This window comes from Cricetulus griseus, chromosome 3, assembly GCF_003668045.3.
Source record: "Cricetulus griseus strain 17A/GY chromosome 3, alternate assembly CriGri-PICRH-1.0, whole genome shotgun sequence".
Classification (NCBI taxonomy): Eukaryota; Metazoa; Chordata; class Mammalia; order Rodentia; family Cricetidae; genus Cricetulus; species Cricetulus griseus.
This window is the reverse complement of record NC_048596.1, coordinates 75,320,796-75,391,796: the sequence shown is the minus strand read 5'-3', so window position 1 is coordinate 75,391,796 and position 71,001 is coordinate 75,320,796. Positions and strand designations below refer to the sequence as shown.

General features: G+C 47.5%; 2 protein-coding genes across 4 annotated transcripts; one reads left to right on the top strand and one right to left on the bottom strand.

Moving 5' to 3' along the window:
- The first annotated feature begins 10,907 nt into the window (after window positions 1-10,907).
- Kdm8 (lysine demethylase 8) lies at window positions 10,908-34,420 on the top strand. Of its 2 annotated transcripts, none has more exons than XM_027404708.2 (8): window positions 10,908-11,065; window positions 24,504-25,013; window positions 27,897-28,063; window positions 29,661-29,793; window positions 30,193-30,237; window positions 32,815-32,964; window positions 33,855-33,947; window positions 34,025-34,420. In XM_027404708.2, the coding sequence occupies exons 1-8, from the start codon at window positions 10,958-10,960 to the stop codon at window positions 34,187-34,189; spliced, it is 1,371 nt and encodes a 456-aa protein (XP_027260509.1). In that variant the 5' UTR covers window positions 10,908-10,957; the 3' UTR covers window positions 34,190-34,420. The 2 variants fall into 2 exon arrangements, with proteins under 2 accessions (XP_027260509.1, XP_035298127.1); XM_035442236.1 differs by lacking the exon at window positions 10,908-11,065 and adding an exon at window positions 16,886-17,031.
- A 3,612-nt stretch (window positions 34,421-38,032) lies between these two features.
- On the bottom strand, window positions 38,033-67,528 carry Nsmce1 (NSE1 homolog, SMC5-SMC6 complex component). 2 transcript variants are annotated; one of them, XM_027404709.2, is made up of 8 exons: window positions 67,382-67,528; window positions 61,079-61,225; window positions 44,461-44,582; window positions 44,246-44,323; window positions 43,242-43,388; window positions 39,793-39,909; window positions 38,725-38,845; window positions 38,033-38,273 (listed from the first exon to the last, which is right to left on the bottom strand). In XM_027404709.2, the coding sequence occupies exons 2-8, from the start codon at window positions 61,212-61,214 to the stop codon at window positions 38,194-38,196; spliced, it is 801 nt and encodes a 266-aa protein (XP_027260510.1). In that variant the 5' UTR covers window positions 61,215-61,225; window positions 67,382-67,528; the 3' UTR covers window positions 38,033-38,193. The 2 variants fall into 2 exon arrangements, with proteins under 2 accessions (XP_027260510.1, XP_027260511.1); XM_027404710.2 differs by lacking the exon at window positions 67,382-67,528 and adding an exon at window positions 67,220-67,241.
- Between the last annotated feature and the right edge of the window lie 3,473 nt (window positions 67,529-71,001).

Sequence of the window (71,001 nt, the reverse complement as noted above, 5' to 3'; positions counted from 1 at the left end):
GGCATGCCTCAGAGACGCCATCGTCTGCACCTGGTGTGGTGGGCATGGAAAAGAAGAGTGCAGGATGTCCTCTGTCTTTACCTTAAACACTCTCAGCCTGGGTCATTTGGCCATCTCCTTGTTGAGAAAGTAACACCTACTGTGGCCCAGTACCAGGCATACAAAGCTTATAACAAGGAATTGGTATATCCAGAGAGCCATCCTCGGGTACCTAGGCTTTCTGTGGCCCCAGAATTTCAGGAGAGGGGTAGAAAAAGTGACAGCATGTTCATCAACAGGAAAGGTGTGCACACTGCTTTTGTACACACTGAGTATCTGCTAGGTGCCATTCATGCATCCGTGCTAAAAGAGACACACCAGGCCCAAGGCCCATTAAATTCTATGTAACTGACAGAAAATCCATGAGCAAAAAAGGGATGCATGTTACCTTAGAAAGACTACAAGTATTAGAGAGAAAAAACTAAAAGACATGGAGGAGGAGAGAGGGATGAGAGATCTGAAGTGAGAGACTCGGGCTGTGATCTCAAGGCTAAGCAGGAAGTTCTAAGCAACAGCCTCTGAACACAGATTTGAGAGTGAGGGCCCAGTGAAGGAGCTTGGAGGAGCAGAGTATACAGTAGGCACTCCATAAATGTTTCCACCACAGGCTTCCCTGGATGTCAGGGAGACCAAACAATCCATGGATGGGCTCTCACAGGCTCTCCCCACTCCCTAGCTCCCCAGCCTCTGCCTAGCTAGGGTTGGCAGCATGTGAGTTATAGGTCCCTCTAGGGGACTATGTGTTTGGGGGCATCTGTTCCCTTTTTATTGCTTCTGGCCAGGGCTTTGAAACTCCACCAATCAAATCACCACCTTCCTTCCCACTAATGCAAACAGCTGCTCCCTGCTTGCCAACTCCCCCGCTCTAATCACCAAGGGAAGAATTATAAATAAATGTGTACAAGCAAACAGATGCTGTCATTTAAAAAATTGATCCATCCAGCAGAAATGCCCCACTTAGGACTGAAGTGGTGACTGTGAAGCTGTGTCTCAGTGGCATTTTAATGAAATCAGACAAACAATGGCAGAGCTTGGGAATTGAGTCCAGAGGGCAACTGAACAAGGAAGAGAAAGGGAAGAAGGGGGTTAGCCATGCGTGGCAGCTGTGACATCCCAACCCCAGAGCAGAGGAGAGGCTCCTATCCTAGGCACTCTTCCCTCTCCTTTCTCTTCTCTAGTCCCCTACATCCCACCCCCCATCTATGGCATCTAGTCAGACTCACCCAGTCTCAGAAGCAGTTAAAATTTTGTTGGCACAATGGTTTCTTGGGACTAAGAAAAAACTCGATGCAGCTCCTCCTTGCCATCCTGGGCATGTAGCTAGTCACATCTCTCAACTCTCCCGTGCTCAGCAATTCACTGAGAGACTGAGAGAATGGAGACAAAGATGACAATCACCAGGTCTGGTCCATAACACCTCCCCAGGAGGCCTGCCCAGCTCTGTCCCCATCTTCTAGCAGAAGATCACTGAGTTCTCTACAGAAGATGGGGTACCCTATGAGGAAGTGTGGTGTCCCTGAACCGTCTTGTCCATCAACATCGGAATGTGATGGGAGGGAAAGTCAATAGATGGACCACTGAAATCCAGAAGGAATTTGTTACTGAAGGGACTCCAGTATGTAGTGAGCTCCAGAATTCATCACTTACTCGATGAGTACATAATAAAATAATGTCTAATGATCTTTAGATATCTCAGCAATCAGATGGAAGAAATAGTATAGGCCCTTTTTTTTCTTTCTTTTCAAAATGTCCTTATTTAATATGCATGGACATTTTTGTCTCATGTATGTCAGTGTACCACATATAGTGCCCATGGAGGCCAGGGGATGACATCAGATCCCTGGAACTGGAGGCTGCTTATAAGCTGTCATGCGGGTGATGGGAATCAAACCGGGGTTCCCTGGAAGAGCAGCAAGTGCTCTTATCCACTGAGCCATGTCTCCAGCCCGTCTAGTTTTCAGATGGGGATATTGGGGTTAGGAAAGGCCAAGGGCCCTGCTGTAAAGCAAATGGTGATAACAACTACTTGCTGAGCACTTGCTGTGTACCCAGCATAGTGCTGGATGCTTCCTGCTTATGAGACTCCTTACCTACTAGGTGTAGCATCTTTGGTCTGCAGATGGGGAAACTGAGGCTAAAAGGGATGGATCTACTGGTTCATGAGAGAAAGCATAAGGAAAGGAGGGGAACAGCGAAGGAGAGGACCGAGAAAGGCAGAGAGCTTCAAGTACACACACAGGCACACACACATATGTATGCATGCACATACACACATAAGCACACACATACACTCTGTAAAGGTTAAACTCATTGAGTTAAAGTAAAACATATGGCCACCCAGATCCTAATTGGAAGGGATACAATCAAGACAACGAATATTTTAGCACTTTCTCAAAACGCAGACCACTGTGCCAAGACCCACTCACTCATTGTGCTGAGTAGTTTTATGTCAACTTGACGCAAGCTAAAGTCATCTGAGAGGAGGGAACGTCAACTGAGAAAAAGCCTCCATAAAATCAGGTTGTAGTCAAGCCTGTAGGGCATTTTCAGAACTTCGTGATTGATGGTGGCGGGCCCAACCCATTGTGGGCGGTGCTGTCCCTGATCCTTGGTTCTATAAGAAAGCAGGCTGAGTAAGCCACTAGAAGAAAGACAGTAGTAGCACCCCTCCATGGCCTCTGCATCAGCTCCTGCCTTTGAGTTCCTGCCCCGACTTCCTTCCATGATGGACTATGATGTGGAAGTGCATACTGAATAAACCCTTTCCTCCCCAAGTTGCTTTTGGTCATGGTGTTTCATCACAGCAGCAGAAACCTAAGCACTGGCTAATGGGCATGCAGATGGCTTTGGTGCACTGGGCTATCCATTATCTACCTCTTGATGGCTGTGTTCTGATGGCCCCTCGTTCTGCCGCTCCTCACTCACTTCTCAATAAGGAACACCCCATGCACAGGAAGACTGGAGAAGCCTGAGTTGGATCCCCAGAACTGACTGCTGCAAGTTGTCCACTGTCCTCACCATGTGTACTGTGACATGTGTGCCCCCACTTCACAGACCACCTACACGTACACACACACACACGGTATGCCAGTATATATTTATAATCCCAGTGCTACACATGTGCATTGACTGCTGGGTGCTGGGTAGCCAATATTCCCAGGGTGTGGCTCCTGTCCTGGAAGAACTCAAAGGCCCCAGCCCTGGAGGAACAGGACAGCAAGGGCAAGAAGGAGCTGACAGCATGGGCCACGTACCGCTTACCTAAGAAGCTTGAAGCCACTGGGGTTTCCGATTAGGTATATTTTTGGATTTTGAAATATTTGTATATGTATAAATAATGATAAATGTTGAGACTAGACCCAGTCTAAATATGAAATGTACCTTATCTACCTAACCTGTTGGTAATTTACCTTTTTTTCCCCACAATTCCCAGAGTTTCCAAGTTTGGAAGACTTGGGGTTTAGGGATTTGGGCTTAAGATGCTCTGCCTGTGTTGGGTTAGGACAGAAGGATTGGTCAGGCTTTGCAGTGACCCTTGTGTATTACTCTGTTCTGCATTCAGTGATCTGGCCAATGAACTCTGAGATGCTCTCATTGGGGCCCTTTTAGTGATGAGGAAAATGGTGTCATTGCTTGGGGCTGGCCAAGTGGCAGAGATGGAACTTGAAAGGTTTGTTCAGTTTTCCTACCTATAAAGGAAGGTATGGAAGAAGACACATGGTACACTCTTGTGTCTGAGAGGCTATGCTCTGGTTTGGATGTGAAAATGCGCCCCCCAACACCTAAGGCCCATGTGTTGGAGACTTGGTCCTCAACCTAGTGTGAGAAAGAGGGCTTGTTGAACTGTGCCCTCTGCTAGGTGCCAGCAATGATAATGTACACATTGAAAGGGGCTGTGGGAACCCATCCTCTACCTCCTGATCTTGTTCTTCCTGGCCCTGAGGTGAGTGGATTTTACTCCCCCACATTGCAGGCCCCCAAAATAGACCAACTAGCCATTGACTGCAGCCCTCAAGAACATGAGGCAAATAGAACTTTCCTCTTAAAATTATTACAAGTGTGTGTGTGTGTGTGTGTGTGTGTGTGTGTGTGTGTGTGTCTGTGTCTGTGTTCAAGCTCGTGCACACACACACACATACACATGCACACAAGTGCACTCACACCACACCACCTGTGTAGAGATTTGAGGACAACTTTCAGGGATTGGCTCTCTCCTTCCTCTGTGTGGATACTGAGGCTCAAACCTAAGATATCAGGCTTGACAGCAAGCACCCTTATGCATCCAGCCATCTCATCATAGCCTGACCTTTCTTCCTTTAAGTTGATTTTCTCAGGCATTTTATTATTGTAATATAATTTAACAATAGATTTAGACTTCTTAACACCTGCCCTCTTGCTCTAAGCAGGAATTCCACCATTCTTTCACCTGGAACTATCCAGCCTTCACTGTCATTTACACATAGCCACACAGCCAGACACAGCATCATAACCACTGTGATAGGTATCACTTATGTCAAGACAGTGGTTGCCTTCTCAACGGGTTTTGCTAGAACTCTTGGGAATGAAGTCCTCTATTTTCACTTGAGATGCTGAGCAGAGATGCCAGGGCCACCGTAGAAGAATTACCTGGAAATAATGTCAGTTCAGAGGCAAGTAGATGTTACAGTAGTTGAGATATGTCAATACCATTTGAACACCTAGGTCCAGCCTTGCTAGAAGTCAAAACAACCCCTGGGGTTTTTCTGTCATGATTCAATAATAAATGTCTCCTTTTTGAATTGTGATGTTTGTTTTTGTTGTTGCTGTTTTTTGCAGTGCCAGGGATGGAACACAGGGCACACTAAGAAAACATTCTCTCATGAACTCTGTCCCCAGGCCTACTTAGAGTGATCTGCGATCTAAGTTGGATTTCTACATTTCATAATATAATCTCATGACTATACACATAGTAGGGTTTATATCTTCATTTTTCTTCTCCCCACCAATGGTAAGCTCCCCAGGCCTAATATGCAATGTGTTTCTCCATCTTCCTAACAGGGCAGGGTACTATGACAGCGTGTGTGTGTGTGTGTGTGTGTGTGTGTGTGTGTGTGTGTGTGTGTGTGTGTGTTCAGATATGCATACATGTGCATGTGGAGGTCAGAAGGCAAGCTTGGTTAGATATTGTTCCCCAGGCATTTTCTACTTTTGTTTCAGACACGGTCTTTCATTGGCTTGGAACTTTGCCAAGTAGTCTGGGCTAGCTGGCCAGTGAGTTCTACAGATATGTATGTCTCTGCCCTCAGTCTCACCATCACCAGAGTTAAAAGTTCACACTATGCCAATAATTTTACTAGGGATCCAAATTCACATCCTCATGCTTGCAAAACAATCCCTTTACTGGCTAAGTATCTCCCTAAGCCATGATGGTTAACTCTGACTGTCGACTTGACAGGATCTAGAATCACCTAGGAGGCAAATCTCTAGGCATGACTATGAGGGAGTTTCTAGATTGGGTTAATTGAGATGGAGAAAGCTACCCAACTGTGGGCAACACTCATCCATTCATTGGGCTCTGGAACTGAGGAAGATGGGAAAATCTGAGTACGGGAGCCCACCCCTCTCCGATTCCTAATAACTCGCATAATGTTACCAAACAAGACCTTTTATCTTTCAAAATCTCAAAGTTCGTGTATTAGGCAGTTATCTCTGTGACAAAATACCTGAGAAAAATCAGCTTTAAAAGGAAAAGGGTATATGAGTTCTGAGGTATGTGTTCCTCATAGCTTTAGATGTTTCAGCCATAGTCATTTGGTCCCATCACTCTGGGTCTGTGCTAAGGCAGAATATCATGGCAGGAACCTGTGGTTGAGCAAAGTTGCTCACCTCCTGGCAGCTGGGAAGCAAAGACAAAGGAAAAACAATTAGAGTCCTGATGTGTCCCTCAAAGATACACCTCTAAAAATCTACTTTCTCCAAAAAGAAGTACCCACCACCTAAAATTTTTATTATCTCCTAAAACAGTGGATCTCAACCTGTGGGTCGAGCAAGACCCTTTTCACAGGGGTCACATGTCAAATATCCTGCATATTGTATATTTACATTATGAATAATAACAATAGCAAAATTACAGTTATGAAGTAGCAATGAAAGTAAATTTATGGTTGGGGTCACAACAACATGAGGAACTGTATTAAAAGGCTGCAGCATTAGGACAGTTGAGAACCACCCTCGGAAAACCATCATCAGTTGGGGACCAAGCTGTCCACAAATGAAGTGTTGGAGAACATCTAAGATCCAAACCTAGTAAGTAGTAATGATCCCTGGTGGCATTGGGAAGAAAGAGCTCTCCGCACCACCTGTAGACAGCTGGAAACCCCTTAATGGTCCTTACTACTTATGTAATCTCAGGGAGGGAGGGACCTTGTGCATCTGGTGAGTCTCAGGGACTTCGTGAGTCTCAAGGGGCCTCTCTTCAGAATTTCTTGAGTCCTAAGGAGCTTCCCTTCTGATGGAATATTTTAATTCAGAGGGAACTGCATCCCAGCAGCTCTGGGTCCTCAGGCATAGAGCAGGAAAAATGACCCCACCATTACAAGGAGGAGCTGGAACACATGGGTTTAGAGACAGGCCAAACAAGAAAATGTGGCTTGGGATGCCCAGCAGTCTTTTCTCTTTCTTTCTTTCTTTCTTTCTTTCTTTCTTTTTTTTTGTTTTTTTGTTTTGTTTTGTTTTGTTTTTCAAGACAGGGTTTCTCTGTAGCTTTAGAGGCTGCCCTGGAACTAGCTCTTGTAGACCAGGCTGGTCTCGAACTCACAGAGATCCACCCCCAGCAGTCTTTTCTTGGAGATAGATTATTATACCCATTCCATGGAGGTGGAAGATGACAGTAAGCTCCTCAGCCAGCCTGACTCATTGTCTGGACTTTTATTGTTCTAACATCCAAGGCCATTTTGTTTGGAAATCCTAAGGTTACTGTGAGCTTCCTAGCTCCTTGCTGAGGTTATTGTATGCTTGCTCATCAGCTCCTTGCTGAGGCAAGGATGCAACTAGATTAAAGGCATAGCATAGTAAGTCACCAGCCCTCCATCACACAAAAAGGAAGAGCTAAGAATTAGAAAGTATCCACTCATCTCTTTGAGGAACTGGAGTACATTAAATGTCTCTCCCGCAGAGACACTAAATGTTGCTTTTGAGTTTAGAGCCTTGTTTGTATATTTTAAATAAATTTCATAATTAAGCCACAAATGTTCCCAGAGCACTTGGACATATTTAAATTACAGGCTTCTGATCTAATGGAGAAAAATCACAAATATAAGCATTAACGATGCCTTTTGTTTGTCTGGTGCCTTTCATGGCTCTCAAATGGGTCTGCCAGCTTAATGGCCAATTCCAAAGCTTCTGGGAATGGGGGAGGGTGGTGACAAGATGACAGGAAGTAAAACCCCTTCAGTGGCGATAAATTACAGTTCTTTTAAGAAAACGTTTCCTTTATGCCTATAATTTATCACAAGCCGATTTTGAATACACAAACAAGGCTGGCAGTGTAGCTCAGTGGGAGAATGTGTTAGTATGTGTGAGACCCTGAGTTTTATCCCCAGCACTAAACAAAAACTATAATCAAGCTGACAAAGGAGTGTTTGTCTCTCTGGCTGGCACAGCTGCGTGCCACATGCTGCTGCCAGAATCCTGTTCCAAAACACTGTTCAAGAGAGCTTTGGGACCTGCAGGGTCTGGGTTCAAGTCTCCTTTGGTGATTGCTGTGGGATCTGCCTAGACAACTCAGAATCTAACATCTACCGACCGCTTGTAGCAACCTCTCCATCACAGACCACTGTCAAATAAAGATCAAATTCAAGCCTAGTAAAAAGGCTTTGTGTTTTATATGAAAGATATTTGAAAGGAGGAAACAGACCACAGCTGACTGTTGTTACGTTTCAAACCTGGACAAACAGCTGAGGTGTCTATTTAACACATCAAAGCAGTCCTGGCATCCGGGTTCTCCAAGCACCCCTTCAATCCCTACCTGTTACAGGGTATGACTGGCACAGCCTGCCCTCTACCCTGAACTCGCCAGCCCAGTGACTGGGCTGCACTCTCCAGAGGCTCTTCCCTATATAGTCTATCCATTTTGATTACTAGCCCCTTTTGTAGCTTTAGCCTCCTGGCTGCTAAACCTAGTTCCTCTCTTTCTGCTCTCCTTTTCCCTCCCCCCTCTCATCAAATGGCTCAGGGTCTCTCCCAGATGTCTCTGCCTCTGGCTATGTTTCCTCTTCACCTACAATAAACTTTCTCCTCCACTGTACCTAGGAGTAATCATCTTTCATTTCCCTTTTTTTTTTTTCATTCAACTATTGCAGTAGAGAGCCTGTAGCCAGAAGATATGCAAGTGCCTTGAAGGGTAGTCAAAAAGCAGAGAGGGAGAGGGAGAGGGAGAGGGAGAGGGAGAGGGAGAGAGAGAGGGAGAGGGGAGAAGGGGGAGAGGGGAGAGGGGGAGGGAGGGGAAAAGGAGGGGGAGGGGGGAGAGGGGAGGGGAGGGGGGAGAGGGGGAGGAGGGAGAGGGAGGGAGAGGGAGAGGGGAGAGGGAGAGGGAGAGAGAGAGAGAGAGAGAGAAAGAGAGAGAGAGAGAGAGAGAGAGAGAGAGAGAGAGAGGGAGGGAGAGGGGAGTGCGGGAAGGACATATGGAATTCAGAGGTCAATATTGGCTATTTTCCCAAATTGCTCCCCACTTTATTTCAACAGCATCTCTCACTGATCCCGGACCTCACTGATTCTGCTGAACTGACAGGACAGCAAGCCCCAGGGATCCTCCTGTCTTTGCCTCCCTAATTCTGGAATTGCTCCTACACTTGGGTACTGAGGATTTGAACTCAGGACCTCATACTTGCAGAGCAAGCATTGCCTTCCCAGTCTGAGTTTTTCTTTCAGAGAAGAAATCCAAAACTAGAAAATCCAGGAAGGTGTGCTGTCATAGCAGGTCAGAGTTACTGCACCCTGGGGTCACCCTGTGTGCAGCTATATGGGGACCAACATCCAGGGACCTAATTTGGCTCTCCAGTATTTTGTGAATAAGTGAAGACAAGTAGTTAGGCTAATCACTTATTAAATCCAGCATGGAACTTTGGAGGGACTGTCACAGGGAATGAAGGAGCATCCTGGGGTTCTCCCTAAGTGCTATGGGAAGGATGTTTTCCTCAAGTAAGCTGTTTGCTGCGATACAAAAGGATGATAAGATGTGTTTCTTCACTGTTTTCTAGGGGTATTCAGGTAAAATTCATCACTCACTACGTGGTGGAGGTAAGGTAAGCAGGTTCAGTCACCAGCGTGTGAGCCTAGTGGTTATGGCAACTTTTTGTTCTTTATTTCCTCCCTCCATAGCTGGGGACAGTGCTAACAACAGCTAACTATGGTTTTAAAGTTTTCAAAGGGTGTGCATGCGTGCATGCATGCACGAGCATTCACACACCCTACAGAGAGGAGTTAAGACTTCCAGATGGGCACACAGATAAGGGGAGGAGCCATGGCTACTAACAAGGTGTTGCATTTCCTAGATGGCCGACTTCTTCAGCTCCCTTCTGACCAGACAAAAGCCTGGCAGCTTAAAACAAAGGCCTTGTAACTAGCGGTGGTGGCACCTTCCTTTAATCCCAGACCTCCGGAGGCAGAAGCAGGTGGACCTCTGTTAGTTCAAGGTCAGCCTGGTCTGCAGAGTGAATTCCAGGACAGCAAGGGCTATGCACAGAAACCCTAAAAAAAGGCCTTATAGGCTTTGTCACCCACTAGCAGGACCCCTGTTGATCACAATGGCTTAACAAGTTAAGGCTAGATCAGGACATGTAACAGGACAGTTGCAAAACAATCAAACATCCTTTCTTTAAACCCACCAACCCTAAATTAGGGAAGGAAAAGATTTTTTAAAAACCCAGCCCAAGGGGGCTGGAGAGATGGCTCAGAGGTTAAAAGCACTGACTGCTCTTCCAGAAGTCCTGAGTTCAATTCCCAGCAACCACATGGTAGCTCGCAATCATCCGTTATGAGATCTAGTGCCCCCTTTCTGGTGTGCAGATATATACAGAAGCAGAATGTTGTATACATAATAAATAAATAAAATCTTTCAAAAAAAGACTCTTTGCTTTAAAACAAAACAAAAACCCAGCCCTAGATAAGAGACTGGAATTTTTGGCTTTCCAACCCCACCCCTTCTGCTTTACAGAGGGTCTGTTTCTCTGTGTTTGCTGCTGTCTGTGGTGTTTGAGATTTCTCTGTTGAGCTCGGAATTTTTTTTCCCCCTTTTTAACTCTTTAACTGGCACAGAAAACGAGCCGGATTAAGACCCCTAGACAGTATCACCAACCACAGCACCTAGAAAACGATGATCCGTTACACTGGCCTTGAGCAAACACTCCCATCCACCTCCTCATCTCTATTTAGCGGGATTGTAGAGAGGATGAAAACCGAGGAGTGAGGCACCGACCGAGCAGTAAATGAATTCTCTAGGCTTTTCTAGCCACACTCCAAGCCCAAGGCTAGCGGACCTTTACAGAGCTTCGGTTGCTGCTACAAATCCAAGAAACTCTGGAATTCGCCAGGAGAGAATGCTCAAAACATAAAACTCGTGGTGGCTCCCACAGCTCCCTGCACCCGCCTTTCTCTGCACGGAAACCCGAGGCGGGCCGCCTCGCCGGAACCAGCCCTGGATGCCGAATTGTGGGTTCAAATTATACATGTGATTTTCAAAACTCTGTGGCCAATTTTCTTCCACCTCGGCTTTCTACTCTGTAAATAGGGAGAACTAATCATCTGAGTTGGATCAGGTAAAACTGTGGACGAGAAAGCTCAAGCCGCCACAGCCTTCGATCTGGAGAGGGCGGGGCTGGGGCATCGATCGCTCGGCGCTCCTCCAGGCTCTCGTCGCGATCAGCCGAGTCGGGAGTGATCGATGCTCCCTGGTGTAGTTCTTGAGAACGAGGCCAGCCGTGGAATCTTCGCCCTGGCGGAATCAGTCGTCGCCAGCGATGAGAAACAGCCCCGTCCAAGCGTCAGAGAGGTTAGTTGAAGCTCCATAGAGCGCTGACACCTGGGGTTGCTTAGTCACGCAGCGTGGCTCGTGAAGGACGAATTGCGCAGGCGCCACACTAAAGCCCGGAGCGGGCGAGCAATGGGTCGGCTTCGCGCAGGCGCCTTGGGACGCTTGGGAGCCTCTCGAGAAGACACTTGAGTTGTCCCGGGCTGCCCGCGCATTACGTAAGCTTTTAGCGGTGTCAAATAGCGCATGCGCAAAAATGCTTCGGGGGGGGGGGCCCACCCCACCTCACCCCACCCCACCCCAGTACTGCCATTGTGCTGTCTGTCGCATTGTGCTTTTCCCCTCCACACTTCTATCCTGAGTGGCTTTGGTTAATGTTTCGAGTGTGGAGACAGGCCGAATGGCCAGATGGACTCACCCGACATGCCTGCGCCGTCAGTCAGAAAAGTGTCCCTTTGGCCACTGCTAGAAAAGCGAGGTCTTCAACCTCCACCCCGGAACCCGCCCAAACCCTCCTGGCCCCCGAAAGCGGACAGAGGCCCGCGCAGCCGACCACAGACTTTCTGGAATTCAGGGCGACTTCTGCCTAGGCCACTTAGCCGGTCCTCCAGACAAGCAGAGGGTCATGAGCAGCTGGTTTTTGCCGGTACTCTGAGACAAGAGCTGCATGTGCTTTCATGGAAGGTTGTTCAAGCTAAGGCCTCCAGCAACCCCTTGGCCTGTGCTCTCACAGCAATCGAGCCCAGTTTCTGTAATGCATCCTAAAAAGTGTATCAGGTCTGCACTTGGCTCCTTTGTTTTTGGTGTGAGAAGCAGGAGGCCTTAGCTCCTGCTAGGTTGGTTCCCTTACAAAGAACCACTCAGGTTAGATCCTACATCCTTTAGCGGACATCCTTTCCCCAAAAGGGTAGTTTTGTACACCAACAAATAAGCCTTTATTTAAAGACCTTTTAGAATTAGGGCAACAGAAAAGTTGTTTTGTGCAGCCTGCAGTGGACCTTTAGAAAGCAGTGCCTTGTCCTGACAGGTGGGCATGGAGCATCTTGAAGGCCACTTTGCAAGCAAGGACACATGTTCATCAGACTGTACATTAAGAGACCCTGCCGCCTTTAAGAGCAAAGCAAAAAGCCTTGTACGGCCAGCAAGACATTTTAAAGGCCTATTCCTGTTGCATTTGGGGAAGAGACACTTGTAAGGTGAGCACATGAAGCCATTGAGACTAGTGGCCTGTGCTTCGATAAATTAAGGTGTCATCTTTATCAGGAATAATCCCAGATTTTGTCTAGGCACTTAAATGTATAGCATCCTAGTGTAGATGGCAAATTCCATAGGTAGCCCGTCTATACATGACTATTGAAAGGCTATTTACCCGACTCACAATAAACTTTTATAATGGTACTCTTGGGAGCCAATGTAAAGGCTTAAAATTTAGGTACTATGTGAAAGACTGGTTTATACCCCGTATGGTTGATTCCCTCCTATGGAGGGCCATTTGGTTAATACAGCCTTTTCTAAGAGGTTATAGGAAGCTAGTCCATACTTACTGTTATGTTTTTTGAAGAAAAAGAGAGAAAGAGGCGGATGAGACATGTTAACTAGTTTATTATAGGCCCAGTAGAGTAGGGAGACTAAAGAGAGAAGAGGAACAGGGGTAATGGCTGACCACCATGGCTGGTTGCCATAGAGAGGCAGAGAGAGCCAAGCAGAAGCAGAGGGAGTAGAGTGTAAAGAGAGCAAGCAACAGAGAAGTTGGAACTTTTAAGGGAAGATTGTGCATGTGCACCGAGGTTCCACGAATGCCCAGAGTCCTCATGCGTGGCGGGTGACGTGGTGATGACATACCACGTTTTCCTGTGCGTGCCCTGACTGTTGTCGGGGGGCTGGGTCTGTCTCTTAAAGAAGTAGAGCTGATCAGCATTAAAGCCTGAACCTTTCACTTACAGCCAGATCACAGGGCCATCTATATTAGATCAGGGTTCGGGAAAGCACTGGATTGTTGACTTGAAGCCTGGGCTTGAGACCATAGAGAAAGGCAATCCAGGGAACATATACTGGAAGGCCTGGTCAGGCTGCTGGTCACGTGAAGGCTGTTGCTTCCAGCCCACACCAGGCCAGCTCCTCTGGAGACAGTCATAGAGCTTAGGAGCCCACAATGTGGACAATTGCTGAATCCTGGAGCTCTTGTAAAGAAATCTTGGGAAATTGGTCATAAAGTCAAGAAAAATGTGGCTTCACTTGGTGCGTGGATTATACCTATTTCAGTGACTAGAGTTACCAATAATGCATCAGTGGCATGTTAAGGAAAGAAAAGCATTTCCCCTTCGAGTCATTTAGCCAAGATGGAATCCAGATTTGAATTCTCTACTTCATGCCCCCTGTGTATTCTGTCATCTGTCTGTTGCATGAGTCTGAATCTGTGCCTGCCTGAAGGCTGTCTTGTGAATCTGTTTGGCCCTGTTTGTGTGTCTATCTTGTGTGTAATTGTCTGGGTCTGTGCTGTGTGACTGTCCCTCACAAGGGGCTTCACTCTGTATTGAACTAATGTGATTTCTTTTATTATAAAATAAAACGGAGGGACAAATATTAAAGATAAAAAACCTGAGATAAATGCAAATGACCGCAACACACATAGCCACCCCAAGGCTCCACCTCATCCTCTTCTGAGGGTCTTTCTTTCTCTTCTCAAGTCCTTCAGGGAACTTCATGTTCCATTCCAGCCAGCTGAATGTGAACTCCAATTCTTGAATCAAACGCTCTATTCCATTGGACATCAGACTACAACATAGACAAAACTACTGTAACATTGAACAGCACAGAAAACATCACATGAAGAAGGAATTGGGGGTACTTTAGGGACATCATTTAACAGAGTTTTACAGAGGGGTTAAGTCACTGACTGGCTCCAATTTACCCAAACAATGCCCATCATCATTTATTAGCCAATATCCATAAATGTTGCTTTCAACTTTTATGGTAGATTTTAGAAAGTTGTTTTCAACTTCTGTAATTGCTGTTTTAGCAAATAACTCAATTGCATTGTCTGGTCCAGAGGCATGAAAGAGTACATTACTTAAGATTACAGCAATACATTAGCTTATGTTGTAAAAGTTGATAATTGGAAACCCAACACAAGTAACACCGATTAATACATTGTTCTCTTAAAGGCAGGTTAAACAAACAGTTTGAGTACACGGTAGCATGGCAGTCATGAGTCTTGAGGGACTTCAAGGTGTATTATTAACTTTAGCTGTGAGATCCAGCTGTGTGAAGGCTGTCTTGTGAATCTGTTTGGCCCCCATGTCTGTGTGGTCTATGTGTATCTGTCTTGTGTGTAATTGTCTGTGTCTGTGTTGTGTGACTGTCTGTCTCTCACAAGGGACTTCACTCTATTGAATTAATATGATTTCTTTTATTATAAAGTAAAACGCAGGGGCAAATATTAAAGATAAAAACCTAAGATAACCACAAACAACTGTAGCACACAGAGCCACGGTTCACTTCCTGGCTCGAAAAGGCCACACCACCCCCGAGCTCTGCCTCATCCTTTTCCAAAAGTTCCAGTCACTTAGAATGTAAGAGATATTTTCATAATACTGTATTACCAAAGCCAGGCCCTCAGAAATCTATAATGAATTGTTTTTAAAATGAGTCACTAAGTCATTTTATATGGACTGTTTCATAACACAAGGGTTGGGGCTATTTAAAGGGCCAGGTAGGTTCTGAGAAAGACTGTGGAGGCAGCCTTGAGACCACCGAGGCCAGCATGCCACTCACTGTGGAATTTCCTCACATTGGCAACATAAGGCCCTGTGGGCAACGTGTTTAACATCAATCAGTAGACTTGTCAGAAGCCACTTCAAGCAGCCACCAAGACAGTCTCACAACCATTGTGGGACTGAAACTTACACACCTAACTGAAACTCCCACGTCTGGAAGACTGTCTTAATGTCAGCCATATCAGACATTCACTGATGAACTCTTCGTTAAAACAGCAAACAACATTACTAAGTTGGGGCTCAGTGAGGGAACACACTTACTGCCAGGCTTGACAACCTGAGCTTAATTCCCAGGACCCACAGGGTCGAAGGAGAAAACCAGTCCTGAAGTTATCCTCTGACCTCCACACACACACCATGGTACAAGGCCACCACAGCACCACACAAATAAATAGCTCATTTAAATTGTTTTTAATTGCTAAGGCTAGCTCCTGTGGCTGAGAGCCAATGTGAGAACCTCTATAGAATGCTCTTTCGTATAGTCTACAACATGAGGTCCTTATCTTCAAGGCCATTGGAAGTGAAGGGACCAGCTCCCCATTTCAGCAGCCATAACAGCCTAGCACGTGCTTGCCTGACCTTTGCCTTGGTCACTAGGAGGTCAGATGCCTGCCTCATGGCAAGGAACCAATCAGAAGTTAGCTGGTGGTGCTATGCTTTACGGCTCTGGGTGTGCTTTATGGACAAGTGCACAGCAATGATGTGCAGAGCATAGCAACTGCCCTGGGAGGGCTTATGGTCCATAACAACCAGTTGACCAATCAACACAGGGCAAACCCTCCAAGCCTGGAGGCACACCAATCCAGAGCATGTGCGTACTCTTAGACACTCCCCTTACACTACCCTATAAGATCTTTATGCAGTGGCTTCGCTGCGTCTTTCCTAGCCACGGTGGATGGGTGAAAGGCCTGAGCTAACATGGGGTTAGCTCGTTAATCAACTGCAATAAAACCTCTTGCTTGCTGTTTGCATCAAGTTTCCGCCTCCACCTGGTGATTGGGGTGGCTGAGGTCCTGGGACAAGATCCTGGGGGCCTGAGCCTCCGGGGGGTCTTTCAGAAGTAGCTGTGTATAAATGTTAGGTATCTAAAGGCAGCATAAAGAGACACAAGGCAGAGAGAGTCCAGCATCTGACATCAATAGATGGGAGTATTTATTTCAAGCAGTGAAGGCAGACACTCTTCCATGGGAAAAGGGGGTGCTTATAAGAGAAAAACCTGACTGGAACCCTTTATAGGGATGGGGTGCTGGGCTTAGGAATGAGGAAATTGTTGTAATTGTAGGGACTACATGTGGGTCTGCAGTCCCTATTTCCTGGAATTCTGTTTAAGCAAGACAGATTATCTTGGGAGACAACAGGCTGTCTCTGCCAACATTCCTATCTGGGATGTGATGGCTGTTCTTGGTTATGAGCTCAACTACATCTGGAATTAATTCAACCCCAAGTGACTGGGCCTTTGGAAGGAAGTCATTGCCATTAGTTAACCAACTGATGGTTTGAATAAGATTGGCCCTCATAGACTCATAGATTTGAATGTTTAGGGAGTGGCATTAGGAGGTGTACCCTTGTTGAAGGTGTGGCCTTGTTGGAGGAAATGTGTCACCGAGGGTGGGCTTTGGTGTTTCAAATGCCCCAGCCAGGCCCAGGGCTTCCTGTAACTGGAGTTTCTTGTCCCACCAGGTCCCGCCACTTCAACCCCAAATGAACACACAGAGATGCTATAGTAATTTTAAAGCTGTTGGCCTGTGGCCAGGGCTTCTTATTGCCTAGTTCTGTCTTAATTACTAACCCATAACTACTAATCTGTGTATTTCAACATGGCCTTATCTTACCAGAGAATGCCGGCATGTTCTATCTTCCCCATAGCTACATGGCATCTCCTTGTAGTCTGTCTGTCTGCCTACCTTTCCCAGAATTCTCCTTGTTTCCTAGTCCCACCTATCTTCCTGCCTCTATTGGCCAAACAGTTTATTCAGCAACCAATAAGAGAAACATATATACAGAAGGACATCCCCCATCAGCTTCCTGCTGCCTGCTGATCCCAATAAGGCCATACCTCCTAATTGCACTCCTTAAGCATTCAAATACATGAGCCTGTGGGGGCCAGTCTTATTCAAACCACCACAGATGGTCAGCTTTCTCTCCAGCACCATGCGTGCCTTCTCGCCACCACGTTTTCCCATGATGACAATGGACTAAGCCTCTGAAACAGTAAGCCATCCCCAAGTAAATGGTTTTTGTTTTGTTTTGTAAGAATTGCTATGAACATGGTGTCTCTTCACGGCAATAGAAACTCTAACTAAGACACCATCTGAGGCCAAAATTTTGTTTTCCCCAGTGTGATGGCTGTTCTTGGTTGTCGGCTTAGCTATATCTTGGAATTAACTAAAACCCCAAAGTGAAGGGAACACCTGTGAGAGATTTCTCCTTAATTTGAAATGGGAAGATCTACTTATCTGAATCTTTGAGGTAGGAAGACACACCTTTAATCCAGGTCTTAAATCCAGATCTAATCTGGGCCACACCTCCTATTGGAATCCTATAGAAGGGCAAAGAAGAAGGAAAGTTTTACTCTTTGTCTGCTTGCCCTCAACTTACTAGCAAGTCCATTCCTTCAGTGGCATTAGAGCCTAATTCTTTGGGATTCTTGCATGTACTAATGACCAATTGAGTCATCCAGCCTTGTGGTCTGAACAACTACTGGATTCTTGGATTTTCCATTCATAGCCGGCCATTGTTGAACTGTCTGGACCACAGCCTATAAATCATTCTAATAAATCCTCCTCCTCTGTCTCTGTCTCTGTCTCTGTCTCTCTCTCTCTTCCTTCCTCCCTCCCTCCCCCTCTCTCTTTCTCTCTCTCAGTAGACAGCCATTGCTGGACTAGCCTAACCACAGCCTGTAAGTCACTCTAATAAATCCCATATACATTCATTTTCCCTGTCCCATTACTCCTGAAAACCCCGACTAGTACAGATTGGAAGAGAGTAAGCGTTGGGGTCAGTTCCAGCTGGCTGTTCTGGGATGGAAGGAAGCCTAGTGAGTTTTAGTGTCATGGGTCCAGTTGGGACTGTTCTGTAGGCATAAGCAGGTCTTTTAAGACAGGAGAGGTGTGTCCACGATGGGAAGTTTTATAGTTTAGTGGCTGTGAGGGTCAGGAGTAGTTTTGTGGAGCCCTGGGTGGGGTGATATGCTTCTGCCAGGTAAAACAGGTAACTCCTCCAGCACCTGAGGCCTGTGTCCCTCCTTAATGGGGACAGGGGCTGGGGAGAGAAGAGGAGTTCTTTTCCATAGCTGTTGACTGAGATACTACCTGTGGGAGCAAAGGAGAGTCTAAGGAATAAATGCCTGGTGGTGGGGGGAGTAGGTCTACCATACAGAATCTCGAAGGGCTGAGGTGTGTGGGATTTGGGGGGGAAGAATAGATTCTCAAAAGGTCTAGAGGAAGAAAATTTTCTTAGCCTTAATTTTAGTTCTAGGGAGAGTTTGGTCAGAGTTTTCCTAAGGTTGCAGTTAGACCAGGGGTTCTCAATCTGTAGGTTGTGACTCCCTTGGGGGTCACATATCAGCTGTCCTGCATATCAGATATTTACATCATGATTCATAACAGTAGCAAAATTACAGTCATGAAATAGCAATGAAAATGATTTTATGGCTGGGGTCACCACAATGTGAGGAACTGTATTAAAGGGTCACAGCACTAGGAAGGTTGAGAAGCACTGGGTTAGACTGTCCCAGCTTTCCATGTGGACTGTGGGTGGTAAAGCATGTGGAACTTCCAGAGTATGTTAAGAAAAGAAATGCGGTGGTGGGTGATAACCAAAGTGATTTCTGAACCATTGTCCGACTGAATGGAGGGAGGTTGGGAGGCAAAAGCAGGGAATAATTTCAGAGATGGAGCTGGGTGGTGGTGGAGACTCTTTTGTTGGAGGTAGGAAAAGCCTCCACCCATCTCCTAAAGTGTCAGATAGAACCAAAAGATATTTGTGTCTCTTTACTGGAAGCGTATGTGTGAAGTCAGTTTGTCAGTCTGCAGCCTGTAGAAGTTCTCCCTTCTGGTGAGTGGAGAAGGGTGGTGGCCTGAGGCTAGACCCGGGGTTAGCAGACACATGATGAAGGGTGGTGGCCTGAGGTTAGACCTGGGTTAGCACACAAACAGATGATGAAGGTCTGGAGGTTAGACCTGGGTTAGCAGACACATGAGAAGGGTGGTGGCCTGAGGCTAGACCCGGGGTTAGCAGACACATGATGAAGGGTGGTGGCCTGAGGTTAGACCTGGGTTAGCACACAAACAGATGATGAAGGTCTAGGAGAACTACTGAAGAAAGCCTTGTCTTCCTGTGGGACTGGACGTGAGCAAAAATCTCAGACATATGAAAGGGAAGGTGGGGCTTGAGACTTAATGTTTATGTTACCATTGTAGGGTTTGGGGGTTGGGTTTCTGATCCTTTTTTCCTATTGAGATCCAGGTGTGTGAGAACAACTTCCCTGGCCAGTTTATCCACTATATTATTAGCCAGGTAGATATATTTTCTGTCTTTTCCGTGTCCCCTATGTGTACAGTTGAGGCTGGGGCAGGTTGCAATGCTGCCTCTAGGAGTTTCTGTGTATGGGTAGCATAGGTAATGGGTGTTCCTCATTTGTTAGGAATCCCCTGTCTCCAGGTTAGGATGTTGGAGTGGATGGTGTTATAGGCATACTTGGAGTCAGCATAGACATTAACTGTTTATCTTTGGCCTGCATGAGTACCCTTGTGAGAATTGTCAGCTCTGCCTGTGGAGAGGTGGTGTTGGGGGGAAGGGGCTTGGCCTCAATGAGAGTATATGAGGTCGGGGAGTGGGGTGTCCATGGATAATGGTGTATCTGGCTGTGTTGTGTGTTCAGGGGTGGTTGTTGGAACTGCCGTCTATGAACCCATCTATGGTCTGTGGGGAGGGGATATGTGTGGGAAAGGATCCACGGTAAGATCCAGGATCTCAGAGCAGGAATGAGAGAGGTGATATGAGTCAGTGACCGAAGAGGTAATGGGTAAAAGGGTGGCTGGGATGAGTGTAGGGGAGGGCTCAAAGGTGAGGTTGGGGTCCAAAAGAAAGGTGTGGAAGATCTGCACCCCCTAGATGAGGAAGGAGAGGAAGGCTTGGCCCCTCTGAGTGAGGACGAAGTAAGTCCATGAAGCAGGCTGTGGAGTGAAACATTGTTAGCTTCTGGAGTTAAGAGTGAAGCAGCGGGCTGGAGAGATGATGCTCTCAGGTTAAGAGCACAGGCTGCTCTTCCAGAGGTCCTGAGTTAGTTCAATTCCCACCAATCACATGGTGGCTCACAACCATCTGTAATGAGATCTGGTGCCCTCTTTGGCTGTGCAGACATTCATGCAGGCAGAACACTGTGTACATAATAAATAAACTGTTACCAAAAAAAAAAAAAAAGTGGAGTGGCAACCAGGTTTGTAAGCTTGGGGCCAGCCTTTTGCCACCAGGTTCAGTTGCTTTGACAAATGAGCAACTGAAGAATAAGTATATCCTGCCTTTTGACAAAGGACTGCTAGTGCTTATCCCTGAGTGGAGTGAAGGGAAAGAAGGGTCTGAAGGGGTCTGGAAACATCAGGGCAGAACCTAGGAAAAGGCGTGTTTAAGCTGATCTATGGCACTCTGGTAAACTGTGGAAAGAGCAAAGGTTCCTCTATGGGCCTCAAGAAAGGGGTGTGCTATGCTTGAGAAATCAGGGATCCAAATACAGAAGAAGTGAAAGAAGCCCAGCAAAGCCATGAGGTCTCTTTGTGTTAGGGAAGGGGTATGGGAATAGCCTTACTCCATGTGAAGAAACAGGTTCTTCACAATCCTTATATGGGAGGAATTGTTACAATAAATCTTTCTGCCAAATGCCGCCTGAGCCCCACCGCCACGTGTGAGCTTTACGCCAGCCGCCTACCCGAATTAGGCCCAAATGAATACATAGAAACTTGTATTAGGTTCAAAGCTGCTTGGCCAATGACCAGGACTTCTCATCTGCTAACTCAGTCTTAACTATCATAAACCTATATATTTTATAAGACTTATCGGACACCTTATTGGCGTCCCTCCTTGCTGGGATCATATCTTGTCGCTGGAGCAGGAGCGGAAGGGAAAAAGGGGGCCCTTCCTGTTTCTCCTTCGCTTAAATATGAGTCTCTTTGCTATGTCACTTCCTGCCTGGATCAGCACTTCTCTACTACATTTCCCAGAATCCCCTTTGACTCCTAGTCCCGTCTACTTGCTGTCTCATTGGCCAAACAGTATTTTATTTAACAATCAATAAGATAAACATACACAGTACATTCCCCATCAAGGAATAATTCCGAATAGAGGATCTTGATAACTAACTCAGCTCCCCAGCTTCATCACTTCAGCAAGTCAAGTCACCTGAGACTGTGACTCAGTTCCCTCACCTATAGTCATGGGTTCTGCAGGCCAACAGCTGGGTTCTAAGCCTCTACCCACTTTGTGGTCTCCCATGCTAAAAGAAGGTGTTTGGAAGGTACCCTTGGTCTTCTTGCCTTAAGAACCATGAGCTAGTGAAACTTTTTTTTTTAAAGATTTTATTTATTTATTATGTATACAGTTATCTGCATGCATGCTTGCACATCAGAAGAGGGCACAAGACCCCATTACAGATGGTTGTGAGCCACCATGTGGTTGCTGGGAATTGAACTCCGGTCCTCTGGAAGAGCAGTCAGTGCTCTTAAACTCTGTGAGCCATCTCCAGCCCGCTAGTTAAAATTTTATTCCTTCCAAATTGCCCAGTCTGTGGAACTCAGTTTGAGCAACAGAAATTCCCTTGTTGGGCATAATAGGTGTCCCTGAAGTTAAGATGGAGTGTGAGTTAGGTATGATACCGCATGGTGGACTGTAAATGCAGTGGCTTAAGCAATGCACACTTTGGACTGTTTTTCTGAGCAGGGTGTGTGTGCATGGCTTGGCCAGGTCCTCTATGTCAGAATCCCTTCCAAGGCTATGGTCTGGGCTGAGCTCTCATGCAAAGGCTCAACTGAACATGGACCTATGCTCCTCCCCCCAACACCCACTCCTACACCCCCGGGTTCTGTTGTCAGAATTCCATATGGGTGTGGACAGCTGCTGGACACGAAGCCTCCTACTCCTTGCTCTCTGTTAGCTATGGGCTTACTTCATCTCTTTGCCTGTGGCCTATTCCAACATGGTGGTATGATCCAACCCATACTAGTTGACTGGTCAGTAGAGAGTCATTAAAGGTGCCAGATCCAGGCTTCTGTGTCTGTCACTTTTCAGTACCATTGGTTTCTTTTTTATCTTGCTGCTGAAGTAAGCTACCATAAGCACTGGCTGTAAATAGCAGGCTTGCTGCCTTGCGGATCTGTGGCTAGGATCTGACCAATCTTACTGGGCTGAATTCAAGGGCTCAGCAGGGCTGCCTTCCTTTCTAAAAGCCCCAGGAAATAATCGATTTCTTTGATTTTTCTCAGCTTCTGGAAGTTGCTCTGAATTCCTCTCAGCTTGTAGCCTATTAACTAGTCACCAAAGCAGCCACTTCGCCTTTCTTTGACCATTCTTCTGAAGTCATGTGTCCTTTCAACTCTTGACTTTAGCCCAAAGCAATCCTTTTACTGTAATACATGAGCCCATCCAGATAATCCAGGATAATCTTCTGACTCAGGTCCTGTTCTCAGTCATACCTACAGAGTCCCTTTTGCCCTATTAGGTGGCATAATCACCATTCAAAGTTAAGATATGAACATCTATAGGGGCTGTTATCTGTCCATCAGCACAGACTAACTTGTAGGAAGTACCCGCAGCAGTCTAACCAGCTAAGTGTGCTTATCTTTTGCTCAGGCCATTCCCATGTGGATCGTCCAGGCTCAGTGGTTTTCCCACAATTCCCTTTTCTGTGGCATCTTCCTGCTACCTGGGACTTTTATTCCCTGGAGCCTGAGAATACTCCACTCTACCTTCTAGGGTACCTGTGGGAGGTGTCTATGGCCAGACATCAGTCACTGCATACTCCTATAGCACTTGCTTCTATCACAGTAAATTACATAGGAAGCTTGTTTGACTGAGCCAGGAAGAAAATAAAGGGTATCTTTTCTGCTTATCAGTAGTGATACTTTAATCCCAGCACTCCTGAGGCAGAGGCAGGTTTATCTCTGAGTTCAGAGATCTAGCCAGCCTGGTCTACAGAGTGAGTTCAACAGATAGTCAGGACTACACAGAGAAACCCTGTCTCAAGAAGGGGGGTATCTTTTCCTTTTCATTCTTTTCTTTTACCCCATACCAGGGATGAAACACAGGGGTAAAACTCTAGTACACAAAGAACAGGAGTTGGCAGACTACATATGGCACCCTCTGTTTTTATAAATAAAGCTTTATTGGCACATAGCCACCTTTATTTTGTTTATTCTCATCTGTGAATGTTGGAGTAGTGGGAACTGCGACTGTGTGGACAACAAAGCTTAATGTTTCATATTTGACCATTTGACATTCTCTGCCAAAAACATGCTGGTCCTCATCACTCAATATCATGGGAAACAGAGGATGCCCTGCTCTATCTGAGGTTGCCGTAACAGACTGTCTGACACCCGTTTCCTTGGCCCACAACGCTATGGCTGCAGAATCCCAACAGCTTGGTACAGATGAGGGGCCACCGGCCACCACGTTAGGTAGAGAAGTGGGAGGGGGCACAGATAATGGAAGGAAGCCAAATGAGGGTGACCTCACTTTATAGCAACCACCCTTGTAGGAACTAGCCCACTCTTGTAAGATTGGTATTGATCCCTTATCACAGTATCGCCCTTGATGACCTAATCACCTCCATCTGGGCCCCATCTCTCAAATGTCCCCCTGCTGAGGACCAAACTCCAAGCCCATGAAAGGATAAAGCACATCTAACCCACAGCAGATGACACAGCTGTTAGGATAGTGCAGAGAACATAGAGCAGCACAGATAACCATGGTTGTCTGTGAGCTGCAGGTCCTGTTAGTGTTAGTATAGCAACAGTCATTCACACACAACACTCAGGCTAAGCCACCAAACTCCCAGTGCTGAGCATTTTCTTTCTGCTTAGGTTTTCGTGTTTGTTAGCTTTCCATTTCTGTAACAGATACCTGGGATAACTTAAAAAGAAAGGTTTGCATTGGCTCGTGGTTTTAGAGGTTTCAGTCTAGGGCTTCATGGCCCTGTTGCTTTGGACCTGTGGCAGCTCAATCCATCACTGTGGGACTATGAGGCAGGAGATGTTCACTTTATGATGACAAAGAAACAAGGCTAGGGTCTTAATGTGTCCAGCTTCACAGGCATGACTCCATGACCTTAGTTTCTACCCGTAGGCTCCAACTCTTAAAAGGTTACACCAAGCCTTCAACTTCAACACACAGGCCTTTGGGGACACTTAAACAAAGCACTTCCATCTGCACCTGTATTGAGACGTAGCTTAGGCTCTAGGGAAACCAAAATGGGATGTGCCACAGCCCGACCTTGGACAGGCAAACCTCAGGAACATGCCTGTAGATGTACTTTGTGACAAATGCCAAGCATTGTACAGGTCCCTGAAAATAGAGTAGAGACCCCAAAAGATGATACCAGTGGGGCAGCCAGCAGCAAAGACCTTGTTGAAAAAGCACTATTATGAGCTGCAGGGGTTGTGTGTGGTCTCTGATTCCTGTCTTGTTCCTCTCAGGTGCTGATCATGTCAGAGGACACTAAGGGTCCTACAGAGCCCCTGATGGGGTCCAGCACGCTCTGGAAGGACCTCAGGGTACTTCTGCCTGGTACAGAGGAAGAGCTGAAGCTGGGCCTCAGTGAGAAGGTGGACAGGAGCATGACTATGCTGCTAAAGCAAGCTGTGGGGCTATTCTATGCAGGACATTGGCAGGAGTGCCTGCAGGCCAGCGAGGCCATCCTGGACTACTCCTGGGAGAAGCTCAACACTGGGCCCTGGCAAGATGTGGACAAGGAATGGCGCCGTGTATACTCCTTTGGCTGCCTCCTGAAGGCCCTGTGCCTGTGTCAGACACCACAGAAGGCTACTGCAGTGGCCGAAGCACTACGAGTGTGTGACATGGGCTTATTAATGGGGGCAGCGATCCTTGGAGACATCCTTCTCAAAGTCGTCACAGTCCTCCAGTCACACCTACTCCCAGGAAAGCAGCTTGCCTGTGGCCCTCACCAGGACCAGCCTGCTCCCAAGGTATGGTTAGTAAGTCATTGTCCATGCTGAACCATCCAGCGGCCCAACCCATTTTCTAGAGGAATCCACTCCTCTCCCTGGGTACAGCCTTATACAGGCAGCCTCTCTGCCGAGAAGAGCATTGTGTTGATTTGGGGAGTGAGCAGCTGGACCCTAAGTCTGCAAAGGCAGTGCTTTTTAAGAGGGGGGAGGTGGCAGCTTCATTCATAAGAGAGGCAGCTCACCAGAACTAGTCAAAGCCAGCCTCCTGCAGACCACTTCCAGGCAGCTCTGAAGGAAACCCGACATGCCTTCTCACCACCTAGTCTGGGAGGGATACTTCAGCCAGAAGACTGAGGTTCAGGAGGCCAGTGTAATCTGTCCCTCCAGTCCTCCAGGAGGTTGGCCTGATGTTTAAGTGTCCCAGAGTTCCTTTCAAACCTAGAGCACAGCTTGCACACAGACTTCACCCAGTTTCTGCTGGGTGAGCCAGAAACTGTCTCCTCAGGGCCTCGGTGTCCTCTTCTATAGATTGTCAGATGGCCCTAAGCCCCAGAGAGGAAAGGCCAGGGCTTTGTTGGATACTAGACATGGAATTTGGGACTGTTTCTCATGTATCTCTCAGTGATTTCCTGAAGTTTTAGAATGTCCTATTGAGTGTGATTTATGTATAAGAAAAATGTGGTAGATGTCATTAGCACACGAGTGTGACCACAGTGGAAAGAGATCCATCCACAAGCCAGGAAGAGAGGCATGGTTGAACCTTCCATCTGAGGAGTTGGAGGGGTAGGTAGGGAAAAGTTAAAGCCTGGACAGCCAAACATTCATGAGGACATAGAGCCACTGGCATCTACCAAATGAAGAGAAGCTAGGCACAGTGGCACATATCCATAATCCAAGAACCTGGGAGGCAGAGGCATAGGATGGAGAGTTTGAGGCTAGCCAGGTGTACAGTGAGAATTAAAAAAAAACAAAAATGAGGTGAATAAATAACAATGATAAGTCACAAATTAAGAGAGAAGCAGCCTTGGGGACTACTAGCAGCCAGTTTTTATGTGATGCCTAGTAGTATGCTGCTTCACTCTTTAGAGAGAGCAGAATAGTCTACAATTCAAGAGACAAATGTGTCCCCTTTGACCTAGGGCACAACCCCCCATCTTCCCACCAAGGGTGTCCCAAGGAGCTAGAGCGGTGGACTCCTGCTCAAAGTGGTCCTCTTTGGAATAAGGTATGGGATGCATAGCCAAAGAGGGGAGAGCACAGGATCTTAAGTCAGCCTTCCTGGGCTCAGTTCCCATGCTCCACCCTATCTCATCAGACAGGGTCCCTTCCTCTTTGTGCCTCAGTCCCTTACTGAAAGAGGGAAGGCATCCACTTACCAACTTTACTGGGTACCCGCAGTGGCCAGAATGAACTGGCTGTACACAGAATATCACTTATAATGTGAGGTTTGTTGTCCCGGCTGGTCCCACCACCCTTCTCAGCCCCAAAGAAGCGCATGGATGCTATATTAATTATGAAACTATTGGCCAGTGACTAGGGTTTCTTATCAGCTAGCTCTGTCTTAATTATTAACCCATTTCTATTAATCTAAGTATTTCCACATGGTCTTATCTTACTGGAGAACGCCCTGCATGTCCTCTCTTCCCGGGCTCTACATGATGACTCCCAAGCGTCTTAGAGAAGAGAGTGATTTCCTGTTTGTCCCTGCTTACATCCTGATTCCTATCTGTCTGTACAGACCTCCAGACCTCTATGGTTAGCTAGTGGCAACTTTCTGCACAGCTACGTCACTTCCTGTCTGGCCAATCAGTCAATTAGTGTTTTATTCATTGACCAATAAGAGAAAGATATATACAGAGGAACATTCCTTATCAATCACTACCTCCACCTCCACTCCCAGAGCTTGTTCCTATGAGGCTGTAGAAGAATCTTCTGTTGCTAGAGGAGGCTTCTGTGAGGGGCTGTACAAGCAAGGCCTATGCTAAATGTGGCGATAATACAAAGGTGGTCCTGGGTACCACACATGGGTGCTGTTGTGACTACCAGTTTACAGATGAGGAAATGGAAGCCCAGGAATGGTAAGTGACCCACTCAGCTTACCTGAGGGAAATGGCTAAGGAAAGTATAGTGCAGCCACTAGGTGGCAGTGTGGAATGCAAGGCAGAGCTACTCACTCATCTAGACTACTGCTGCCAGCTGTGCTCCAAGACTATAAGATGTAAGAAAAAAGGGACCTTGAGCTAGTGAAAACAAATAGTATAGAAATGCTATCTACTGCTGGGTGTGGTAGGCACTCTGGAATTTGAGACAAGGGGATTCTGGGCTCAAGGTCGTGTTGGGCTTCCTAGTGAGACCCTGTCTCAAAAACACAAAACATAGTTCAGAGTAATGGTGAACACCTTTACCCCTCACACTTGGGAGGCAGAGGCAGGTGATGTCTCTGGGTTTGAAGCCTGCCAGGGCTACATTTTGAGACCCTGTCTCAAAACTAAAACAAAACATGGGACTGGAGAGATCGCTCAGTCAAGAGCTTACCACACATATAGGAGCACTGGAGTCTGATCCCTAGAACCACATAAAAACTTGGCATGGTGGCATGTACTTGCCATCCCAGAGCTGGGGAGGTAGAGACAGCTGGATCCCAGGAGCTTGTAAGCCAGCCAGCCTGGCTGAATCAGTGAGCCCCAGGCCAGTGAGAAAACTCCATCTCCATAAGGTAGACAGTGCATGAGAAAAAATAACACCTGAGGTTGCCCTCTGCCATGCACGTGTGCACACACAGACACACACAGATCAAAACAAGAAATGCTATTTGCTGTCCATAAGGACACCTAAAACATCCTGCCAGTGATACAGATTCCAGAGACAGCTGCCCTCTTGCTTTGTTTGGATTCTAAACAGAAGGCGAGGTGTGACTCCAACTCCGCTCCCAGTGTGGTGGTAGAGCGGGCAGTACCCAGGCTTCACTGTCCAACCCTGCAGTACTTCAGGAAGCACTTTCTAGTTCCTGGGAGGCCTGTGATCTTGGAAGGTGTGGCTGACCACTGGCCATGCATGAAGAAGTGGAGGTGAGTAGGTACTGAGGGGAACTGAGGTCCTGCCTTCTATCTGAATGTCCCCAGGACTCCCTGAAGGCCTCTTGTGGCCACTCATAAGTGACTGCCCCAGACCACCCTTCAAAAGCCCCTTGATTGATTTCAGAGGATTAATGAAGACTTTAAAGTAGGATATTGTGGGGCTGGCAAGATGGCTGCAAAAAGCCTAGTGGCCTGAATTCAAGCCCTGGGACCTACACAGCTGGAAGGGGAAAACCACAAAGTTGTCTTCTGACTTGCTTCCACATGTGACTCAGTGACGTGCATGCCTCCCAGCACATGGAATAATGAATTTTTCAAAGTTAACTAAAAGTGTGAGGTATCCTGAGTTCTGCAAAGGGGTGCTCACTGATGTGTGCTTACCCTGAGCAAACCCTTAAGAGTGCCTGAATAACGGGCTCAGCAATGTTAGGTGTTAGTGCAAGATCTCACAAGTCCCACAGGCCTTCCTTCTCAGGGCCCTGAGGCCATGGCTGGAATCACCCGGGAGATGGCTCCTCCCGGGATTCAGACTGTCTGGATTCCTGAGGTCTACTGCCTGAGAGAGATGTGAGGCTGCAGCTGAGGGGGTACACTTGCCTCCTTCTTTCCTGTTCATGGGTCTTTTCCTCATTCTAAATCAGAAACACAGTGGGGGCTGAGTGAGTGAGCATGTGGACTGCCCGGGCACACCCTTGTTTTCGCTTGTTATTCCCTAGCTACCCCAGTGAACAGCTCTTTCTGTGACCTTGGCATTACAGTAGACAGCCTAAGTAGTCATGAGATGGCTTCAGACATGAGGGAGCTTAGTTCCTTCACAAACTGTGTGTTTCCTATAAGGACTGGAGAATCTTGACATTCCAGCATCCACAGGGGGTGTGTAAGCAGTACCCCAGGCAACTGTAGCTCAAGGGAGTGGGTTGAGTTCAGTTGGCCTGGTGTGTGTGTGTGTGTGTGTGTGTGTGTGTGTGTAGGAAGTGGCCCGAGCCTGCAGTGAGGAAAGAATCCTGTAGAAGCCTCAGCATAGCAGCCATGCTCCAAATGAGGCAGGTACTGGCTCCTTTAACAGATGAGGAACAGGGACTCAGGAAGGCTAAGTAACTCACTAAAGGATCCCTTCCCCACCCACCCCACCTCTCAGAGCTAGCACTACACACACACACACACACACACACACACACACACACACACACACACACACACACACACACACACACACACACACAGCCTTCCTTCCATTTGTCCCAAGGTTTCTCAGCTCGGTAACAGGGTGAGGAAAGTGAAGAGTTATCAGGATCCTGAACAGCAGAGGTTGTCAGCGTACAGTGTGTTGACTGAGATTGAACCTGAGGGTTGGGCATGGTGTGGGTAACCATCTAGATCCATATGCAAAGCCATATCTGCTGTGTGGTCTTGGGCAAGCAGTGTCACCTCTATGGTGAGACTTCTGTCAGGAGAGTGAGGGCAACAGCAGTCTCCACCTCATGAGGTTTTGTGAGTATGAGAGAACCAAAGAAATCCATTCCTAGATGTGAGTAGCAGTGATGCATGCTGTGAGCTGTGGTGATGGTGCCAATGCCTACTCTTGTAGTCTGCAGTACATCCAGGAGATTGCTGGCTGCCGCACTGTCCCTGTGGAAGTGGGTTCAAGGTACACAGACGAAGACTGGTCCCAGGCCCTCATGACCATCAATGAGTTCATCCACAAATACATCCTGAGCGAGGTATATGGGAGTTAATATTAACAGATGGACAGTGCGACTGAACTTAAAGGCAAAATTTATGTCATGTACACCTCACCACGATTTTTTAAACAACTTCTAATGAAAAGCAGCAGCCCTTGGCTATGCACTATACCTGCATTATTTACTCAAGTGAGAAGCTGCAGGAGCTGGCAGCTCATTCAGACAGGGCAGAGCTGCACCCTGGGCCCCAAGTCTCATGCCCTTCAGATCTGTCCTCCCTAGGACTCTGATCACATCAGGCCCCAGGGTGGGGAAGGGGGCCACACAGGACAGTGGTGGGTGGAGGCAGGGCTTAGCAACCAACTAAGCAATAGAGCCATCGAGAGGTACTGACACAAACTAACCGATGGTCACCTCTGCTTTCCTCCTGTGGTTCAGGCAAAGGACGTTGGGTACCTTGCTCAGCACCAGCTATTCGACCAGGTAAGTCTGAGACCATGCCTGTCCTGCACCCCTCACCTGCTCCTCTCCTCCCAGGGAGCACACATGGCTATCCTCTGGTGCGAGAAGGCATTCTGGGGAAGGACACAGGTTGTTTTCTAGGACCTCTGTGTCTATAGGAAGCTTAGGCTATTGACAAGTCTTGGAAGCCTCTGGCCACTGCCTTGGGCTTGTCAACGTCACATCCTCAGAGCATGTGTTCTCTGAGGGTCTCTGAATCCATAGCCAGTGATTTTGATGAGATCCAGCCAATCAATCACCCTTCAGAAATCCCAGTGACTCATCAGGAACCAACCAGAGTTATGCTCAGCATCCTATGGCAAGGTCTGGTGCCATTCAACAAGATGCTAGGAGCCTGGGGTTCTAGCCATGCTGGGGACTGTGAGACTCTTCAAGGAATCCCTGCAACACTAAGTCCTCCAATGCCCAGGCTATCAGGCAGCAATTCTTACTCTGGCAGGGAAGTAGCTGGTACAAGAACATTCTGGCTTCCCCGTGGGGTGGGGAATGGCCTTTGGCTTTCTGACCTGCAAGAGTTTGTAGTAAGGTCAGCAAAGGAATGTCAAGGAAGACTTGCTCTCTAAAAGGCTCTTGAGTTTCATCTGTTTCCATTCATCTCAAGGCTGAAAAGTGCTCCCAAGACCTGAGGCATCAAGCTGCCTGGTGCTAGGGGCTGAGCCTGCACCCTTGGGCTCAGAACCAAGTTGCAAAGAGTTGCAAAGGGCCCACTAAGGCTTCCCCCAAAAAAAGTAGCTTCTTCACGCCAAGGCCACGGCTCTTCCCAGAGGCCAGCCCAACACATCAAGTCCCACGCTGAACCTGACAGTGGCATTATTCCCTGGCAGAAGCTATCCCCAAAGCCTTGTGTATCTCCACGTTGTGCACCTCTCAGACATGTCTCATTAGGGGGTTTCTTTGCCCAGCCCTATCCTGCCAGGAAACAAGCCTGGGCTGTGAAAAGCCAGAAGCCAAGAAAAATCCATGCCACCATTACAGATGTCCCCTCCCAGAGAAATGAGAATGTAAAGTGTTCAAAGACAGTATAGGAGGCTGGGGAGAGAAGTAGGGGCAGAAACAAAGGGCATCACGGAGGCGTTTTCCAATGCCACCTGGTGGTAGGGTACTCACTGCTACTCCTGCAAGTGCCTGAGACCCCAGCCTCTGTGACCCCAGTCACTCACCACAAAGGAGCCCAGTACATGCCCCCTTCCAGTGGGTCAGCACCTGTGCTCTGGAAGGCTTGTACTGGTCACCAGGTTGCTGTGTGGATCAAGGTCCCGCTGCCTGTCATGACCCATTGCACCAGGTCAAGTCTTCAGCCTTTGCTTACATCATAAGTGGGTAATGTGGAGTGCTGCAGAGTCAATTCTGCTCACTTGCTAGTAAGACCCAAACCCTTCCTCACTCGCTTGAGTGCCTGCCTTGGTCCTCTGGTGGCTGGGAAGTTTATGTACTTGGTCCTAAAGCTCTTTTCTGGCCTCTGAACACTGTTCACTAACTCCTCCCTTCCCAGAGTGGGTTTAGTAAGCAGCCTACTTTGCTGGTCTTTGTAGTAATTCATTTAAAATATACCAGTTGTGATTTCTTCACAGGTAGTAATTTTTTGAAAACCATCCCCTCCAGAGATCTGAAAGTACCCAGTGCACTTGACTCTTGGGGCTTGTTATTTGTTGTTGTTGTTGTTTTTTGTTTTGTTTTGTTTTGTTTTTGAAACAAGGTCTCACTATATCACCCATGCTGACCTCCAACCTGTCATGCTCCTGCCTAAGCCTTCCAAATGATGAAATTACAGCTATGTATCAACAAGCACACTGTGGTTCTTTTTATAGTGTTTTTAACTTAACACTTGATTGATGTGATGACTAGTGCCTTTAAAGCAGATGGAGTTCTGTGAATTCGAGGTCATTCTAATCTACATTATGAGTTCCAGGCCAGCCAGGACTACAAAATGAGCCCATCTCAAAAACAAAAAGACATTACTGTTAGTAAATGGCAAGATGCTTTTGGAGGAAGGGGGGATAAAGAAGCAATACCAGGTTTTAAGAAGAAAAAAAAAATCTATGTGATTTTCTATGTGATAGAAACAAATATGAAGCCGGGCGTTGGTGGCGCACGCCTTTAATCCCAGCCCTTGGGAGGCAGAGGCAGGCAGATCTCTGTGAGTTCGAGACCAGCCTGGTCTACAAGATCTAGTTCCAGGATAGGCTCCAAAGCCACAGAGAAACCTTGTCTCAAAAAACCAAAAAAAAAAAAAAAAGAAAAAGAAAAAGAAAGAAAAAAAAAGAAACAAATATGAAGCACGATTATAATTTTATCTATTATTGATATTTTAAGATTTTATTCATTAGAATATGAACCTAAGCTGGGTAGGATGGCACATACCTGTGATACCTGTACTTGGGAGGCTGAGAGAAGAGGATGAGAGATTTAGAGACTGTCTCAAAAACAAAACAACCAATGAATCAAGGAATGTATTTGGCTCTGTCAAGTAGTCAGATATCAGCTGGGTCCTGACTAGCATACCTAGCTCTGGCTTCTGCTTTCTGCCACTACCCTCAGATCCCAGAGTTGAAGCAGGACATCAGCATTCCTGATTACTGTTGCCTGGGTGACGGGGAAGAGGAAGAGATCACTATCAATGCCTGGTTTGGTCCCCAAGGAACCATCTCCCCACTGCATCATGACCCCCAGCAGAACTTCCTGGTCCAGGTAGGAACTGCTGCCAGACAGAGCTGAGTAAGGAGCTTGTTGTGGTAAATACCCACAGTCCCAGCACTTGGGAGGTTCAAGGCCATCCTTGGCCACCTAGCCAGTTCAAGGCCAGTCTTGAGACCTAGTCTCAAAGAACTGTGTGTGTTTGGGGGGGGGTAGTAAAAAGGATGTAGACAGAAATGCATACAAAAAAATAGTCCTGAGGCCCTGGGGTAGGACTTCTCCCAGGTCAAGGCTACACCCAAGAGGGATTTCTCTGGGGCCAGACAGGAAAGCTCTTGGGAGGAGGGCCTGGCATATTCTAGCAGCCCCATGCCCTCTCTGTCACCTGCCAGCCACCCTCACTCCCACTGCTAGCTTGCACCTGTGGATGGGGCCAAGGTCTCTCAGCCATGGACAGATGTTCCCAGAGACTCAATCAGAGGTTTGTCACAAGGGAGGCAGCACACAGCCACTGCTGTGAGAACTTGTCACAGACTGAGTTGCTAAAAAGACTTAAAATGAGAGCATTCTTGCAGAGCATTGGGCCAGCCCTGCAAGGCAGCTCAGTAGCAGCTAAGAGCCAAGGCCCAGGAGCCTACTGCCTGGCATGGCCACCAGCTGTCACCTTAGTAAACTTGGGCAACCTCTTTGCCTCAATTTCCTCACAACTGAGGTGAAGAGGAAACCCCTGAGATTAAACCAGGTCCACACACAGTGCCTGGCTGAGCTTAGCTACATGCAGAACTATAAGGTACCTGCAGGTGAGCACTCTCTGAATGTCAGAGCATGTGGGACAAGGCAGCAGGACACGGAACACCAGAAAGGCCTGGAAGGACAGGTCCACAGGCCTGTAGTCAGCGGGACAGCCTTGCTGTCCTGAAACTGATGAGTCTCTTGTCTCCCAGGTGTTAGGAAGGAAGTACATCCGGCTGTATTCCCCGCAAGAGTCCGAGGCAGTGTATCCTCATGAGACGCACCTTCTTCATAACACCAGCCAGGTGGGCACATGGGGAATCGGTGACATGGGGCCTGCTGTCCCTAGAGACCAGCAGATGACTTTTCTTGCCTTTTGCAGGTTGATGTTGAGAACCCTGACCTGGACAAGTTTCCCAAGTTTGCTGAGGCCCCATTCCTGTCCTGCATCTTGTCCCCAGGAGAGACCCTCTTTATACCTGCTAAGTATTGGCATTACGTGCGCGCCTTGGACCTGAGCTTCTCAGTCAGCTTCTGGTGGTCATAGCCAGGGCCAGAGTGCAAAGGACCCACCAGGCAGACACCTCACCCAGAGGCAGTGAGCCTGGGGGAAGGCATAGGCCCTGGATGCTGCTAGATTCCAACAGTCCTGCTCCCCCAGCCACTCTGTAAGAGCAGAGCTGCTGTGTGTACCTCGGCCTTCCAAATTATAGATGCTTCATTTCTTTTCTCTGTAACTTGAATTTTTTCAATATCATAAATAAAAATATTTTCTGAATTTAAAAAAAACGTTTCTTCAACCCAATTACCCTGCTGTCTCTGGCAGAGCAGGCAACCAGAGGCATTGGGAAAGGAAGGGTAGGAAGTATGGGCCTTAGGAGAGACACTCTGCCCATGGTCTATTAGTGGCAAGTACTGAAGGAAGGGAGCCACATGTGTCACACAAAGGAGGCTGGCCCAGAGAAGCAGAGACCAGAGCAGTCAGGACAATGAAAAGGCGGACAGGCAGGAGCTGGCTAAGGCCACGGGGCCTACACAATGGGTGAGGACTCTGGAGCCTTGGGAGGCTGGCAGTATAGGCTGTAACTATAAGTGTTTATAGAGTTTGCAGGCCTAGCTCTGGATGGGCTGGCCTGGCTTGTTAGTGATAAAACCCATCCTGGCCAGGTGGTGGTACATGCCTCTAATCCCAACACTTAGGAGGCAGAGGCAGGCAGATCTCTGTGAGTTCAAGGCCAGCCTGGTCTACAGAGTGAGTTCCAGGACAGCCAGGGCTACATAGAGAAACCCTGTCTCACAAAACAAAACAAACAAATCCTGAATTAGCTTAGGTAAAACCTATGGGTTCCTACAGCACTCCTGGGCGGCTCAGAACAGGTCTGGACTCAAGACCACTGTTCCCTACTTCCCTTCCTCCACCTCTCTGGTCTCTACTTGGTTTCACTGTTTTCCCTTTTCTGGAAGGGAAAGGAGGGAAGCTCTGACTTCATCTCCCTCCCTGCATCTTGACCCCAGTGTCAAGTGCTGGTCCTTTCAGTTCAAACCAAGGATCACCAGTAAGGATGCTGGTGGCTAGGCCTGGGGCAGTGCCTGTGGCCTCAGGGATGGCTGATGATTGACAGGCCGAGCTCCCAGCCCCACCACATCCCACATGACCAGGCCAAGGAATGTAAGCTTGGTCACACAGGATCTGGGAGTCTAGACCATCAAAGTATGGCTTTTTAGACAGCTAGCTTTGGCAGGGAGGACGTACAGTAGGCTGAAGCTGCCCCCACTATTAACAACTGCTTACATAATCTCACCTGAACAATTACTGCAACAGCAATGTTGCACAGAGTACCAAGGCATAGAGTAGGAAGGTCAGCATTCCAGCCCATGTAACCTAATGAAGAGCCACACATCCCCGGGGGCTCAAGCACTGGCACACTTCACCTGTATGGCTTCAACTTCATGAGTGGCCTGGCCTTTACAGTACCACCTATGACAACTATCCTGGGCCACAGCTGAGCAGCAGGTGTCATCACCAGGTGGGAGGCAGGGAGGATGGAATGGTTCTACCTATGGGCAGGTCCCAAGGTTGCTTGAACCTGCCTACAGGCCTGCCTTCTGCTCACTGGGAAATGTGGACTCTCAAGCTGGCTTGGAAACAGCACCAACAGGCCCTTCACAGCCAAGAAAAGAGCAAGTGTGAAGACCCATCAGCCCATCATTCATACAGCACACAGGATCTGCTCCACGTCATGGTTCTGGGCCAGGCCTTGGAGACATGGCACTCAGCTATGTGAGCTTCTTGTCCTGGTGTTAAACACACTATGGAGTAGGGATCACCAAGACCAAAATATGATAAAATTGAACCAAGCTAAGTACAACAGGGTAATGAGATAGGAAAGGGCAACAAGGAGGATTGGTGGGACATGTTTGGGTGACTGACAATCTAAGGTAAAATGAGGAGGGACAGAACAGAACTTCAGACTAGCATTTAGGGCCCACTCCCAACAGCAGGGATAGCAGCCCTGTCCTTGTTGGGTTTTTTGTTTGTTTGGTTTTTTATTGTCAACTTGGAAGAGTAATCCCAATTGAGAAAATGTCCGTCAGACTGCCCTGTAGGCAAGTCTGTAGGGCATGTTCTTGATTACTGATTGATTTGTGAGGGCCCAGCCCACTAGCAGCAGTGTCATCCCTGTGGGCAGGTGGCCCCGGGTTGTATATGAGAGCAGGTTGAGTAAGCCAAGAGAAGCCAGTAAGCAGCATTCCATGGCCTCTGCTTCAGTTCCTGCCTCCAGTTCTCTCCTACCTTGAGTTCCTACCCTTCCTGCTGGACTGAAGCTGGAAGAAATAGTCTTTCCTCCCCAAGTTCCTTTTGGTCATGGTATTCTCATCACTGCAATAGAAGTAAACTAGGACAAGCCCCAAGAGGGACATCCAGGCCTGGGAAAGAGAAAGGAAAACACAGCTGGAGCAGTATCAGGGGTGAAGCCAACTGGTTTTAGATGCCATAGTATAGACAAAGGCCTGGAAGTGGAAAGGCTGGGATCTCGGAACAGCAGGAGGGGCCTGGTCTAGTCAGTGATTACCACCCAGTGGCACCAGTGCGACCATCGGGCAGTGGCAGAGAGGGCAGGGCAGACTGGAAAAGTCTAGTTGGGCATCAGACTAGGATCTGGGATTGTGAGGGTTTTGGGTTCGAAGTGTCAGTCCCTTTGGGATGCTTACACAACTGGTTGGTACCATGGTAAAATGCTGGAGACAGGGAGCTAGATGGCAGGAAAGCTATCTCCAGAGCTCCTTCGTCACCCTCAGGGATGGCCTGAACTGTAACACTGCAACATAAGATAGGCAGGCAGCTGGCCATCCCAAAGCATGGAGTGGAAAGCCACCTACCCAGTGTAGTACTGAGGGTAGGGCCCTAAGCTACACCTTGAAGGCTCTGAAGGTGCAGGGCATCCTGGGACCAGAGGACTCAAGTTCCCCACCCAGAGACCCCCAACTCCAAGCTTTGGCTTTTCTAGATGGGTTCTGCTTTCCTGACAGAGTTCAGCAGAGGCAAAAAGTGGGGTGACCTGTGACATCACTGGAACCACCACCCTAGGCCCTCCAGAAGGAACCTGTGGCCACATCCTTCCTCATTTGGGCCAGTATGGGTTCTAACATGTTAGAAGGGCAGAATAGAAGCCATCAGGGAACCACAGTGTGGCAAGAGCTGATCAAGGAAGGGCACTGGGTACTGTGGTGGTGAGCCCAGGGACCAAAGGGGAGGAACTGAAGAAGGAAGGAAGGCTGAGGTGAACAGGTGAGAACCATCACTTTGAGTCCAAATTCAACCCAACCATCCGAAATCAAAACAGGGTCTCAGCAGGGTGTGGCATGTCCAAAGGGGATGGAGCCAGGGGCAGAGCAGGATGAGGATAAGGGGTGGGTTCTTGTTTGGACAGTAGCTGTTGGGCCAAAGAGCAAGGGCTGGACAGGATTTGAGGACAGTGTGATATAGATGCAAGGGCTGGACAGGATTTGAGGACAGTGTGATATAGATGCAAGGGCTGGGCAGGATTTGAGGAAAACACAAGGTTGATGCCAGGGACAAGAAGGCTAGACTGACTCTCAGGTTACCTTCTGAAATAACTGGTGGGTGGATGGGGGACAAAAGGTCCCATGGGAACAGCACAAATCTAGTCCAGCTCAGCCTTCGGGGGCTACTGACTTGAGGCCACAGTGGTCCTACTATAGCCGTAGACACCAAGGCCAAGGTAATGGAACAAAACCACAGCGAAAACAAAACTGCCCAGAACCAGACACAGAGACACCTGGCCAGGGCTGACAGTGGCTCTGACCCAGTGCTGCCACTGAGTTCACTCACCTCACCATGGGGAACCCAGCCCCACACAAGCTCTAGTTTGCAGAGCACAGCAACCATCAGGAAACATTTACTAAAAATATGTTAACAGCAAATATCAACAAGGGAGGCAGTTCATGTGCCATGTGGATGGCCAGGCCCCTGGTCTAAATGGGCCATGAGGGTCAGCCCACCAACAGCCAGAGCCATGCAGGACACAGCTAATGCTGACGGGTCCGCAAGGACTTTCTGCTCGACTTGGAGATGCCAGCCTCCCTCTCCTTCTCAGGGTCGAAGACTTCTGTGTATAGAACAGCAGGGAGACACAGTGAACATCATGATGAATGGACTGATTCCACAGAACACAGCTGATGTCTATAGCTATCCCCCCATGCAGAGGACCTGTCCTGTCTGTAACCCTCCTCCCCCAGCACGTGAGCCAGGCAGCAAAGTTCAATGAGGGAGCTGAGAAGTGGCTTTCCCATCCCTCTTCCTGGATGGCTAGGAGAAAAGCCTTGTGTGGGACTCTCACAAGCCTTGAGGTTTCTAGTGGATTCTAGGCCCTTTAGACAAAGGCAGGCAGGTAGCTTTTGCCTGTGCTTCATCAGGACACCAACACTGACCTTCATGCTCAGAGTCCTCCTCAGCCTTCCCTCCCAAGGTGCTCTTGATACACAGCCTAAGAACTGAGGTCTCACAGACAGCCCATCACAAGGCCACCCCATCCTATGGGCATTCTGGAGGCCGTGTACCTGGAATGTCGTGGGGCCAGAAATCATTACAGTGAGGACAGCGTGGTTCAGAGGTGGACTGGAAGTACTTGGCCACACAAGGCAAATGCATCCTAATACCACATGTCTCACAGCTTTGACCCTGAAACAAGAAAGGCTGATGACCATGGAGCCAGGACATCCCTCAACTTCACAAACATTCAGAAAGCTGCAAGAAAATGGCTAGCAGGTTGTAGTGTTTGAACTTCCAGACTCCAACTTAATGCTGGTAACAACCCCAAGCTCTACTGTAGGGCCTGCACTACAGGAACAAGTGTACATAGGTGGGAGAAGCTGAAAACCGCACCCCCCACCAAGCTTCTGTAGCTCCAGACTCAGGCTCACTGCTTAGAGATTCCCCAGTGGGAGGTATAGACATAGAGCTTTGCAGTAGGCCAGTGGCAACATGTATCACGTGCTTAGGATCCACACAAGCATGGGGTAAGCCACAGACTCTACCTCCAAGAATCTGACCATAGAAAGATCACAGACATCTGTGGATACTCACACAGAAACTCAGCATAGAGCCTGGTTGCCCAAGATAAAAAGAAGCAAACATGGCACCCAGCCTGCAAAGTTCAAGTAAGAAGCAGAATGGTAGGGACAGAGAGACATTTATCATAGAGCTACCAAGACTTAAGCTACTTGGGTTTTAATTAATTCCAGATATAGTCAAGTTGGCAACCAAGAATAGCCATTACAACCAGTAAACCGAAGTTTTGTGTCTGTGTTGTGATAAAGCTGTTGGAGAGAGAGATGCTCAGTGGTTAGGAACATGTTCAGCTCTTGCAGAGAACCCATGTTTGGTACCCAGCATCCATACTAGATGGCTTTCAACCAACTGTAACTCTAGTTCCAGGGACCCTTTCTACTGAAAAGTTATCACCCAACACCCATCAGCACCTTGGGCTAGGAACTGAATGGCCAGGAGGAGAACTAGGGATGCACCAGCAGGATGTCTGTCCAGAAGGTGCCTGATCCTGGGGGGCAACAACAGTGAGGCCCAGTGGGCTGAGCATCAGGATCCTGCTCCCACTGTATCATCAGTACCTGGATGAGGAGGCCGTGGCAGATGTTGCATATCTTCACAGCATCCGGGTAGGTCTCTCGGATGAACTGCTCCATCTCCAAGATGGCCCGGCCATGCAAGGTGAACTCCCCCTCCTTCTGCGGAGACACAATACACACTGGCTCAGTGCTGACTCCCCTGATCCCACAGCCCAGAGTGCAGGAGGTCAAGATCTGGATGCTCTAGTCACTGCAGGCTACCACCAATCCCAGCCAACCAATGTCAGCAATGTCCCCTTAGCCAAACCTCAAGAAAGAGAAACTAAGATAGAGATCAAAAGGACAGTGGAAGTGAGGATCCTCTCACCTTCAGACCCTCCCTTTGCCTTTACAGATGTGATGACCTCACGATAGACAGTGGAGGTGAGCATCCTCTCACCCTCAGACCTCAGACCTCAGACCTCTTTGCTCTTACAGATGTGATGACAACTCCATCTTCACCGCTGCCCCACAAGTGAGTCACAACAGTGTCTTCAGCGAAGGAAGACTGAGGTCAAGTAAGAGAGGCAGTCTCCCAATGAGCCACCCGAGACAACCCCAGCCAGGTGCCCACTTCTCCTACCCCTTCCCACCGGTGCTCCCACATCACTGCCAGCCCTGTCACTTCACTAATGAAGCAGGAAGGAGCCCCTGTATCAGTGTGAGTGGCAGAGCCTACAAAGGAAGCCAGGCCTCCTGGTCTCCATGTCTGGGTACAGTCCATACTCCAGGAAGGCCAGGAAACACGAGCTATGTTGTTATATAACTACGTAGCAAACACCACCACCAGTCAGGCAGAGGCAAGTCTGCTGGAAGGGCTTCGTCACAGTCAACAATGAGCAATGTGGACTCAGCCACATTCACTGCTATCCCTACTTCTTTGATGGGAAGCTAGAAGAGCTAGCGTGGAGTCTCGGTGGTCCTGGGCATGTGAAGTGGGCAGAGGGAAGCTGACAGCTCAGCCACATAAAAAGATGGCACTGTAGTAGAGGGAGGCTGAGAGGACAGCCCCAACATTTCTCCCCCGTTTGGCACAGTCACACACCTCCATTCCTTCCCAACCTACCACATGGTGGGGGAGGGTGCTTGTGGATCTTAGATCCATAGTGGTGGGCCACTACTTAGCCAGCTTCCTGACCCACCTTCCCCTGCTCTTGAGGCTGGACCCCACTAGAGGGAGCCAACCTGGCATGTAGGGAGATGTGGCTAGTCAGTAGTAGATGAGGTTCTGATGCCTGAACTTACCACCCTCCAGTCCAGAGCCTCCCAGTGGACCACCCAGCTGACAGTACCTCAGAGCCAAGCCAGAGCTCCCCGGAAGGAAAAGTACCCTTGAGCCATATATGGGAAGCCTTCATTAGCAGATGAAGGCTGCATTTCTGAGCCAGAGATGACTCTAAAACTCAGTCCCTCTGATCAAGGAACCGGCTGCCCAGGAAGGCTTGTCAGGGACCAACTAGCAACCCTGTCACCAGTCCTTCATGGGTCCCCCACAGAACTCACAGCCACCCTGCCCAAGGTGTCCAGGCCAGAAAACACAGCCAGAGACGGTGGAGGAGCCAGGAGGTGCTCTCCCAACCACACCCCTTACTGCCTGAGCCAATGCCTTCCTTCATCAGATACATGGTGAACAAGAACTCCAGAGGTGTCCAGTGGCAGGGCTGAGGAGAGTGAGGGGCTGATGGGTGTCAAGGCAGAGAGAAGCAGCTGGCACACTAGTTTGCAGAGCTCCCCTCCACAGCAGCTCACAGAATTCTTTAGAACTTCCATCAAGCCCAGATAACAGTTCAGAGCTTTCCCTGTAGAAGGCAGAGCCAGCATCTGCATTCTGAAAGGAAGGCACCGAAAGATGGGGCCTGGATGCCACGGACACCATGGTAGGCCTCAAGATGCTGGAGGTGGGAACCTTCCTCTCAGAAGCAAAGAGATGGGCAAAAAGAACTGTCCATAGTGAGCAAGCTTTTCTACTACCATCTGTAAGTTTCAAGTACAGTGTCTCTGGCTTCATCTGCTAGACCAGGCATCCATTCAGCAAGATTTATTGAGCACTACAGGTGTCAGGCAGGTTCAGCAACAGGGCAATGAAGTCAGAATCCTTGCTCTCAAAAAGTTTGCCTCAAAGAGAACACACCAAGAACATTCCACATTGGCAAACCTAGCCCTGAGGACAAGAAACTGAGAGTCACTGATGTGTGCTACAGACACCTAACTCAGGCTTGTTACCCGGGCTTCAAACTGCAGAGTGTCAACATATGCAAATCACGAAGCTGTGGTCAACACACCTCCACAGGACACTGATGTCCCCAAGCTGGCCCTTACCCTCCATGGCCACTCCTGCCTCTCTTCCCAGCAATACCCAGGATTAGAATTCTAGCAAGCTGCCCAGAAAGAAGTTAAGGGCAACTGAGGCCACAAATGGCAGCCTTGGGCTATGGGTCTGACTTCCCAAGGAAGAAGTGAGGGATGATGTAGTACTGCCATCAGATGTAAGCTGGGGCTATTGTGGGGGCAGAGTTATGATCAACAGGGCCAACCTGAGTCCAGGTATGGGCTTATGCAAACAGCAGTGCCTTTTATGGGGAAAAACCTGGGGCATTTGCTTCGATCCAGCCAGGAAACTTCATCACACAGCCTGCTTCTCTCCCAGACTTACTGTGTCTACATGTCCTCTTTGCACCTCTAATGTCGGTGTCATAGTGCAAAGACCAGAGCACTGAACCTCAGCAACATCATGCTAACAATGCCATCACAACAAGCACTCTAAAAGCCTCCTATGGCAGGTGGCCCAACAAGGTACTTCACACTCTCACACTTGCCCTTTCATACCAGGGTTCATTTCTCCCCAGGTACAGGAATGAAAGAGCAGTCACCTGTACCAGGGATCAAACCCAGGCAAGTGTTAGGGCCATGCTCATCCCAGCAACTTGACCTTTATCTTACTTTTTCATTGCTGTGACTGAGGTAACTTATAAAAGAAAGCATTTAATTTGGTGCTCACAGTGGGTACGACCATGACCATGACCTTTGTGGCAGACAGGCTTAGCACTGGAACTGACAGCTTACATCTTGATCCATTAACAGGAGGCAAAGAGCACATTGGGGATGATGGGGGTCTTTTAAAACCTCAAAGCCCACCCCCCAGTGACACACCTCCTCCAACAAGACCACACCTAATCTTTTCCAAACAGTTCCACTAACTGGGGACAAAGCATTCAAACATCTGAGTTGGGCAGGAGCTATTCGCACTCAAACCACCACACTTTGCCTCTGTCTGCACCAGCGATCAGATGAATCCTTCAATGATTCTGGCCTCTTCCACTTGTGACTGTAGCACCCAAGACAGACCATGTGAGTGTCAGGAAACACAGACACTCCTCATAGGTCACTGAAAGCTTACAGCAGAGAAGGAACCTGCCACTTTCAAGTGAACCAGATGGAAGGCCATCGGGTACCTCAATCAGCCACTTGCTCTGCACGAATTTCTGCAGCACCTGCTCCGCTTCCTTCTTCCTCATCTTTTTGCCTTTGAGTTGATCAACCAGGTTCAAAATGTTTGTAGAAGAAGCAAAGCCAGTTTCTGAGTCAACAATCAGTTCCAACTGCAAGAGAAAGAGGTGCCTCATTCATCTACTAGGATAACAAACACAGGGCCTAAGCCACCAGCGAGCCCTGGCAGGGATGGGCTAAAATGGCCCCAACCCAGGGAACAATGGCCCACAGACAGCCCTTCAGCAAGATTTTAATTTATAATATACATCAGTAGACATGTCCAGTACAACTGATGAGATGACCACTCCTGTCACACCACCCTAGAATAGGGCTCTTGCCCTGCTGCCATCTCCCTGAAGAAGGAGACAGATGAATAACTGGGTACATGAGGCAACACTTCTCCAAACTCAGAGGTGGAGGAGCAGAGCCAATGTGGGTCCAAAGAGGCTTCAAGGACTCGGGCGGGCTAGGCACGTTCCCTAAGACTTCTATCTGTAGCAGGACAGGTGCCAGGTGTCCTATGTATGCACAGGTGTGTCCCAGCCTTGTTCTCCACACCTCTGCTGACAGCCCAGATCATCATGAAACCACAGAACTAGAAAGTCTATCTGTCCTGGGCCAGAGTGGAACAGCCCTTTCTTCCCTTCCCAATAACTGCTACATGCTTCCAGGACTGAGAAGCACAGTCTTAGCCAGTGTGTGACAGATGGGCTGAGAAAACTGCTCGTCAGCATGCGTTGAGCGCCTCATTAAAGTGCAGGTTTGGGTTCAGCATTCTTGGGCAGGGACTATGACCCATGCATTCCAACAAGCTCTCCGGTGATTTGTTTGGCAGGTGGTTTAAGGCCTGTCACTCCCCGTGAGACCCAGGAAGGTGGGGAGCATGACAGTGACCTCCATGACTGCAGTTTCTATTTCCTCCCACAGAAGTACAGCCAACAGTAGCAGCGAGAGCTACTGTACTCACAGCCTTTCTAAACAGGTCCAGCTCGTTCTCGGCAAAATCCGTGGCCATTTTGGAAACTGAAGTTGTAGAAAGATTCACCTAAAAATAAATCGCATAGTGATCAGGCTGGGTCTTTACCACAAAGTTGATCATCATGGCTCTTTTTCCTCCCTCTCAAAAGAGCCCTCTGTTGCAGTTTCCAAAAATGCCACTAGAGGGCACTTTATCACACATACCAGAGCATAAATGGGTCTCCCATCATCTTCCGTGATTCCTTTCTTTATCTCAATATACAAGGACTCCAAGACACTGTTGATATTGTTGATGAAGTCCTCCAGCTTATCTACAGTAGCATTTCCTGGAAATAAGCGGGTGGAAGGGGGGGAGGGTTCTTCAGAAAAGTACACACAGCCTGTTTCAATCACTCTGGCACCTGACCTCACTGGCAGCCCAGCCAGAATGTTTGGGCTCTCTTGGGCCAATGCCAAGGCTGTGTGGTTTCTTTCTTCCCGGAGTGCTCAGAGATAAGCTGAGACAGAGAGGGTGTAATGAGGCAGAAAGGCCCTGGAGATTGCTTTCTCAGACCACTGCGACTATGGCCTTCCTTCCTCTAGCCCCAGTCTTCATCCCAAGAGCTCCACAGCTCCTCCTTCAAGGAAGCCATCCAGGACACATCTGCAGACCCTGGGCCAGCCCAGGCCTAAGTAAAGCGCCACAACAGGGTAAGAGAGGCTCACAGAAGCACCCATGGCATAAGAGGCCCTGTTTTGAACACAGTCCTTGCAGCCATTGCCCAAACTGACCTTGCTCAGGCCCCAGCACCCCTCTGGGCTGGTGTGAGCTGTGGGAGCCTGGCTCTAGCAGAAGCTCATGGTATGCCACCAGGAGGAGGCCACAGCCGGAGACCTTCTCAGGAGCCCTGAGTCTGAGGAGGGATGTAAATCCAGAACCACTCCTGCAGGGGACTCAGGTGAACAGACACTAATTAGCTTGTGAAGAGGAACAGGAAAGGCTGCAAAGGGAGGGGGCATTTTACATTGCCCCAGCTCAGAGGTTCAGCCCTTCTGCAGACACAGAGAAGGCAGACGGCCAGCTTCATATGCTGGAATTACACTTCCACCATGTGATGCTTTCAAGCCAAGAGAATTACTGTTTTCATTTATTAAAACAATTTCAAGCTGGGCAGAGGTGAAACACTCCTTTAATCCCAACACCCAGGAGGCAGAGGCAGGTGGATCTGAGTTCTAGGCCAGCCTGGTCTACGGAGTAAGTTTCAGGACAGCCAGGACTACACAGAGAAATCCTGTCTCAAAAACAAAACAAAAATTAAAAAAAAAAAATGACTCTAGGGGAAAAAAATCAGAAAAAAAAAAAAAACAGAAACAGAAAACATGCCACCATTTATGTTGAAAACCATAAAAATCACACACAGAGAAAGGCTAGGTTGCTCCCCAGCTTTGTATAGATGTCCTTCCTAGCACTAGGAAGGACCCTTATCTAAAGGGGTCATCACAGGGACCTAAGTTGTGAAGAGTTGGCTTCCCCTAGAAAGTAGGCATTTCCAACCTTGTGTAATGAAAATGAAGGCAGTTTAAAAAAAAAAAGGTCATATTGGTAGCAAAGGACATACTACATTAAGGGCATATAAGGACCCAGGCTCACTGGGGTCCTTTGGGATCACCCTTTGGGGTCACCAAAGGACAGGCTGTGAGGCTAATGGCAGATCACCACTGTAACAGTAACATACATGTTTTTAGATTGGCTTCCTTTCCCCTTTGTTTTTAATAAATGCAAATTTAAATCAAAAATCAATAGAAGCTAATAGGTGGAAAACAGCGATGTAGAAGGAAGCCAGGACTCAGAACTGACATCTGCACCTCCCACTGCTGCCTCCTATCTATCACGAGAGCCAATGCAAAGGGGCCTTTCTCATGAAGCACCTTCCTTGGCATGTGAGATGGCTGTCCACACAGCCCATGGCCAATGCAGGTTGGGACCCTTTCTGGCCAGCAACTTTGGAAGATTGACACCGACTCTGGCAAGGGAGTCGGGTGTTCAAGAGCCACTTTAATAGAAATAGTATTAGCATGCCTTTCCAGGGAGGAATCACTCCATACACCATGTAAGGGACCAGCATGTCTGGCGCTGGCTGATGCACAAGGAAGAGCTGGCCTTGAGCAGGTTTCACTAACTTATATACACTGTAGACTTATGCATTTTAGATACTTTGTCATCCTTAAATTTCTTTCAGGTTCCAGCCACAAGTTACACTTCGAACAATTTAAACAGAGACAGGAGACTGCAAGTCTGTCCCCTTGGGCAGGTGGGAGGTTTACAAAGAAAAGATATTGCCAGAAATAGCTCTTGAGTATACCAGTGTTGTTTTCTATCAGTTGTTGCCCAGGTCCATCTGGCCCACCTGGCAGAATAGTGCTTTTCCTGCTAAGAGTACAGAGACTTAATGCAACCAGGACTATTGATGGTTGTGACCCTACACTGCCTCCCTTGAGATGCTATTCTTCAGGGATGGTCCTAATGACTGGTTCTGTATCAGTGTCAGTGCTATGTCCTTTGTTATGGGAATGCAGCCTAAAGGCTGGTCAATCCTGGTGAACAAACATTAACATCCTAGCATTCTAAATTTCCGTTATCTCCAACAGGCCTGGTTAGCAGACCACTTACCTTTGGGGTATTTTGGAGGCAGAGCTCCAAATTACACTTGAGTGACTCAAGGTCTCCTACACAAATCTATTAGTGAGTCCTTTATAACATCATAACATCAGTTCTGTTATGTTGAGTTTCTTCCACATCAACACCTCTCACTGGGTGACAATATACCTTGTAAACAGGATCAGCCCTGTCCACCCCATGTTACATAAGGGACAAGTCTCACCTCCCTCTAAAAGGGACAGTTCATATTTTCCACCAAAGAAGAACCTCAAGGTGTCATTCAGAAAAAAATGTACTTTGTGGGCAGATCAAAGGCACTGCTCTAGCAAACTGTACTTTCCAAGTACCTTGGGGGCAAGATGAGATTCAACCCGCTTTTCACACAATCCTCCAGAAGGGCCATATCCATGTGACTGCCTCTACTGACAACCTTGTGTTCAACAGGTCCCCACACCCTCACTGTCTCCAATTTGGCTTTGCTATTTGGTAGCAACAGGGCCAACAACAGAGACCTGCTTCTCTGAGCTTGTCTTCCCTTTCATTTCTGAAGGCCAATACATGCTTTTACCTCTGACCATCTCTCAAATAATCCAGCTGATCTACACAGCTCTCAGCAGCATCCTCTACTCCCCACAACCTCCCGGCCAGGCTCATCCCTGATAAGACTAGCCAGGGTTCCCAGCTCTACCCTCCATAGTTCTCAAGCAGTATCTCAGCACGGTCACCAATTATCACATCTGGCCACCCACCCAGGAGTCACCTGCTAATGCCTGGCTATCTCACAGCCAATCAAGACCACAGCCTCCTCTCTTCTTCAAGCTGTCTTTCCCTATCATGTAGCCTGAGTGGAAGTAATTCTAGGGACTTCTATTCAGAAAAGCAGATACAGGAGGTCCCTGAGAAGCCAAGAGCTCAAGTTAACCAGAAGGGGACCCAGAACCCAGGCTAGCCCATCCAACAGCCTGTGGATGCATGCTAGGACAAAGACAAGCTGGTTATGCTGCCAGTCCAGGAGCCACTGGGAAAGGGAAGACTACTCTGATATGTGTTTTATACCTGGTCCCAGATGTCAAGCAGCCCTGGGTCCTCCCAGAAGCCTCTGAACTCACTCCATTCTAATCTAGCCAGCACTGGGGTCTCTCTTGTGCTACCAAAATTGAGGATGCTGCCACTCAGTATCAAGTTTACACAGGGTGGTGCTTCCCACCCTGTAGTCTTTGAACAGTGAGTGGTCACTGGTCTGCCTCTATTGCTCTGAGAGTTCTTGGTCAAGAAGCTACAGTGTGCAAAACTTCTAAGTCAAAGGGATAAAGCATGAGTCCCCATATTCCTAGCCCACAGGAAGAAAGACAGCTTGTACCATGTAACACTAGCGCAACTATTTCCAGTATGAAGTCCTACTGTGAAGGATTTAAAAGAGTTAATTACCACTACTCACACCAAACCTCTCTTTAGAATCTTGAACTTACTGAAAAAAAAAAAAATGGCATACACTTCAAACACCGAGGGTCACACAAGCTAATCAGAGGCTGCTTCCCCAGTGGCATCAGCCATAGCTGGCAGTATAGAGTGCCCAGCTACAAGGAGAGCAGGCTCTGGGCCTAACCAGGATCTATTTCCTTACTTGTCATGCAGGCATCTGCTTTTCCTCTAGGCTGTGATCATGTAACTGTAATGCACCCTGTGGCCTGCAGAGCAACGGGCACTGGTGTGGCGCGTTCATCATTACAACCGCCCTGCCAGGTGCATTATTAATAGACTCTTTATAAGCTGGCTGCCTAAAGAGAGTAAACAACTTGCTCAAAGTTTCCCTAACTTGGACATGGAGCTGACTCCAGATCCTCAGTCCCGGGAACTAAGCCATACACACTCAGTAGAGAAAATCTGAGGCCCTCCCATACCAGACCCCAGCACCATCAATCACATTACTTCAGGCACAAAAAGGGGCTCTTCCGGAAGAAGGGAATACCCCGGATGAAATTGCCAGAGGGTCTTCTGAAGTCAGAGATGCTGCACTGGAAGCTAAGTGGCTGACAGCAGCATGTCGAGGCCAGCCCCACTCCCTTGGTCTAGTCCTTGTCTGGTCCCACCCTAGCATGGACTGCAGAAGGGCAAAGGCCCATGAGGGCATGCCTGACAGAGAAGCAATTACAACCTGGGGCAGCTTTATGGGGTGATTATCACACTAAGCGAAGCATGCCTCTTTGACTCGAGAGTTTAGTGCACTGAGACGACTGTTCTCCCTTTCTTAGTCTGTCTTTCCTGATGAACTTCCTGCTAAATCAGAGCCGGCTTCTACAGGCTGTGGGGCTACAGTTCACTGCACACCTTACCCTAACAGTAGGAGGCCAGGAAGTCTGTTGCCCTAGCCTCCGGCCAACAAGTATTTTTGTTTTAAATGAGGCACCAAAGATAGAAAATGCTTTTTTTAGGCAGAGAAAATAAGAGTAAAAATCAGCCCCTGGGGACCAAACCATTATGAGCCGACTTGGCCCATGACAGCAAGAAGGCAGCCCTACTGAGTTTACCAGCAAGCCAGGCCCTGCCACAGATCCAAGTGCTGGACAGAGGTGTCTCTGAGAGTTCAGACTCTTCAGCTGGAACAGTGGTTCTCAACCTTCCTAATGCTACAACCCTTTAATATAGCTCCTCATGTTGTGGTGACCCCCCAGCCATAAAATTATTTCGTTACTACTTCATAACTGTAATTTTGCTACTGTTATGGATCGTAATATAAATACCTCATGAGAAGGATATCTGATATGCAATCCTATATGTAAAAAGGACATTTGACCCCCAAAGGGGTCTCAACCCACAGGTTGAGAACCACTGAGCTAGAACAAAGGAAAAGCAGGCAAGAAAGACACAAGGGGTGCATGGGGGCTCTGGGTTTTCCTCCTTCAGCATGCATCACTCATCAGTCCTAGGGAAAAACCACCTTGACCTTTAGACATGTGGGCGCAAAAAAAACGAGAACACCAGAGTATGGTCCTGTGCTGTGCTGGGAGGTACAGGGTGAGAGGTGAAGCATCTTTCATTAAGCATAGAATTCATCTGACGGTTTTCAGCACCAGCACACCAGCACTGCTCATCCTTCTGAACAGACCCTCAGGAACCACTACCCAGGACGGATACACAGTGATGTGTCACATGAATCAAAATCACACAGGTCCATCCTTTTGGTTCAACATGAATAACAGGGGCCTCCTGCATTGATTGACACCTACTATGGTTGTTCTTCCATGCAACAACATTAAAAAAAAAAAAATGTGGGCTGGAGAGATGGCTCAGAGGTTAAGAGCTGCTCTTCCAGAGGTCCTGAGTTCAGTTCCCAGCAACCACATGGTGGCTCACAACCATCTGTAATGAGATTTGGTGCCCTCTTCTGGCCTGCAGGTGTACACACAGACAGAACACTGTATAATAAATAAATAAATCTTTAAAAATAAATAGATAGATAGGTAGGCAGGTAGGCAGGCAGGCAGGCAGGCAGGCAAGCAGACAGACAGACAGGCAGACAGACAGGCAGACAGACAGACAGATAGATGCCTGAGCTCACAACTGCCTAACTTGACTCCTCCATCGTCAGGGGTCAAGTCAAGAAAGAGAAAGGTAGCCTGCCTGGCACGTGGCAGATTGACTCTAGGGTGGGATAAGGAGATGGACTTTCCTGTCTTAGTCGGGGTTCTATTGCTATGATAAGACACCATGACCAAAGCAACCTGGGAGGAAAGGGTTTATTTCAGTTTACAGTTTCACATCACAGTCCATCAGTGAGGGAAGTCAGTGCAGGAACTCAAGGCAGGAACCTGGAAGCAGAAACTGAAGCAGAGGATGTGGAGGAATGCTGTCTAATGGCTTGTTTCTCTTGACTTACTCAGCCTGCTTTCCTATTGCACCCAGGACCACCAGCCCAAGGGTGGCACCTCCCACAGTGAGCTGGGCCCTCCCACATCAATCAGGAGGGAAAAGGCACCACAGACTTGTCTACAGGTCAATCTGGTCTGGGCATTTTCTCAACTGATGTTCCCTCTTCCCAAATGGCTCCAGCTTGTATGAGTTGACACAAAACTAACCAGTGCAGTAACAAATAGATTCAGATATTTTTGTTTGGTTTTCATTTAGGTTTTCAGATGGAGTCTCTTTGGCTGGCCTCAACAGACTCATGGTCCTCCCTGCCTCAGTTTCACATGGGTCACCAGATCCAGCCACCCAGTTTGGGTTCTAGATGCTTTGTTCAGAGGCCCATTTCCAAGCATGCTGCAATCACTGTTTAATAAATGAAGACATGCTAGCCAGCAAGCCTATTCAGCTGCACCAAAATAAGACAGGCTAGCATGCTCACTGCACTGTCCTGCCTCTGGGCTGAATGCCCATGAACACTGCACTGCCATCCATGTACACAGTACAGCTATGCAAGTACATTCCCCTGGCCAATGCTATGCAGCATTGCTCCACACTGCCATTTTTCCATCATGGTTGAGTTTTGAATGTCAACATGAATCGTCACAGAATATGTAAACTATTTTTAGTGGAATTTTACTGGTGACCCTGTTAGTATAGATTCCACTGCAACTACTCTTGCTGAAAGCAGGAATCCACCTACCCTTTACACAAGTAGCAACTGTGACAGCTCTGTGCCACAGGTCTCCCACCTGCTTCCTGGTGCCCTTGTGGAATATCTGATGGGGGTGCTTCAGGGGGTGGGAGAGGCTCAGCTGAAACCAGAGCAGCCCACCTTGCTGTATCTCTGATGTGCAAGTGTCTTCTCAGGTTTCTTGAGAACAATGCTGGCTGACACTGCCAGCTGGCAGCAGGAAGTATCACTGTGAGAGCAGCAGCCCACCAAAAGCACAGACTATGGCAACCGCACACTCAGCCAGGTTTTCATTAAAAACAAACATACACACACAAACCTGGTGTTTTCTTTTTGGCGTGTTAACTGACTTAGACCACCATAGGGCACTGTACACAGTAGGGCTCTACCAGTTTTCAAACTCCATTGAGGGCTGGAATCCTGGGAGGAGATTGCTGGCCATCTGATAAAGCTGTAGTTTCTGACTGAGGCAGTATGGTAAACACTCTACTCCAGAAGCTGGACAGACAGGCAGTGGCCAAGCATACATAAAGCTTAACTGTGAGCCAGCAGTCCAGGCAGCCACAGGCCTAACTCAGGCAACTTAAGCTCCAACTAGACTTATGGTTAAGTCAGACCACAGCCCTAACAACCAGCTCAGGAAACAAACCACCTACCCAGAGCTAACAGGATTGTGACAGCCAGGCCATGTTAACAGCTGAAAGCTTCCTGCTTCAACTCAGGCAAAGTGTACATCCCTCAAGATCTGCCAGCATCCAGCTTCCCCAGACCAGCAGCCTGTAGAGACCCATCCAAGGCCCCCACACTCCTCCTGGAGCAGAGCAGCCCCTACACCGAACAGGCTCAAAGGCAGCAGCTCTGCAGCCTAGCTGTAGTTCTTCACTACCTTACACTGTGGGTCTGAGGCAGAGCACAATACCTGGGGGCTAGATGTGAGTGCTGGCGTGCACTGTCACAATGACTCTGGGTTTGCACTCTGCACAGGCCACTCCTTCACCTTTTGAGCCCCTGCACCTTGCACTGAGGCAGTGGACTAACTGCCATGCTCCATATGTTGCCTGAGTGGGGCCAGATGCCATGTCCCACCTTCAGGCTGATCTCTTTACTCTTAACCACACCTGCTCTCCCTCCACAGTCCCTCTCCTGATCAACTCCAGCAACTGTGACCCTTCCATGGATCACTCACAGAGCTCCACTCCACCTCAGCACTCCTTCCTAGGGAAGCAAACTCAGACTCAGGTGTGCTTATTAACTGCTCATGCCAAGGAAGATAGATGTACAATGAATTCATTAAAAATACAAGATCATTTTATTTGGATCCAGCTTCTAATTACACTAAGTCTTCTCTGGGAAAAGGTATTTACAGTGTGATAAGAATGGAAGACAGCTAAAATGTCAGCATCAATGTGACTCACCAGGAGAACAAGGAAAGAGCTGTGGGCATGTTAGCAGCTTGCTACAGTCATACCTGGGTGAGGCAGGGAAAGGTTTGCAAACACTGGGAAGACTCCCATGTTCAGTGGATACCGAACTCAACAAGCTGTTTACACAGCAGACACCAGGAACTTGCTGTTTGTTAGGCTTACTGTTAAATTTTACTTATTTATTTAGTGTCTACGGGTATTTTGTCTGCATATATGTCTATGCACTACATATGCTAGAGGCCAGGAAAGGGCACTGGATCCTCTGGAACTGGAGTTACAGATGTTTGTGAGCCACAATGTGGGTGCTGGGAACTGAGCGTCCGGATCCTCTGCAAGAATAGCCACCCCATATGCAGGGCAGTGGCCACAAACCTTTAATCCCAGAATTCTGGAGGCAGAGGCAGGCAGATCTCTGAGGCCAGCCTGGTTGAAATAGTGAGTTCCAAGACAGCCTGGGCTACATAGAGAGACCCTGTCTCAATAAATAAATAAATAAATAAATAAATAAATAAATAAAAGAAAAAAGAGAGGAGTAGCCACCCCTGAGCTCTTAGCCCCTGAGCCATCTCTTTAGCTAACAATCTTTTTGTTTGTTTGTTTGTTTGTTTGTTTGTTTGAGACAGGGTATCTCTATGTAATCCTGGCTGTTCTGAAACTTGCTCTATAGACCAAGCTGGTCTCTAACACAAGAGATCAAGAGATCTGCCTGCCTCTGCCTCCCAAGTGCTGGGATTAAAGGCATTCATCATTAAATCCAACCTTTTATTTTTTATATCTAAATTTTAGATATTTTATTTATGCTCAGAATGGTAATTTTTAAACTTGACTGAAAACTGGCATAAAACTTAAAGCAAAATCAGTAAAAAGTATCAGTGGCACTAGCAGCCCGTAGAGGAAGAATTTATGCAGAAATGCTAATGGATGATGAGCCAGTGGGTCAAGATAGATATCACCTTGTCTCAGAACACCTCCTGGGCTTCAGAGATGCTCAGTTGGTAATGTCCTTGCCATGGAGGTGGTAGAACCTGAGTTCAAGCCCCAGAACCCAGGTAAAAATGGAAGGACAGACCACACAGAAGCTGACCTGACCTCCACAAGCACACCTCAGTAGGTGACCCCTACACCCACATACATGCACATCAGTAAAAAGTATTTCTTAAAGCATTGTCCCACATAATACATATTGGCCACTTTGGAGAGCAGAAGCCTAGCACACATCTCCTCCATGCTGCAGCTTATCTGACAGGCAGAGAGGACATAGCCCCAGTTTTACAGATCTCTGCACACACTGAAGGCAACCTGGATCTAAGCAGGGGAAGTTTCAGCCAGCAGAAGGTGGGGAACTTTCTACAGTTCTCTAATGTAGCCACTGAGTACCTCAGCTGTGGCCACTCCAAATTAAGATATGCTCTAAGTTAAAATGCTCAACGTAACAGCTACAGCCTTTTTTTTTTTTTTTTTTTTTTGTTTCTCTATATATTGTCGCTTAGTTTACAAACATTCAATCTAATGACCTGACTAAAATTTAATGAACTTATTTATAAGAAGAAGCTAGGAGGTGACTAGGATTACAGCTGAATTTTCTCATCCCAGCTCCCTCTCCCTCTCCTCCTCCCCCCACTAGACTTTTTTTATATTTACTGAAAATGCTTTTTTTAAGATTTTCATTTGGTTTCTCGAGACAGGGTTTCTCGGTAGCTTTGGAAGCTGTCCTGGAACTAGCTCTTGTAGACCAGGCTGGTCTCGAACTTACAGAGACCTGCCTGCCTCTGCCTCCTGAGTGCTGGGATTAAAGGTGTACACCACCACTGCTCGGCAGCTACAGAATTTTTATATAAGAAAAATGTCTCTTAAGTAACCTTGTATGAGTGTATGGTGCTGAGCCTGGAACCCAGTTTATTAACAGGCTGAAGTATATAATTAAATGGGACGACTTTCTTTTCTTCTATCATGCATCCCAGGCCAGTCTTAAACTATCTCTGTAGCCAAGAATAAACTTCTGATCTTCCAGGATCCACCTCCTAAGTGCTGGGATTACAAGTGTACACCACCACGCCCAGTTTATGTGGTGCAGGGCTAGAACCCAGGACTCCATGCATACTAGGCAAGCACTCTACCAACTGAGCTACATGACCTCAATGGTTGACTTTTCAAATACTAAACTAACCCAACACTCTTAGAATAAGCACACTTGATCATGCTGTATCATCCTTTTTATACACTGTTGGGTTCAACTCAGAAGTATTAGGTTTAGAATGCTATGGTAAACGGAAGGTCTGTGATTTCTTTCCCTGCAATGTCCTTTGACATAACAATGATGCAGGCCTCATAAAATAAGGGAATAAGTACTGCCTTCTCTTCATCACAATTCACTCAGAGTCAGGGAGTCAGAGTTAGTATTACAGTCAAGCATTTTGGACCTTTTCAGACTTTGAAATACCTGACTATACACAACAATATATTTTGGGATGAGACCCCAGTCTAAACATGAAATTCGCTCAGGAGTTCTACACACCTGATGACAAGCTAATGATAATTTTATATAACAGCTTAAAGAATGCTGTGCATGAAAGACTCGGTGTAGAACCTTCTACTTGTGTGAGACTGGTGCTCAAAAGATTCTGGACTGTGGAGCTTTTGGGTTGAATATGCTTAATCTGTATTTTTAATTTTATGTTCCTTTTGCATTTGTTTATTTTTGAGCGGGTCAGAGAGTTGGTTTTCTCTTTCCACTATGTAGGTCCTAGGGATTGAACTTAGGTCATCAGGCTTGGTGGAAAGCACTTTACCCACTAAGCCATCTTGCCAGCCAGCCTTCAATCTATATTTCTTACTTAAATTTACTGCAGAGGGTTCTTGGGCTTAAAAGTGGAAACTCTTCCAGTCTTCCCAGAAGCCACGTGATTCTGGCCTTCAAGTGGTCATTTCTCTGGTGATGGGACTTTCCTGACACACTGGGAACCTCTGAGGTGCTCTAGATGTGCTTCCAGCTCAGCCTGGGCAGGCTGCCGTGGCTGAAACCCCTGCACAGCTGAGCGCCAGGACAGCATTGCTGCCTATCATACAAGAAATGATACCCAGCCTCTGTCCTCAGTTTCTGGCACAGAACTCCTAAAAGTCCTGGAATTTCCAGGATGACAAAGGTGATGGGGGCTCCTTTTGTTCTAATGAGGAAACTCTAGGTAGCTTCAAGGTAGGGACTAGTCACCAGAAAGAAGACACGTCAGCATCAAAACCCCCCAAACCCTAGAGAAAGGAAGGGCGAGAGACTGAGTTACTCATAAATAGGTACAGTCTAATCAATCAGACCTAGGTAATGAGATCCTCATAAAACCCTTGAACAGTAGTGGGGTCCCAGGAACTTCAGGTTCCGGGAGGATGGTACACTTAGCAGATTCAAAAGCACCACATCATCTCGCCTTCCAAACCCGGCCCTACATGTTTCCTCTGTCTGCCTATGTCTGAGTTATACAATTGACAGCAGGCATATCCAGCCTGCAGCCAATATGCCACATGCATCTCAGGACAGCTACAGATGATGACATCTTATCACAACATCACGAGGCCAGAGACTCCACTCCTGATCAACCAGCAATATATACAGAGTACTTTCCTGAGTGCTTAGTCAGTCTAGCAGATTAGCTAACTGGAGGATGGGTCACAAAAGCGCAGTGACCTGAGACTTGCAACTAGCACCTGGAATTAGGACAGTGTGTGGGACTGTCACCTTTAACTTGTGGAATCTGATGCTAAGCTTACAAAGACAGTGTCAAACTTAAGTGAATTGTTGGACACCAGTTACTCTCTGGAAAATGGACAAAGTGGCATTTGTCTAGTGTGGGGCAGGGGACTTCCACAGTATGTCTCTCAGGAGCTCACTGGCCTCTTGTCCATCTCTGATCTGTTTGGGATTCCATTCCTCCACCTAGACCCAATGTAGAAATCTTCCACTTAGGTCCTAACCTCTCTGTTCTCTAAACTTCCCATGCCTGTGGCTACCAAGAGTGTCTACAGACATGATATGACTCACGAGACTCAGGTCACCAGTCCCTAACACACAGCTGAGCTGACAGTCTCAGGCCATATTGCTGGAACAATGTACATAACATGGATAGAAACCCTGGGTAGAATCCAAGCTCCTCTAACAACAACACAGACAAGTCTTCAGATTCCTTCTGAGGAGCCAGAAGGCTCTGCACCAGGACACCAGGACAGAATCTACACACTGCCATGGCAAGGAGAACTGGAAATAAACATTCCTCTAAAGGCAGTATAAGGGGAGGCCAGGACAAGCAGGGTTTTTGGTGTGCACAACTGGGGCAGTGGCAGGGCCATGGCCTACAGGCCATTTGCTACTTTGTACCACACTTCTCTTAACAATGTTTTCCCTATTGGACAAGGGACTTTCCTGGACATTGCTTCAAAATGTAAGAGAAATAACACTGGAGGCCTTGTAGGCATCTTTGATTTCATGTCATTTATCTCCATAATCACTTGTTTTAAAATCTCTAGTAACAAGAATTCTTGGGGCGGGGGGCTGGAGTGATGGCTCAGAGGTTAAGAGCACTGGCTGCTCTTCCAGAGGTCCTGAGTTCAATTCCCAACAATCACATGGTGGCTCACAACCATCTGTAATGAGATCTTGTACCCTCTTCTGGCCTACAGGGATATATGCAGGCAGAATACTGTGTACATAAAAAATAAAAAAAAATAATAAAAAAAGAATTCTTGGAAAGCAGCCCTTTTTTTTCTTTGATAGTGGACAGGAAATGACAGACTGACTATACCCTGTTTACCTCAGCATATGCAGGCACTAAAACCTTTGCACATGGCCAGGCGTGTTGGCACGCCTCGTCTTTAATCACAACACTCGAAGACCAGAGTTCAAAGAGAGCCTGGCCTATAGAGTGAGTTCCAGGACTACAGAGAGAGTGTCTCAAATAAGAAAGGGGAGGGAAAGAGAGAGGAGAGAGAAGACAGACAGAGAGAGACACACAGAGAGAGAGACGCACAGTGTGACAATTGCAAAAGCCTCCCCTAGCCAAGGTGCCACTTTCTGATGCTTTACTCACCAGATGTCAACACAGTCAAGTCAGTACAGGACAGTATGGTGGCATGAGGACAAGAACACGCATTCACTTGACTTTTATCACTGTTGTAACTCTTCTAATACAGTCACTGTGGTAGTCTCCTGCTGTGCTTACTTCATACATTAGACTTTATTGCAGGCATGTATTGATAGGAAAAAAAACAGTGCATTCATGGTTTACTACTAGCCCTATCAAACATACAATCAGGGGGTCTTGGAACATATCCCAGCAGACAAGGGGGTACTGCCATAAATCAATTCCTAGACACATTCTACAGGACTTTCCTAAATTAGGTCATAGCAACTTAGAGGTCAAATAAAGGCAAGAACACTTTCATTCCAAGCACTAAGACATCATACAGCTCCAGTACAGCACCACAAAACTGTCCTATCAACAAGAAACCAAAAGGAAGAGGCAAAAAACTGCCCTATAGCTAAGAGATGGTCTTGTGCTAGGGAGATGTGTCTCGGCTGGGAAAATGTTAGCTGTGTAAGCATGAGGACTGGGTTGAAATCCCCAGCAGCCATGTAAAGCAGGTGTAGTAGTGCATATCTGTAATCTCATTGCTCATTTGGGGAGATGGGGCAGAGACGAAGAATCCCTGGAAGCTTGAGCAGGAGACCGTCTCAAACAAAGTAGAAGATGAAGACTAAAACCAGGAAGTGTCCTCTGACTTTCACACCTGCATTCCCCCTCACCCCCCCTCTTCACAAGAGATGATCTCATGGCTCATGGCCAGGCCATTTCCTGAGGAGGTGCTGCTGAGGGGTCGATGTGAAGTCCTGAGGGGCTTGAAGCAGGGAGAAAAAGTGTAAGACTCCCTCCCTCTCAACCAAGTTCCCCTTTCACCGCTGTTCAGACAACTACAGTTCACAGACTTCTTAGAGGACAGTCCCCAAGCAGACAGTCTTCACACTTCCTAGCTTCACATCCTCCCAGAGGTCTGCACTGCGCACAGGGCTCTTCATCTGGAAATACCTCTGTCCTGTCTAGGCCAGTCAGTATTAGCTCCAGAGGGGAGAACACGTCAGCAGCCACCCTGCTCCAGGCCTCCAGCCTCTGCTTGCTCCTGTGCATCAGGTCATCCTGGAGCCTCCCAGAGTGTTTCCTTTTCCTGTCCCTGCTTTACAGAACAGGCTCCATGCTGCCTTCGTTCACTCTTTGCCCACGGCACATCTTGAAGGAACCCCATTTCTACACACACCTCCCTCTCTCAGTCCACTCACCTCACCTCTGTACTGCACGTGCTTTCCTCGTTCGCCTCCTGTGAATCCTCCACCCCACCCCTCCCCAACTCCTGCTACTGTGAGTCCTCCACCCCACCCTTCCCTCACTCCTGCCTTGGCTCAATTTTTTTAAAGTTATTTTTTTTCCCTTGAAAATTAGAAATACAGGGAGGGAGGGAAACGAAAATGCAGAACAAAACCAAACACCTTTATGGGCACAAGTTAAAAGAGACTGTCAAGAGCATACTAACACTATAATGTGTTCACTTCCAGTTTTCTTTTCTCATAAAGGAACACAGTGGGGCTGGAGAGATGGCTCAGTGGTTAAGAGCACTAGCCACTCTTCTGAGAACCTGGGTTCAATTCCCAGCATCCATATGGCAGCTCACAACTATCTTTAACTCTAGTTCCAGGGGATTTAACACTCACAGACACACATGCAAGCAAAACATCAATCAAATAAATAAATAAATAAATAAAATACAAAATAAACCAGCTGGGCAGTGGTGGCACACACCTTTAATGCCAGCATTCGAGAGGGAGGCTGGCAGATCTCTGAGTTTGAGGCCAGCCTGGTCTACAGAGTAAGTTCCAAGACAGCCAGGACTGAGAAACCCTGTCCCCAAAAACAAAAAACCAAACAAACAAATAAAAGGACAGCATAAGATGAAGTATCTCAGATTCCCACTGGTCATCCTCTTCTGCTCCCTCCCATGCAAAAGCCAGCAGCTCTGGCGCACACAGCACAGCCTTCCAGTCCACTCTGGTACTTTCCTGAGCAAGGAAAGTAATTTTTGCACTTTCCCAGAACCTAACAAGTTATATCATAGAGCAGGGTCAACTTTCCTTTTCAGTCACCAACTCTATCCCATACAGACACTAAACACAGCTGGCTTTCTGTGATTCCAGGGGTCTTTTGTTACTGACCTCATTGCCTTTACTGTCCCCAATGACTAGAGGCCTCAGTGTATGCCAACCCTCGTCCCCAAGTTCCACCTTATACCTCCCAGTGACCTGCAGAAGAGATGCTCCAAATGCATAAGGCTAGCACAGGGCACAGCTGGCATGCCTTCCAGGGTTGGCTGGGTCTAAGGCCATTCCCTGCCCATGTGCTAAGCTGTCCTCTTCCTAACAACAGCCACCTGAGCACTCCTCCCACACCAGGCATTCTGCTTAAGTCACCCCTCAACTCCCAGAACCCCATGAGTTACACTCACTCACTCTACCTTAAAGACATAGACATTATGAAGGTTTGAAAGAAAATGGCCCCCAAAAGGAGTGATACTATAAGGATGGGTGGCCTTGCTGGAGTGGGTATGGTCTTATTAGAGGAAGTGTGTCACTGTGGAGGTGGGCTTTGAGGTCTCATATATGCTCAAACCACACTCAAAGGGATAGACTACTTCCTGTTGTCTGCAAGTCAAGATTTAGGGCACTCCAGCACCACACCTGCCTGAATGCCACCATGTCACACCATGATGACAATGGACTACATCTCTGAAAATGTTAGTCACCTCAATTAAATGTTTTTCCTTTATAAGAGTTACCATGGTCATGGTATCAGTTCACAGCAACTGAAATCTTAACTAAGACAGACAGCAAAGCTGAAGCACATACTGGAGCCTTGCTGTCAACTGTTAACTTCACACCTTTAGAGTCCATGCTTCTGCCTATCAGACTAAGCCTCAGAGTCACTTCAGGGAGGTGGATAAAGATGAGATCAGAGTTTTGAATGGTCGGGTCAGGGCTGCCAGACAACTTTTCTCATATTGTTATCCCAATGTTGCTGGTCTCTGATCAATATAGTACTAGGGGCTAGCTGCTGGGAACAGGGACACAACACTTACGGTCATGGACCTTGTAGCAGTGGTTCTGCAGGCGCCTAACCTCCCACTCCTCCAGCACACCGTGAGTCATCAACAGCTGGAGGAAGCGCCGATGGACATCCGTCATGGCACCCACTTTCCTTGTGCTGCCCTGCATGTTGGAGGGAGCTGAAAAACAAGTGTCACAGTCACCTTCATGCACACAAAAGCAATGGTGGAGGGTCTGCACTAGTTAATGCTGACAAGCAAACACTGCTTGTGGTAGTCAGAGTTCAGCTCCTTGTGCTGATGACTCCAGAAATGAATAGAACAGAGGTCAGGGCTCAAGTTCATTCCACTGGTTCTGAGCAGTGTGAGATGAGGGCTTCTGGAGCTGCAACAACTGGTTTTCAGCCCTCCTGAACTAACTACTTATGAAGTGGTAAACAAGAAAGCTAAAGGCACCATATTATTCAGTTTCTGGTCTGCAGAGTGGGAACAATGACAGAAATGTTCCCTGGAACTCAGGGGAGTTAACTCGGGTAAACAGCCTGGTACCACAGCAAAGCACAAAACCTGTGACAATTACTACTGAACAATTCTGAGTCTGAACCCTGAATGGACCACTTACCAGCTCAATAGTCTTAGAGTAACTAAGTCAAGGCTTTGTGTTCTCCCTATAAAAGTATGACACCCACTGTTGAGAACACACCCGAGAAGCATCTAATAGACTAATAAGATTAGAGTTTCCTTCCCCGCTCCCAAGCTGCCAATAAACCATCTCTCACAGGAGGACTGAGCTTTTTCTACAGTCCTCTGCACTCTCACAAAAAGGTATCTTCTGGGTCCAGCAAGACAGCTTACCAGGTAAAGACATTTGCCATTAAGGCTCACATCCTGAGTTCAATCCCCATGATCTAACTCCTGCAAGTTGTCCTCTGATTTCTACACAAATGCTATGGTGTCAGTCCACGCCCACACAGAGAACACATACATCCAAAAATAAGTGTAATAAAAACGTATCTTTCTACAAACCACAAAAATCAGAGTTGATAAACATACAACACAAGGCAGATCAAAACAGCTGCCCCTGTCTGGCAAGCGGGGCCCTGTAAACACTAAGCACATGGGTTTAAAGCTGGGTGGAGGCACTGAGAGCATTGCTTACTAGGCCTGCCTGGTCTTCACAGGCACCTAAACTATACTACAACTGTGCCCCTTTGCCTGGCTGTTGCTTGCAGTGCAGCTCAGCATGCTAAAGCAGTTACCATTCACCTGAAGTGATTCTGTCTTACAACAAGAATACTGCCAAGATGTTAGGTCAAGAGAGTGTGGCAACATTTTTAGCTATTATGTCTCGTCTGTTTGTCTATAAAGCAATAAGAAAATGTATCTTTAAGGCAAAAAAAAAAAAAAAAAAAACCCACAATGGATTTTAAGTGAGATAAGACTACCAAAGGCTTATCAACAACTTACAGAAAAAAAGACACATAAAAATAAGTCACTGTTGTCACAGCTTCATGGGCTGGCCCTCTAAGCTGGAAAGGCAACTGCCTTATGGCCACTTTCTCTGACTTCCTGCCAGCCATCTTCAAGGACACGTCACCAACATATACACTTCAACAAGCCCTAAGACTGCCCTTCTCCTTGATCCACTCTTGTCCATGGAGGCCCTCTCTGTTTAGACAGTGCAGACCAAGTAGCCACACACCAGAGCACCACACTCTGGTCCCCATCTCCCCAAACACAAGGAGAGACTATAAAAAGGAAAACTTTTGTATAAAAAGGATACCCAAAAAAGTGCCATGAGTCTTGGAGGCTAGGCTGACCACCGGAGCAGAAGGCAAAGATTGCACTCTGTAGTGACTGACAGCCTGTTTCCCAACCCCTGTCAATCAGCTTTCTGAAGACAAGAAGAGGAAAACAGACTTATGTTGTTTTGAGAAAGAGTCTCACTATGTAGCCCTGATTGGCTTAAAAGGCACTACATAGACTAAACTAGCCTCTAATGCATAGAAATCCTCTTGCTTTTGTCTCCTGAGCATGCTAAGATAAAAGGCACACACTACCATGCCTGGCTCAGATTTTTCTTCCTTTTAATTTAATTGTATCTTCCCAGATTGCCAGCTCTATGAATCTCAATGAGTAAGCATGGCTTAAGGATTCAATTTCTGCCTTTGCGTGACAGGCAACATGAATTCCGATTATACAATTAGATTAATAATAACAATGAAGAAAAATAGCTCAATAACAGTGAGCTCACCTACAATGCACCAGGCCCTAGGTTCAACCCCTGGGATACAGTAGAGGAGAAAAGGCAAAGGGGAGGAAAAAGAAGGAAGGAAACCAATTTAAAGATTAAAAACCTTTTGACCAGATTTTAAAAGTATGCACCATTACTTCTAAATGCTAGAAACCAATCTATCCTGCAAACTGAGAGAGCTAATGTGGTTTTATTACTAAGTCCAAATAGACTACGGTAAAATAAATAAATAAATGAAGGATTAGCAGAAATAAAGATCATCACAAAGTAGCAAAAGGTCACACAAGAATACACAACTACTTAAAATGTTTAGGCCTTTATGACCAGGCCTCACGAACCTCAAGGCCAATTCATCAGGATCACAGAAGCACACACTGGTCCACACTAGGGTAGGACAGTTAACACTCCTCTGGTTCACATGGTGAACACAAAATGGAGCACAAGGAGAGGTGATATGCATGAGAGCAAAAGCTGAGGGGGATGACCAAGCCCACCTCCCTGCTGCAGAACAGGACAAGCCAAGGCAGCCAGAGAGCCAGGCTACAGAATGTACTGACTACAAGGCAATGAGGTCAGAAGCTTATACCAAAGAGGTGACTAAGACAAGTCCATTTGTTCAGAATTTAAGGAATGCAGTTATAAATAGTCCTTCTAGCCAGGTCTGGTGATGCAGGGACCCCATGATCCCAGTCCTTGGTAGGGTGAAGGCAAGAGAGAAGAAAAGAAAGGAAGAGATATAAATAATCCATTCCAGCAATGACATCAGTCAACCAACACAGTGGGAGTCAGAATAAAGGAAAAAAGCAGATACGAGTCACTACACACAGAAAACAAGTTGTCAAAATGTGATCACACTAAAAACCTAACAAAAATGGAATGGAAGGGAACTGCATGCATGCATGCACGTGTGTAATGCTAGGGAGTCCAACCCATGGCTGTACCCATGCTAGACAGGTTCTCTACCACTGAGCTACACTCTTGTGCTGAAGGAATTGTCTTGTATCTGTAAAATGGCACATAAAAGTAACTGCAGCAAGCAAAGATGAAAACAGTCACTTCAAAATGCAATTGGATTCAACACTATTGGACGAATCCCAAAGCCAATCAAAATTCAAGTAGGCTTTGTGAATTATCTGGATGTGATTGACGTGCTGGATTCTAAAACTCACTACAGAAAAAGCATCAAATATCTTTGAACAAAAGATGGGAGGACTTGTCCTACCAAATATCAAAAGCAGGAGTAGTGAACAAACGGTGGCAATGGTACAGAAACCGACAAGTAAAACCAATGGACCAGAATGGAGAACTCAGAAAAAGGTATGCATGTGTATGGAGACATGACATGCTGGAGAACAGGGCTCAGGCCAAAGCAAACCTGTGAAAGGTGCCAAAGTGGGCTCACAAGATGACTCAGTCAGTGGTAAAGATGCTTGCTGCCAAGCTCAAACTGGACAACCTGAGTCTGATCCCCAGGCCCACAGGGTGAAAGAAGAAGCAACCCTAAAAGTAGACCTCTGTTTCACCTGCATGCAGTGATATATATACCCCCACACACACACACACACAGTCCTGAGGCAACTGATTAGCCATATGTGAAAAATAAACTCTAACCCCTACCTCACACAATATGCAAACTCAAACCTACAGGGTCATGGTTTTAAGAAAGAACTTTACAACTTTAAATGACACTAGAGGAGAATATACAATCCAAAAGTAGAAAAAGATATCCTTAGAAGATACAAAAGCCACAAAGGACAAAGCATTAAAGAATATATTACTGACTTACTTCATTAAAGAACCTCACTAAAAATACCAACGGAGGGGAAGGAAGCGGAGGAGGCTACAAACTGGAAGGTGTTTAAACTACAGGTAACCACAAAAGTCTTCTTTAGAATACACTAAGAACCCCTGCAGATCAAGAAGAAGAAAAAAATAAAAAGAATGAACACAGAAACAATGGAAGAGGTGATGTATAAACAAGAGTACATCAAAAAGCTGCCCAACCTAAATGTGATCAGGCAAGTGAATAAAAAGCCACACTGACACTGTCACAGTAACACACACCAGTAATCCCAGAACTCAGAAGGCTTCAGCAGGAGAAAGAACAAGTTTGAAGTCTCAATCCCAAACAGTGAGTTTCAGGACAGTGTGGGCTATAGGGAGAAACTGTCTTCAAAAAGAAAAGAGAAAGGAGAGTTAGCTTGGAGGTTACAAGCATGCACTGCTCTTGCTGGGGACCAGTATTCTGTTCCCAGCACTCTCAACAAGCCACTCACAACCACCTGTAAGTCCAGCTTAGGGGATACAAGACCTCTAATGGCATCATGCACATACCCATACTCAAACACACATATACATACATATAATAAAAGAAATCTAAAAGGTAAGGGGAGAATAAAAGGAGAAGAAGGAAAAGAAGTAGTAGTAGTAGTAGCAGTAGTAGTATCATTAAAAGAAGGAAGCCGGGCTACTCACATCAACTCACATTAACTGCTCAAAATATACTGCATCCAAGCTGGGAATAGTGGCACAAGCCTTTCATTCCAGCATGAGGCAGAGACAGGTGGATCTCTCTGAGTTCAAGGCCAGCCTGGTCTACATTGCCAGTTCTAGGTCAGCCAGGGATACAGAGAGACCCTGTACACACACACACACACACACACACACACACACACACACACACACACACACAAAACCCACAAAATCATACCATTTGCAAACAGCAAATCACACATTCACACAGGATGCCAAACAGTGAAAGAACAACACACAATAACCACCACAGGACCACACAAAGTCAGTGAGACCTATCAACAGCCAGGAAACAAAATTCAGAGCACCCACAGGAGGGGGCAGGATTCAGTGGTGGTGTGGGGGATGGGCTAATTTACTTGGTGGTGGTGCACATGCAGGCATGCACTTTATTTTTGTTCTTCAGATACTTTTATAGGCATGTAACATAATGAAAACTAGACAAGTAAAGCCAACTTAAGAATCAAAGAGAAGCGTGGTAAAGGAAACGGTCAAATGGTGTGATTTGGGGGAAGGTAGGTCACAAGTGGGAGTGGGAAGGACGCCAGGAGCTGTGCTTGCTCATGGCTGTGACAACCATCTAAGGATAGAGAGGAGAGAGGATCCACCATTGCTACTTGCCGCTTACCCAAAGGACGTTAAAACTCAAATGTCCACACAATAATCAAAGCCTGGGCACCGAATGGGCAGCCTGTGCTAGGCGGTGTTCGTGCTCTGACCTCACGAACAGCCTGGTTTGGGACCCACCCAAACGTCATGAGGGACACTTTCACAGAGGAGGGAACTGAAGCTACAGCGGGACACAGGTGACTCTTCCGTTTGAGACTTGGCCTGGGTTAGAATGTTATGTGGGGTTTATCAGTACCAAGTGCAACTTAAAACGGAGCACAGGAGCCCTAGACTTTTCCAAAATCGGACAAACCGACGACTCTGAACACATTTAGCCTCGGGCTTTCAAATACGGGTTCCATGAAGGAAACAGACCGGGCGCTAGGGCAGAGGCACAAGGCGGAGGTGTTCGTTTTTGGACAGAGCGGTTACATGCGGCTACCACCTAACTGTGACAGTAATGAGGCGCACTTTCTCCGCCTGGCCCATTAAGAGACAGAGACAGGAGCCGGGCGTTGGTGGCGCACGCCTTTAATCCCACCACTTGGGAGGCAGAGGCAGGCGGATCTCTGTGAGTTCGAGACCAGCCTGGTCTACAAGAGCTAGTTCCAGGACAGCCTCCAAAGCCACAGAGAAACCCTGTCTCGAAAAACCAAAAAAAAAGAGAGACAGAGACAAAGACAGGAGCTATACTACGAGTTCCAGGTCAGCCTGGGCTACATGGTGAGACCCTGTCTCAAAAAGAAAAAATTAAAAATTTAAATTAGAAATAAAACAACTTGTTACGGAGCTAGGTCCCAATTCGTGCCCTCAACGGGCCTCAATATCCCCGTCAGCGCGGACACCGTTCTCGTACGCCGCACAGACCCCGCCGCTGTCCTCACATCACCCCCACAGACGCCCACTTTGGTACCGCAGCACCCCGCGGCCTTCATACGCACCGCACGCCCGGAAGCCGACCAGCAGTAGTCACGACGGAAGCCGCTCTCGGGGCCCGCCTCCGAGGCGGGGAGAGCTTCAATATGGAGCGCCTATTGGTGAGCTAGGCACGTTCTCCCGCCCACCAGGGGAGTATTTCCGGTTCCCCACCCACGCCGTTGCTATGGCGCCTCAGCAGCTGTTGGGGTTGAGTCCCGAACTACGCAGTTTCCCGCGCGGCTTTTGTACTTCCCGGAACGACTTCCTCCGCCCCCGGTTCCCTCTAGTCAGAGTACAGCCCACGTTCTGTCTTGTGGGTTAAAAATGCGGCTTTAGGCTGGAGAGGAAGAATGTGGGTTTTGTTTTCCTGTAGCCTGAGCTAGAAAGAATCTTGGCTCTGCTGTTACTGGTTGTGCGTTGGCCGTTCGTGGAGCTACTAAAGGAGGTTAATAACAGTCAGTTCTGGGATGGCTACATGGCTCAGTAAAGTGTGTCTCAGAAACCAAAGTGGAGGTGATCTGAGGAGCCGCATCTTAAGCTGGCCTCTGGCCTCCACACCACGAACACGAATACACACGCAAAAGTCCTGAATATTGAAGTATTGACGAGATTTTTTAAAAATACTTAATTTTTTTGTTGTTTGTTTGTTTGAGACTCGATTTAAAAGAACTAATGTTCAGCAAGGCCTAAGATAGCTGAGAAGTATGGCGTGGCGGTGCTGGTTATGCCTTAACCACGCTCACCTGAGAATTGTGAGACATGCCGGGCGTTGGTGGCGCACGCACGCCTTTAATCCCAGCACTCGGGAGGCAGAGACAGGTGATCTCTGTGGGTTCCAGGCCAGCCTGGTCTCCAGAGCAAGTGCCAGGAAAGGCTCCAAAGCTACACAGAGAAACCCTCGAAAAACAACAACAACAAAAGAATTGTGAGACATGATGAAATTACCAAAAGGAGTGACTTCAAAGAAATCACTTCCGTTGACTGCTGAATGCATTTTCTTTGCATGCATTAAAGGCTCGAATCTCAGAGCTGGAAACGTACCCTTGCCCAGGAAAAGTGACTAATACTACAATTGCACAAAGTGCATAGTCTAGTCTCTGAAAACATATTCTTTGCCTCTCATCGACCACGGAGTCTTGCACCGCTCCTTAACCTCTGAAGAGGTCTTCATCTGAGTAGGGAGACTAATAGTACAGAGGTAGTTAAAAGCTTGATCTCTGGAGGTGGAAGGCCAGGGTCAAATCCTGGTTCTTGAATGCCAAATCTGTTGAGCTTTAGGACAAAGCACTCAATCCACCCCTGGCCTCAGCCTGCCCATCTGTAAAGGCTGTGGACAGGGATGTGAAAATGAACTGTGAACCAGTGGGGGCAGGGTTAGGGTATGCCCGTCCTGGCTCCTGAAAAGTCCCTTTTGTTAGTCATTTGTCAGGTATGCTTGTTGGACCAGATGTGATCTGCTACCTGGAATCCCTGAAATGCTTAACCGTGTAAGATATCCTACATTCTCCCTCAGCTCTCTACACACATTCAGGCTGTTTTCTAGCTTAGCCAATCAGGAATAGATACGAGGTTGAACATCATCTAATAAGGAACAGCCAAGCTCCCCATGAATTGAGACTAAGACGGCACATTTTGGACATGTGTGACCTAATCAACCTGGCACACCCTTTTGACAAAAAAAGGCTGCTTTGCTGGGTAACTTTTGATTTGGTCATGAATTTCTTTGTGTGACACCAAAATATTAATTTAGCAATAGACCCACATGGTAGAAAGAACTGACTCCCAAAAGTTGTTTTCTGACTGACAATGCACCATACTGTCCCCTATCACACACACACACACACACACACACACACACACAAACACACACACGTACTCTAAGTCAAGGTATCTCACAGAAGACTGTGGCATATCCAGCCAATCTGGAAATTGAGGCAGCTGGCCACCACAGGACAGCATTTTGCCTTGGCAGCATCTGTTGGGAGCTGGGGGAGAGAGAGAGCCTCTCCTCTTTTGTCATGAAGCTGTGTTTTCCTCTGATGCAAGACAGAGAAGCTGAGGAGCAAAACTAAAACCCCGGAAGAGCAGCATGCTTAGGATCCAAGGACCAAGCAAGAGGGGGTGGAAGAACAGAAGGCTTAAAAGGGAACAATATGCAGGGCAGTCAAGACTGGGAAGACTCTTGAGGAGGCATAGGCTGTGGTCAGAATTGTCAGGGTAGTCTGAGGAGTTCCAGAAAGATGGGCCATTGGTTTACAATTTAGACAACAGAAGTCTCCACAGAGCATCCAGGAATCCAGAACAGACACCAAAAGAAGTGAAACAGAGCAGTAGAAGCATCTGAGCATTCTCTTGGGAAGTATGGTGTACAAAGGGAAGCCTTGAAAACCCAGAACCCAGCAGGAATAAAGAACAGAGAAGGAAAATACAGATAAGAGATGTGCCTGGGCATATTGAGGTAGGATTGTCCCCACCTAAGGGCGGAAGAACAATCTCTGAAATGGGGGTTATACAGCTAAATACAGCCTGGCCTGGCACTGCAATATTGGCTTTCTGTCTTCTCTATGAAGGAGTATCATTCTGCCTAGTAGGAGCTGAGGAAGTGGTGGAGAGGGGTTGGGGGGGATAGGATGGAGCTGAAAGATTTGGAACACACGTCAAGATGAGTACAGAAGAGAGGTTAATGTTGGCACCCTGGCTGCAGATATGATGGTTACCTGAGCCCTGCTCCATCTCATAGGAAAAGCTAATACAGATTCATCTAAAGCGGCCTTTGGTTGGGCATGTGCAGTTGACTCCAGAATGTAAAACACCTGCAGGCAGCTGCTTTGAAGTGATACTCCTGAAGGATCAAAAATTAATAAAAGTTTAAAAACTCAGGGAACCTCTAATGATAAAGGAAAATTTAGCTCCTTAAATCAGGAGTGTCACTACTGGAGCCTGATCCCCTGCTCTCAGAGAAGCGGAGGTGACCATCCATCACTCCTGTTAGCATTCCTTTGCTAATTTCTGGTTGTAAAGGTGCCCTGCTGGTTGTAAAGATTCCCCAGCCTGGGGGGACAACTGACAGACTCTGTGACTCTGTAACCCTGCAAGCCCATGCCCTGTCTTATCGCAGTCAAATGTATCCCCCTTAAAATGTATAGTTACTGACTAACTCTGTACTTTGTATGACCTTAAGTAAACATGGAACCTCTGTAATTTGTGGCCTTCAACTGAAGAACCCCAGCCTAAGATGTTTTCTTTGCAGATATGTAAGAATCTAAACTTATGACCCTAACAGGAAAAGGATGTTAGGGTTGAGGAATTCCACCCTGACAAATGGTTCCCAGAGATAGAGATGTACCACCTGAAATGAGCCAATCAGAACTGTTACCCTCGCTCACCCCAGACCCCATGTATTTGCAGTTTTTGCCTTTAAGAAGCCCCTAGCCCCAAGCTCAGAGTTCAGCTCCTCTGCTCCTATGTGAGTAACAAGTTGGGCCCCCGGCGCGAGTAGGGCCCCAGCGCCAGTTACTGAATAATATAGCCTCTTGCTGTTTGCATCAAGTTCTTGCCTCCGCCTGGTGTCTGGGGGGTCACCACTCCCGAGTGCTCACCCTGGGGTCCGAACCCCCCCCCCCCGCCAGGGGTCTTTCACTCC

Coding starts and splice junctions, on each gene's coding strand:
- Kdm8 (XM_027404708.2), top strand. CDS start 10,958: ATGCTCCCTGGTGTAGTTCTTGAGAACGAGGCCAGCCGTGGAATCTTC. Junction 25,014..27,896: donor AGGACCAGCCTGCTCCCAAG/GTATGGTTAGTA, acceptor GATTCTAAACAG/AAGGCGAGGTGTGACTCCAA. Junction 32,965..33,854: donor AGCAGAACTTCCTGGTCCAG/GTAGGAACTGCT, acceptor CTTGTCTCCCAG/GTGTTAGGAAGGAAGTACAT.
- Nsmce1 (XM_027404709.2), bottom strand. CDS start 61,214: ATGCAGGGCAGCACAAGGAAAGTGGGTGCCATGACGGATGTCCATCGG. Junction 44,583..61,078: donor CTGCTACAAGGTCCATGACC/GTAAGTGTTGTG, acceptor GCTTATTTCCAG/GAAATGCTACTGTAGATAAG. Junction 43,389..44,245: donor TGGACCTGTTTAGAAAGGCT/GTGAGTACAGTA, acceptor TTTCTCTTGCAG/TTGGAACTGATTGTTGACTC.